The sequence below is a fragment of the Ambystoma mexicanum genome, chromosome 6q (assembly GCF_040938575.1).
Source record: "Ambystoma mexicanum isolate Mex_15411 chromosome 6q, UKY_AmexF1_1, whole genome shotgun sequence".
NCBI classification, from domain to species: Eukaryota; Metazoa; Chordata; class Amphibia; order Caudata; family Ambystomatidae; genus Ambystoma; species Ambystoma mexicanum.
The window spans coordinates 1,633,265,259-1,633,337,347 of NC_090937.1; the positions used below are offsets into that span (position 1 = coordinate 1,633,265,259).

The 72,089-nt window shown below is 45.2% G+C and overlaps 1 long non-coding RNA gene across 1 annotated transcript; it reads right to left on the reverse strand.

The window, feature by feature from the left end:
- Window positions 1-19,217: 19,217 nt before the first annotated feature.
- On the reverse strand, window positions 19,218-45,194 carry LOC138515672 (uncharacterized). Its single transcript, XR_011282149.1, has 3 exons — window positions 45,071-45,194; window positions 44,232-44,291; window positions 19,218-21,917 (listed from the first exon to the last, which is right to left on the reverse strand). It is a non-coding gene; the product is annotated as an uncharacterized lncRNA (long non-coding RNA).
- Between the last annotated feature and the right edge of the window lie 26,895 nt (window positions 45,195-72,089).

Consider the following 72,089-nt stretch of genomic DNA (forward strand, 5'->3'; position numbering starts at 1 on the left):
TGAGGCGGTCTTTCACCAGCTGGCCTTTCTCCATCGAGTCTAGTTATAATCACCCATGTATCTCCCAACCCTGGTACGTCGTCTATAGTTCTAACTTGCTTCCACAAATCTACGGGCAGGAGTACAGGGAATAGCAAATCGATATCACCTAAGGTGAACACTGAGGATTGCAAGACAGACTCTATTTCTTTATAGAATCCTGTCGGATTTTTCCTAATATCAGGAATGGATTGCCTAATAGTATTCACTTCCTGTCTTGCGAACGGGATGTGAACGAGCTGTGATACATAATGTGCAGGAATGTCCACAGCGACTATACCCTGCGCAGCATCGGCCGCAATCTCAACCTTCGGGACAAATCTCGGAGGAACCTCTCTTATAGGAAACTGAGAAGTAGGTGACTCCGAACGCTTACTAAGCAACAGAGCTAAATCGAGCACTAAAGCAGTCGAAGAAGTGTCAAGTGAAAAAGCTCTCTTGTAAATACTCAATAACTCTGTGGGACAACTAATCTTTCTTTTTACACAATCAACCTGTAGGTACTCTATCACTACCTGTATCACTTTCCTCTGCATTTCTGGCGTATACTGACTATATGTGTCATATGCTTCAACTGGAGTTATCGACATATCCGAAATATATCTAAGTGCATCTTTCGTACATATTCGTGTTTCCTCAGATATCGATTTACGACAAGGAAGGAACCGTTTCTGTACATACATATTTTCCTCCTCCTCATCCTCATTCTGTAACTTTTCTAACTTCTTCCTATACCCAAATAACCTCTCGACATGCTCATTTACCTTCTCCACAGTGTCTCTAGAAAACGCTAGAATATTTAGATCCCTTAACCCTTGCGGGAGATCCGCATTATTTAATTTTCCCCACATTATACGTAACTGAATCCCTAAACCTTCAATAAAAACATTTTTCTCAGGAAAATTATCCATATTACAAAGTGTGGCAAAAACACTAGCTTGATCATCCTTCTCCATACAATGCTTAGCCCATGCAATTAACTCACGTTTCTTCTCCGGTGGTACAGTATTGCGAGTAACAACCTTAGACCCTGCACCTCGATCGATTACAAGTGGCTCAGGACCACTTGGAAGAGAGGGAGCAGGCAAATTCAATGGAGGTACTGTAACTGGTGTGATAAGAAGAGGTGGAGGAGCTGGAGGAAAAGGAACATTAGGAGGAGCAAGAACAACAGGAACAACAGCAGGTGGAGCAGGAATAACAGGAGGAAGAGGCAAAGCAGCAGGAAGAGGAACATACAGAGATGGCGCAGAAGCACCAGGCCTTCATTTATTTAATAACTTATCTGTAAAATCATCGGAAGCATGGAGAACTTTGGACGGATATATTTTTTGAATTCCAAGTGAGAAAGCCCTGTCCATATTTCTAGTCGATTCAGAATGTTTATCTTGGTCATACAATAATGCTTTTTGGCCGTTCGTCTTATGACGGCGCACATGCTTCTCTCTACTTTTAAGTTGTTGCAACGCTTCTTTTTTCCAATTCTGCAAAACATCAAATGCTGCAGTTCTAGCCTTTTTCTTTAATAGAATTGACTCTAAATACTCAATACGAGGGATTTCGAAACTACCATTGATTGGCCACTGAAGTTTGGAGGCATGTCTGGTTTGTCTGTGCCAAATGTTATTAAATACTATACTTCCAATGCCATGCTTATAGTACATAGTACATGCCGGCAACCCCTCCTGTGGTGCCGGATGGCTAAATTCCAAAGATTGTCTATCGCTGCGGAACAATGCCCTGAAGCAGGTAGACAATTTCCCAGGCATATCAAATTATTGGTGTTACCTGGTCAATAATTGTGTCTGCAGATACAATGCGCCAATTTCAAATTTTCAGGGTTGAATTAAGAGTCGGGTCACGACTCACCTGAACAAACCTAAGGAGGTCCGATCGGATTTCAAAGAATCTTACCTAACTAATCTTACATTGTGTATTGTGATTTCGGCAAATCTGCCCGCCTCAATAAGTGGACCTTCGTCAAGATGCCGTCTCAGACCACAAGCTAATCGTCCAGGGATTGGGTCATGCAGCGCTGCTGAGGTGTCGCGTCTCATTCAGTGGGGCCCCTTTTTGTCACACCGTCTGATCCCGGTCCAATAGCGTGTGTCAACCTTCAACAATCCAGCATTAATCTTGAGGGTCCCTATTCGGGCGCCAACTGTGAAAACAGAATCAAAATATAGAGGCTGAGTACCCCAAAAGGAAATACACCGAACAAGAGTTACAACAGAACATAGAAAGTACTTTATTTTATACTGAATCCAGTTACAAAAACAGAGCAAAATCAGATAGCTATTGGCCCTCAGTACAACACAACGAACTCCAGCGTGGTTCAGAGTGTTCACGTTGTACATTAGAATGCATTCGCTTTTTATACACTTGGTGGGCACGATGTCCAGCCCCACTTCGGGTTAATATTCCATGTAATACATCACCGATCTAGGGTTCGTGCCAAGTCTCGAACAACTGCATATAACTGGTTTGCCTTTAATACATGTATCAACAAGCCTATGCAATAACTGTGTATTCTAAGATTTTTCCATGCAGGCCTTCTCAAACATTAATACAATGTAGTAAAACAAGTGTTCTACGTTCAGTATTTGAATACATTGTTTCAACATATGCTCGTGGATTAGTTTCGTTGCACGAGTAATCCTTTTACACACAGGTCAACGAAGGACAAGGTCTCAGTTCACGACCTCAACAAGTGGCCTGCAGGCAAGTTACATATTAACTATGTACAGAGGTCAAGATCGCCATGTTGTATTTTGGAATGACATCGTCCACCATTTTAACTCACAGGGTGACTTTTACAAAGCGAATCCTAAAATGGCGGATTGGCCTAAAATGGAGGCTTACATTGATTTAAGGTCAGGACCTTGCAACACGGATTCTCTCGCAAGCGACTTTCGAGCAGCTTGGCGTAGGCCAATATACATATATTTATTGCAATAGGAGGCACGATATAATTTCTCTTTTGACAAGAGAACCAAACAGACAACCCAGGTCGAATTACAGACAACAGAGACAGGGTCACAGGAATAGATATAAATGGAATAAAATAGGAATGAACATGCAGAAACCAGAGCATGGATGCAACAAAACCATGAGTGGTCCGAATAGAAGAAGAGTAACCACTCAATGGGACATGCTGAGATGTTACAGATGCGACAGTAGCTTGCATTGGGTGAACAACCCACAGTGTTTGTCCCATCAAATCATCTGCTGGAAGTGTAAGTGCAAGGGCCATTGACCATCTCTCTCATCCCATTTATTCATACATTGTTGTTTATTCCTTGTAGTCAATGCCTAGGTGCCTATGGGCTTTGTGCGCTTCTTTAAAAAATGTACACATAAATCAATCAATCAATCAATAAGTCAAATAATCACTGCATTTTGGTGAATTATATATACAGTGTGGAAGGCCTGACCAATACAAGGAGGCAGACAGGCTACACACGGTAGGAAATGACGGTAAATCAATAGACGGGCCCAGAGCCAAAGTGAAGGTGAATAGGAAGCTGATAACCAGGATGATTGATTCAGGGGCAAAATAGTCTTTCATACCAAAAGAAAAATTTGATGCAGAATTTAAGAAAAGGACACTGCGTGAAGTGGAAATTAATCTTTTGCCTTACGTAGGTGCACAACGTGATCTCATGGATGGGTTGTCAGCTGACTTACAATTCAAGGATAGACAAGCACAGAGGAAAGGTATGTATCTAAGAAAGGCATTCTGCCCCTATTGAGCTGGGCCTCTCAAAAGAAATTGAAAGTCCAACTCAATCCTCATGTGGAAGAGGTGATATTTGCATGTGTTAGGGAGAATTCTCCAGAATGGCTAATTTCCCTTACCTACTGAGTCCCTTAGCAGCTTTGCTGGATTTCTAAGATTTATTCTTTTCACCTGGTATGAGTGTGAGCCTTTTTTCCTACTCTGGCATGTGTTTTGCTGTGTGTGTTACATTTTTGTGTTCATAGACTGTGGAGCCTCACCTACTCCACAGGCATCATCTTTTTACTGTGTGTTACACAGCACCTTTAGTGCGGTGACACAGGGTTGTCTTTTTAGACTTCCCACTTTAAACTCCATTTTCTGGGACTGACTACTGTCTTCCAAAACATGTAAAGTTGCCATTGACTTTATTAGTCTTTTTAAGTTCACAGACCCAGCACAAACTATCTTACATAGAGTACTGGAAAGGGTTAATAGTTATCCCTTTCGTCTGTTTCTCATGGAACATTATTTTGTTCCCCTTTCTTTAGGATTTGGCTGGTGGCAGTGGTATCTACTGTATTTTTCCTACCACGGTCTATGAAAATAGCCTTGGTACTGTTTTAGGCTAAGTTAATAGCCTTGAACTCAAATCCGTTGGACACCATTTACTTTTATTTTGTTCCGACTGGGTTTATTTGCCATTTCTTTTTGTAAAGGTCTTTCTTGTGTTTTACTCTGCGCGCCAAACCAGGTTTGGTTCCTTTGTTCACCGTCCTTTGGCGGGCTTCTGCACTGAAGACCTCCTTAGGCGCCTGAGAGTCTAGGTAGACAGGATGTGAGGGAGGGGTTTTAGGTGCCCTCTTGTTTGATTGGCTAGGTGACTGTCCTGCCAGGACAGCTGCCCTGCTGTGTGACTGACAGCCAGGCTGTGTGAATGGTGGAAAATGACATAAAAAGCAGGTCTCTGGCACTTGGAAGAAAACTGCATAAAAAGCAGGTCTTTGGGACTTGGAAGGCAGAGTCGCCACTGGATCAGGAGAACCAAAGAGAAGCTGAAGGAAGAGACTGCTGTAACTACTGAACCACCCGGTGAAGCCCTGCTGTGGGTCCGAATCTCCTACACTTCGACAACAGAGAAGATCTGCAAGGAATCTTCTTCCCTTGAGCTGGTGGGACAAACCAGTTTGCCAAACACCAAGCAAGGCCTCCCTCCCCTGGTTGAATTTGCTGTGCACAGCTGCAGTGAACCAGATAGCCAGGAGGACCGGACCCTGTTTGGGTGTTAAGGAGCGCACCTTTTATTTGTTGCTTTGCTCTGCTGCTGGTTTTTTCCCTTGGCAGTGCAGGACCCTCCAGTCTTCCTCCTTCGTGTCAGTGCGACAGTCGCTTCAGGAACTGTGAGCCTGCCAGACTTGCAAGGAACTTCTGCCTCAGCTACAGCATTCTTCTTCTTCTAAGGCACTGTGCAATCCCGGTTGTTTGTTCGGTCCGACTGCGGTGAAAGTCTTTTAAATCTTTCACCATTCCAAGGGCTTGTCCTTCTCAACTCTTTTAAGTAACTTTTCTTCCGACCAACTTCGTTTCGAACTCTTGGCAAAGACTTACCCGCAAACTTCTCTGAACTTTGTTATTCTCTCAAAGACTCTGGAAAGACTCTGAACCATTAACATTGGCCCAGGCCTATTGATTTGAATCCTCATTGTAGTAAGCCTTTTCTAGATTGCCCTGCCTACTTACTTGCTGGTGCTGCTTGATTTTGAATAACCTTGTCTTTCCCTCCCTTTTTAAATTGCTGGAGTGCCATTATGCTCACACTTCATTTTGAGCTTAACTTTTCCAGATTTCATTGGGTGTTGTCTATTGTATTAAGATTGTGATTTTCTGCTGCTTTACTTTAGTGATCTGTTTTATAAATGATTGTGTAAATAAATGTATTTTCGTTTACTCAGAAACCTTGAGTCAGTGCTTGTTTGAACCATAGTAATTGCTGTCCTTTGTGTAACTTCTGATGCTGCTCACTTTACTCTTGAGAACACTCTGGCTGCTCAGTCATCACCATCACTTTACTGTGTAGTACAGGCTTTTACCAAAGGTGAATTTGTACTGTCACTTGTAGTCTTAATTGTGTGTGGTGTTCCCAAAGGGTACAGCATATGATTCAGCCTAAAAGCATGTAGTGAGGTTTCTGTACAACAACATGGAAAAGCTATGGCGCCTAAAAGGATACGTGCTCCAAGTATGCACATTGCAATGGTTTATTTTGTGGCCGCCCTCAACACAGGAAATTCCTTCCCTCCCCACTCAAGGTGTCATGCAACAAACCGTTTAACAGATTCTTTTATTCAGCCCTTCTTCAGACACATATCATGCCCCTTGAATCCCTCCCCCTTAAGCTAAAAATGAGCCAAGGACCAGGCTGGTGTACAGGAAATATATTTGCATTTATTTAAATTAAAAGTAATAGAAATCACATTGAACTACATGTGCCACCTTCTTTGTGGCTCACCATTAACTTCTTATTACTCAAATTAATTACACAAATGAGTTAAAAAATACAAATTACAATTCTTTACTTTCTACAAATTTCGCTTCAAGGAATAATTAAACTGACCAATAACCAAAACACTTTTAAATCTAGTGCTGTGCAATTTTGATTTTCCCACTGGCTTAAAAGTCTCAAAGTAGGGTTTCAAGATTGGCACAAATACATATGGAAATTATTATTTCACTCACCCTTTTACTGTTTTAGCAGTTTGTTTTTCAGACCCCCAGCTACTATGGTCTGGGTTGTCGAAGCCTGATTGAAAAATTTGAAAGATTTGGGAAAATTTGGATTTCGGATCCCCTTCACCGAAAGGCCTGTGTTGGGGAAGCTGGATGGTAAAAATTGGGATGATTTGAGAATTTAGGATTTTTAGCCACCCCCCCTCACTTATAGGCACGTATCAGGGGAAAGTTGGACAAAAAGATTGGACTGATTTAAGAACAAAGAAACTCCTCTTTCTTTAAGAAGTCTGAGCCAACCATACAAAAAGGATTGCCCATTTAAATGATAGGTTGTAGGTTTTCAGCGCACACTGGGAAGTGAGCTTTGTTCATTTTGAATTTTAACAAAAATTACCCTGTAGTGTTCTGCCAAGTGGAATTAATTAAATACATATTTGTAGTTAAATAAGCTAAGGATCTACACCGTTTTGTGTCCCCCCTCCGCCCACTGTAAAGGCATTAAGGCCAGCAGATTCCCCCACCTTTTGGTTACAAAGGACTCAAGTCTACTTCAAGTCAGGACCCTATAGAAAGATAGGGCAGGGGTCTGGTCACTCCACTCTTAGGGATGGCCTCCCGCTCTCCACCATCGGATCCAGTCAGCTTTTATGCCTTCCTAGCAATAGACACCCAGATGCACTCTCAGCGATCTCCTCTGTTGTTTCCTTGCAGCTGTCAGATGGTAAATTGCAGCAGCACTCTTTTGATGGTAAGTTTCAGCTAGTGCAGATCCCCTTACATAGCAGTGATGACAACACCAGTTTTACCATCTTGGGGGAGTACCCTGCAAGAGTTCTTACAACTAGGACTGGACAGTTACTCTCTCCTCCCAAATCCAACCTTCTCAACGGATTGATTAAAGAGTCTGGAGTAGACGTATGGCAGCCCCATTTGCAATCCCCATTTGTTCTCCTGTCAAATATTTGGCAAAAACTCATGTTTTTAGCAAAACCTCATTGTTTTGCTTGCAACTGCCATTATATATATATATATATATATATATATATTTTTTTTTTCAGTTAATCATGGAGAATTAAATAAAATGACAGTCACATCCGCACCATGTTGCATGCCATTTAGCAATTATCTGCCGTTTTCACAGAAGGCATAATAGTTATGAACATGCCATTTATTACCCATATTCCTAATTTTATCCTCCACCCATTCATCAACTCTCAGATTTAGAAAATGTTCAGTTCATCCAGAAACCCATTTTAGATAACCATTACAGTTCCCTGAGTTGCAGGTGCATGAATTATATATCACTACAGTCACCTGGAAATAACATATAAAGTGACACAAAAATAAAACAGATGCGACTTATGGTTGCTGGGACAAAGGCCTAAATAATAATATTCCTTTAAAATTAATAGTAAATCTTCATGTGGGACAAATGGCAATTCTCCTGCCTTCAGGCCATTTGTTCTCACTGGGCCCGCCTGTAACCAGATTTTTTTTCTATCATTCTCTTTGTGCTGTACGGTTGCTCTTTGAAGTTGGAGATACAGCCTCCCTTAATGGTAGCCCCCGTCTTCACACCTAATTTCTACATTCTGGTCATGCATCAGCCAAGGAAAACAGTCCTCCAGAGACAGCCAGTCTAAAGTATACTTGGTTTTCCACTCCTTTCAAGCAAGTCACGTTTTATTAAGGTTATAAACACTTGAATGCCAGCCTTCCATTGGGGGAGTTCTTGTGACATGTGTTCCACAGCCAGCAAAGGGGTTTGCCTCTAGCCTACAGAAACCTTTCCATGGAAAACAAAGTGGGCTTTTCTATGTCTGCTGGTATTTTGTATGCAAAACACAATATAGATTTATTTTCGTCAACATGCTTCATATCTTTTTCACGGACATTTTTATGTTAGCAGGGGTACATTTTTCACATTTAAACTGCAAACACGCATGAAAAGCCGTTTTTGTGTCAGTGTTTAAAAATCCTGTGTTTCATGTGAAAGGGACTTTTGATTTTCTTCCTGCTGTGTGCATTAAAATGCTGATTTCCCTTTGTTAGTGTCAGGTAGGCCTGTTTGACATGGCCCTTCAATTTTAACTTGAAAAACATATATGCAAATCTGTTTTTGTGTCCGTGTGGAAAAATCCTGCTTTTCAGGTGAAAGGGATCTTCAGTTTGGGGCCTTTGAATGCAACCCCCATGCCTCCACTCCTGTTCTTCCATGACTCTATGGTTGGGAAGAGTAGGCCAGAGTGGGGTTTCATTAGACGCCCCCCTTTTTTTTCTTCTTATATTCCTCTTTCTGTTGGAGCCCGTCTGGCTTAATTTCCTTCATTATGGAGAGTGCACTTTAATCTCCCCTTTGGTCTCTGAGTTGGGGCCACCACCCTTTCTTTCTTCATTAGGGAGTGGGCACTCCAGACCTCCCCTTCCATCTTTGGGTTGGAGGGTGTGGCATGGCACCTCCTTTCCTTCCTTCATTCTGGGCTCCTTGGGATTTTGTCCGGACTCCCCTCTCACCTCCCTGGCTGGAAGTTCAGGAGATTAATTCTCTATTAATAGAAAGGAAAAGAGGTTCAGTACTTTTTACACACATATTTCCCAGGAAGATATACATGGAATGGACAACAACGTACAAGTATAGAAAGACATTTTCACTATTTCACAAAACATATTTTATTTCTTTTCTTGCTTTTCACAGTGAGCACCAAGTAAATTGCTCCCTGTTATATAGATATTCGTCCCAGTTTCCATCTGATTTTTCATCCATCCTTTTTATTCTTCAGATGGTTATTCTGCTCAACTTTCATTTGGCTCATCAATCAGTCATAATGCGTGTCTGGGATGACAGCTTTTCAACTGATTGATGTGGACCCATTTTTATTCTGTCTGTTCTCCTTTTGGACTGCGCTTCTTGTATGCCATAGGTGATTTTTCCTCTACAATTTCAAAGGCCCCATGCCACGATGGGAGACATTTCTGCTGCATTCCGGCCTGATTCATTGAAAATTGTACAGGTAAACCTTGTCCCCTACTTCATATTCTTTCTTGGTGGTCTTTAGGTCATCATATTGATTACATTTCAGTTGAGAATGTCACCTCGCAGATAAAAGGCAGAAGGGGCATCTCTCACGACTCAACAATGTTGTTCTATGCTTTTGTTGCCCATAGACATTTTTAGTATGCACCTGCTAGGCATGAGATGTTTGGAATTTGGGGTTTCCAGACCGGCTTCCCATTTGTCAATCGTGGGAATGGTCTGATCTGTTGGGAGTTTCCTGAATAATTTTTCACTGTTGAAGCTCCTCCCATTATTCGGACATACTCTGGAGAGCACCGGCTCCTCCCCCTGCTTCAACTGAATGGGGGAAAATAACTGCTTGCCCTTTTTATGAAAGTCCGTCAGACTTTGAGCGGGTACTTTCTTGTCTGGTTTCACTGGACTCACTGTTTCTTCTCATTTTGGTCTGGTGTAAAATGTCTGGGTATTTACTTCCAGTGTGGATTGCCACTTAAAACTGGGAGGAAGGTAGATTTTCAAGTACCTGTTTGTTCTCCTACAGAGATGACAGTGATGTCTGGGACTTGGTTATTCTACCTTCTCAGAACGTTAATCAATTAAGTGACAGGTACCATTCAGGCTTACAGAATTGGTACTCATTTTAAAATTAATAGGGCAGCGAGTCTGAGTCCATACGACCTTGTTTACACAGTTATCAGTGGTGATAACATCCTCAGCAGATCGTTCCCCAGCAACGAAGGTGTGCCCTCGGGAGTCATGACTATCACCGGATGTTTTAGCCAATGTCGCCCAATTGTTATTTCCAGATCTGCAGTCCCGTTGATGGAAATATCAGTCCTGTTGTAATTTGGAGTTGTCCGGGAAGTGGTGTGAGGGGAATATGGGTGCCATCCCCAATCCTGGGTTTAGCTGGTCAAAGTCCCTTTTGGACAGGATGGTGGCTTGCGATCCAGCATCCACCAGAGCTGATAATTCACACTGACCCTACACCTTGGTCAGTGCATAAAATCAGCCTTCTTTCTCCTCTAAGTTGCAAAGAAGGTGTGACTAATTTTACAGGCCAGTGGTCCTTTTCCTAATCTTGAACTTCGATACTGTGTGATCTTGGGCAATTTTCTGTGTCTGAGTTTGGGAATCTGTAAATAAAAAGTTGCAACTCGCAGTGGGAGTTGTTGGGGAATCCTCATTTTCGCCGGCTCCTTGCCTGTACCCTGTTACCTGGCAACAGCTCTCAGAACCTGTTTGGAGAAAGGACACCCCCTCTGTTACAATTCTGTCTGGCTCACATCTTTGGGGTTGAATAGTTTCTGGCTCTGAGTCAGTCTCCATACTTACCCTGTCCCACTCAGGGTCTTTTGGGACTCATTTTCCTTTGGGAGGGATTCCCCCATTTTTGAAAGAGAAGGTCTGTTACCTGAATCCTCCAGGCCTTCTTCTCTTTCAAAAGGGATAATCCAGAGTTCCTCCACAAAGTGGGTTCTTCTTTAGCCTCTCATACTTACCCTATGCTCTTTGGGTTCTAACATTCCGGGGGTAGAAGAGGCACTTTCAGGCTGAGAGGTTTTTAGGGGTTCTGTTTGGGTGAGAAACAAAGCTTCCTCTAGGGGTTGGCATCGCCCCTCTAACTGGGCCCCCTCCTCAGGAACCTATGGTTTGTCAGACATTTCCTCCTGTCATTTTCCCCCTGAGGCTTCCGCCATGTGTGTTGGAGAATCCTGGGAAGTAGGGTTAGGTTGAGGGTTGGACTGAGCCCTCAGCATGTGCCCCAGATCATCGCTCAGTTGCTGGACCTGTCGTTCCAGTTGCAATACCTTGTCTGGGTGTTAGGGAGGTCTCAAGTCATACCTCTGCTGCTCCTGAAAGGGGTAACTGTCCCTTCTCATGGAGTAGCTCGGATACTGGAAATTCCCCCATAATTGTGCATCCCGAATCTTCCTTCTCCCGGGTTTAGGGGGAGAGGGAGGAGAGAGAGGGGGATTGTTTTGGAAGTTCTGATTCAGGGATATCTGTGGAAAAAGTTCAGATTGGGAGGTGGAGTGATACTTGTCTCTTGAGGGAAGTTTGGAGGGAAGTTTCCTGGGGCAGTACTTACCTGATTAGTTCCCCCCTCTTGGGCTGGGAGAGTGTATACATACCTGAGGATTGACTTGGTACCCTTGTACCTAGGGCTTACATAGGTGGAAGAGTCAGAGGGATCATTGTTAAGGTCCCCCGCCCGACTACCATTCGATTTGGTCAGATTGAGGGGTCGCCTCTGCTTTCCATTTTGCTTGTTGTCAGGTGGGTTATGTAGAGGAGGTCCCAGACATGGCCTGCACCCCTTCCCCTCATTTTGAGGCATCAGGAGCGTACTCGCCAGGGTATGTGACATATGAAGAGCAAATGAACCTACAAAGAGCTGCAATGGGACTCTGCCCAGTATACATCAGAAGATCCATACCTGTTGAATCACCCATAACCAGACAACCCTGGGCAGCACGGTACCCTATCAGACAGCCGTACCAGCCGCTGATACAAAACGAAGAGTACCTACAGACGGTCCATGAAGAGACCCAAAGAGCCCTAATGGAAGGCCAGTGGAAATGACTCAAGGGCCTGAACAGACCCGTGAATGAACAAAAGCAGCTATCGAAGATAACACGCCAGTGCGAGTAACTACGAAAATAAATATAATGGACACAGAGAAGAGACAATGTTAAAACATGAGGAAACGGGGCTACGAGACAAGATGGAAGCAACCGACCTGTTAAACCTGTGTAAATAGGCTTGAAACGCAAGATGCTAAGAAATTGATACTGCTTGCAATGCTTAGTAGAAGATAGAGCGGCAAGCGCCAACCATATATCTACCTCAATAAGGCACATCATACAAGTGCGACTCCATTTTGTAAAAGCAGAAATGTACCCAGGCTGCCAGAAACCTGACAGGCCAAGTTTCATAACCCAGCCAAAGGCAAGAGTAGGAGTGGAATCGAAACTCAACAAAGAGCGGCTCATGCCTAGGAAATCGAGGTCAACCAGAGAAAGGGAGGAGAGCATCAGCTAACAACACTCAAACTTCAGAGCAAACCAGCCTGACTCATGAAGGTCAAGATAAGGGGGGCCAATGCAGGTGGCGAGGCTGAAACAGAATTAAATGCACTCAAAGACTGGAAACTGAAGCAGATTCATGGTGAACTAACACGTGACCAGCCAGGCGCGAAGAAGCACCACCGCCTGATGTCATCCAGGACCCGAGGATGCTATAACTTTTCCCGATAATAGACTACAGTTTCGAGGCCATCCTTAGCCAACTAATTGACACATGGCCCCAAGATACTGACTGATCGAAGGGAGGCAGGGTGACACTTGGGACACCAGGCACAGGGGTGTCCATTCTGCATGCTGCTAATTAAAAGTGGAAATTTATGTCTAGGGATGTAACCTGCCCAATCACAATGGACCAAGTCATCTGGAGTCCTATAGATACTGTAACCAATAAGATGTCGTAGTTATAGTGACATCTATCACGCGTGATGTAGAGGGATGGGCGTAGACGCCCACCCGATAAGAGTTATCCAATCTGCATGCCCTATTATCATATGCAGATATAACACCTGTACTTAAGTTACCTCTCCTAACCAATTACATTGCACGATGATTTTTTATAGAATTAGACATCAGTGATGACGAGTTTTGCCTATAACAATGACTGTTCGACTGAAGTTCGAGGAAGTCGGAGCGAGACAGGTGATCGCAATGTTGCTGATTTCCATTTGTTTCTCTGTTTGATGTACTTGTCATTAAACAGACTTACCTTTGCCAACTTACTGAGTCCTCATTATTGAGTCGTGTTGGAGTAAGTGAATCCTGCACCCCCTTTCCTCACATGGTGCAGCTATCTTGTCTTACAAGTTCTAGAGGGTGAGCGCTGACCTATGGGCCCGTCAGTGAATTCCTCTCCTCCTGAACACTTGGTAGCAGAGGATGGTTTCGGCCATCAATTATTGATTATATAATACTAAGACACCTTAGACAGACGGCCCGAAGTAACTCCGGGCCTTCGGCAAGATCATAAATCCTTTCGCCATTCCGGCTGAGTAGACTGAGAAGCTCCCCGTGGACAATGATAGAGTAAAATTTCAAAAATCTGCAGTGAGTCTGAAGGAACCTGCCTTTCTAAGCATAACCCTTCTCATTCCCACGGGCAGCCAATCGAACGAAAACCTTAAAAGCAGGAAGAGGAAGGGGCGGTGATCCCGAAGTTCCAGAGAGGAAAAGATGCGATTGGTGAGTGAAACAGTAAACTTGTTACTTTGGGAAATGTCTTGTCGGCATTAGAGTAAGTAAGGGAAAGGTAACGGAGGGTGCCATGGAAAAAATAAAGTGGTTAGAAGTTGATAAGACTGTATATATATATATAGGGGCTTAATGACTCCAGCATAAGAAATAAAGAGTGGATACCGGGGTTACACCTGAGTAAGGATTACCAGGGGGGCATCTGAGATAAAAATGTAAGGATTACCAGGGGGGCATCTGAGATAAAAATGTAAGGATTACCAGGGGGGCACCTGAGATAAAAACGTAAGGATTACCAGGGGGGCACCTGAGATAAAAATGTAAGGATTCGTCTTATTCCTTGTTAAGACGGATTTCTGAACTCTGTCCTGGCGGCGCAGAAGTTCAGAAGGCCAACCTAATTACTTGGAACAGGGTAACCTCTGGACAAGCCAGACCAATCAGGGTAGCGATCGCGGCGGTCAAGACTAGGTCTCAAGAGGGGTGAGTGTGACTGAAAGCCCGCAATGAGCACACAAAGCAAGGACACTTACAAACTACTCCAAACAGGTGCTATATTAAAAATATATACACATTTATTCCAAGGCCTTTGCAACAATGACCGTAGCGAGAAATCACAATAAAACTCTAGAAAACAAACACATACCAAACCAATACAATATATATATAAATACAACCGAGCCTAAAGCGTTAGATGCACGAAATGTGTAGTCCACCTAGAAAGGGAGGATAACAGGCAGTGCAAAATAATGATTAGACCCAGTACGCCTTCAGAGACACCTAACTAAAAGGAAGTCCAAGCCCTTACGAAGAGTGGAGCCTTGTGGAGCCGCTGGTGCCAACGGGCAAAAAGGGGAGTCTCTTCGAGGGAATCAGGCAGTTCAGTTTGGTGCACAAATGAAGAAGAACAGAGTTCCGCGACTCAAGCGCAGCCTCCACTGTGGGCAGAAGCAGAGCGCGAGTACGGAAAGGCATGCTGTTTGACACAGCGGGGAAACGCTATGGGCTCCTGCAAGAGAGCGACCAGTTCCTAGCTATGCTACTCACCGGTCCCCGATGCAAGCAGACCCAGGCTTCTCCGCGTCAGTTTCAGTGCTGGCAGGTTCAGGGAAGCAGGGGACGTCTCGTCGTCGTGTAGATTCTGCAGCGGCAGAGTTGAGTTAAAGATGTCCCAAACGAAGTGAACCCGCACAGTTTGTTACCACAGCAGGGCAACGGAGCGGCCGTGTGTATCTCAGCCAAATGTACACTACTCACTTCAGACCTGGGAATGCCAAGTGTACGAATCGTGTGAGAGTGACAAGGACTCGGAATACAACACAACCTGGCGGCGGTTACATAGCAAGACTCCTGGGTAGGCTGGTCAGTCTGCTGGATGGCCCAGAGACACTTCCGAAGGCTTACGTGCAGGAGATGGTGAAGATGCCGAGAATAGCTGTCCCCACTATTCCAAGGGTCGAAGTACCAGTACAGGCCTTCTGGTTCGATCAGAGGTAGAAAAGGTTTCACAAGGCGACAGCAGTGCAGAGGAGCAGTCCTTCAGCGGGTCACCAGCGATTCCTCGGTTCAGCCTCGTGGTTGCAGGATACTTGGCTCCTGTATTCCTTTGTTTGTTAGAACGCAGGAGATCGACGTGGTAGTGGCGTTTCCAGCCCCCTCTTATCCACGGTTCCCTTCGTGCCAAAACGGAGGGGACCCAATTGGAGATCCGCTCATCAACACTCACACCATACGTGGACCTATCACGGACCACGGTGGTCCCAGGCATTCACACCACCCTAGACTCTCTGGCACCTAGGATGTGTATTGGGACCAGACATCCCAGCCCACATCCTGGAGGCACACACAAGGCCTGTGGAAGCCCGCGAAAGCATCTGTGTTTCGCGGGAAAGTACATGCCCGAATAAGGAAGGCCCCGGGTCGGCTCGACCTGGGGAAGGTGAAGGGGGCAAGACGGTCAGCGGACAGGACAAAAGAGCCTCGTGGTCTGGCCATTTTGGGGCCCAGGCCACCATTTTGGGCTAAGCGCGAGAAACGCACTTAAAACGCCAAAAGGAGCTCAAAACACAAGAAACGATCGCTGCCACCATTCCTGTCTGTGATTCACTTGCACCGATCAGTTACAATCCAAAAAGAGTATCTAGGGCCTGTAGAAGGCTAGAGACCCAAGAGAGCAGTAACTTAGCTTACAGTGCCCTCTTGTGTCATGTTGCACGAAAGCTGAAATATGATAAAGAAACTACGGAAAACAGCGTTTCCCCGTACTGACTGTCTTAAGGGCATGTCAGTTTCCCTGTAAGAATGGAGCGAAAGCCCAGAGGAGTGCAGCAGAAGGCTGCACTTCTCTGGCAAAGTCTAGATCATGGTGAAAACAACAGCAAAAATTTTAGGGGTTGCCACATGGAAGGAAAATTACCCACAATTAAGAAATCTTTCCTAACATTCCTGCGCTTTAATACAGCGGTCAGAAGAAACGTGAACTCAGAGCCCACAGTGGGGGGACGATTAGGCTACGGTGACGATTAAAGACGGAATCAAAGGGGTTCATTTACACCCTATGTCGGGGTGTTTCTTAGAAGGCAGGTATACGTGTGTCCAGCTGGTGTTCGTCTAGTCTGTCAAGTGTCTGTAATAAGTGTCTTGTTGTAGGTCAAATGTAAAATAATTGTATTAATGATTGTTTGAAATGCATTTTGGCTTTACGTGATTCTGTAACTAAGAGGGAATCGCCATTGAATTGATGGGTTTTGAGTAAATTGTTGGTATAAACTTTGGCGGGAAAAGATTGGATTTGAGCTTGCGTATGTGGTGCTCGCTCATACTATTGGAAGGTTAAAGAACTGTATAAATACTGTTAGTGACCAAATTAAAAAATGGAGGAAGTTACCCCGCTTGCGCATTTGTGCAAGCGGCTACCCAAGCATGCACCAAAACTAAAGAAATACAGCATGCAGTGGGTTAAGGGTACCGCCAATAGATGTTTATGCATTGGCCCCAGAACAGGTCACTTTCTGGGGCTGTTTTACAGCATATGACGACCTTCCTACACGCCACATATACAGGCAAGAAGCTAGAGAAACGTCTTGCAGTTCTAGAATTGTGGAAGATTTTTGAAGAAACGAAGGTGGAAGAACCACCCACAGACTGGATACTAAATGTATGTATGGAGTGGGGTGAGATGCCTACCGTGCCACCAGCCCCGCCTGAGCCAGTCATTGAAGGGAGTAAAACAGAGGGGCTTTACCAACTAAAAGAACTTAAGGCAGCCACGGGGTATAGCAGCCCCACATATGAGTCGCCTACGTACAATAGAGACGATAATACGGGAAAAAGAGAGATGCGAAGATGAAGGGAAAGATTGGGCACAGAGTTGTGCACCTCCAGATAAGGAGAAAGAGGGAAATACATTTTAAAGGAAATGAAGGTAGAGGTGATGAGATAGCATTCGCGAAAGACGAATGGTTGGGAGGTCAGATATTACTGAAGTTGGATGGAAAAGGAAGTGATTTACATCCAGAATTTTCAAGACATTTGGGTGCTCGAAACGCATGAGTCTTGGATGAAATCTTTCCCTGTATTCCACCACATATTATGCCAGGGGTTGCCTGAACCAGTGCAGAAGCAGCTCAAAAAATTGGTAGAAGTAGAAGCAAAACCATGGGCTGAAATACAGTTGACAATTGCACATTACTGTAGATTGTTGCAAGAAAAGAATCGGAAAAAAGAGGCATCTCGTAAGGGCAAGGAGGCGAAGCTGGTGCAAAAGAAGCTCTCGAAGTATGCTCTCCAAGGAGCCATGCTCACCAGCCCAGCCGAACCAAGCGCACAACAAGCGACCAACCCATCGCAGAATAATCAGGTTTTAACGCAAGATTTTACCCAAGAGGAAGGGGTTTTGGAGGAAGAGGATGGCAGAGTAATCAAGGAGGGTTTCGAGGAAACCAAGATAGTTTTCAGAATGTTCCAGGTGGCTTTCAGAACGCGCAGATGGGCAGTCCAGCTACACCAGATGGACGGATGGCCCGACCACCGCCAGTGTGTTGGCTGCGTGGAATGACAGGACATGTGGCGCGCATGTGCAGAAGCCAAGGCATGTGGCAAAAAAGCCAAGGGATGGGGCAGGCATGGTGAATCAGTCTGCCATCCCGCAACAGGGCTGTGCACAAAATTACACCATACAGCAGCAGGCGTCAGGCATGCAGCAAGGTGCACATCAAGTGGTTCAACCACCGAACATGGGGAACTTGCCACAGGGACAATCCGAGCAGGTACTACCGCAAATGTCACAGGGCACTAGCTCCGGAGGGGGAGTTAACCCTGGGGCTGGGGGAAATAAACAAGTATACAGTGGGCCAAACGTAATAGGACAGCTCACGGGGGACTCTGATGTGCTCTAACCTGTCAGTGACACCAGACACTAACAGGGAACCTAGGGTGAATGTCGTCATAGGGGGTAAAGGTTATTCTTTCTTAGTTGACATGGGTGCAACGCGCTCGTGCATACGAGAATGCACATTTTCCTTGTCCGGCGAGGCTATAGATACCCAGAGTTTTACTGGAGCTCATAGTACAGTTCCCTTTACTGATGCACTCCCAGTCTCTGTGGGAGAGCGTGAAATGAATGTACCCTTATTATACTCACGTCAGACCCCAGTAAACATCCTGGTGTCTTGATATGGGCCAAATCGTCCTCGGGACCAGCCCTCTGAGAGCAAAAATTACCCAATTCAGCCCAAAATACAGGTTCTATTGTGCTGAGCAGTGATCTCATGCTAGTGACAAATGACACCTTCAATAAGTTTTAGTATTTATTCTAAACAGTGAATTTCATATACATTTGGTATTCAAGTTAGAGAAGATTACAAAGCACAAAACTTAGAGAAATGCAAAATATAGAGAAACATAGAACTTAGATAAACATAGAGAAACATAGAGAAACACAGTCTTACGCCCCTTCAATCAGCACTGGGAGACCCTGGCCCTCATAAGCTAGCTATAACAAGCCCCGCTCAGAGAACAGCGCTGCAGGATGCCGTCAAGAGCTCCAATTCCGGGCACTTGATCTGGCTCGAACCAAGTCCACAGGACGATCTCCCACCCGAGTCATGTGAGCATGTGTATTTTATAATCTCGTGCTGCCCGTCCGTGACGCACAGTTCCAGAACTTTCCCTGTGCAAAATATAGGCTGGCTCATGGAAAAAACCCAACTCTGTTAATTTCCACTGCTCCTTCTTCTGAGCCCCTCCCTGGCTCCCTGGAGCCCATCTGCCAAAGCTCAGGAATGTCTTATCAGTGCCTTCCCAGAGAAAAGGAGATTAGCTTGGGGCCATGCAGGGCTACCGTTAGTGAGGCAGAATATTCTAAGGGAAGCAGGGATGTATTAACCCCATCTGCAAGCTCTAAAAGGCATGCACTCATAGCTTAGTGTTTATAGCGCTTAAGACTGGCTATCTAAGCGCTATATAGGTGCCATAATGTTCCAAACACTCCAAAAATACCTATTAGCTACAGAGCTAGGGCCCTCTCCCTGCCTGTCTATCAACAATGCATAATGTGACCTATCACTCATACTAGGCCTGCATATTCCTTGTAGCTCACTACTGCATAATGGAAGTGCTACAACAGACTACTGTCAGCATTTTTAGCACATACTTTGAATACACTATTGGCTTTCAGCGGCTAATGCTGTCATCTAAAGCCCTGATTGGCAAGGTTGCAATTTTGTGTAGCACTACATTCCACCCCTATTCAACGTGTGTGCGACAAATGCTGACTAATACACATCAATATAGTATTTAGTGCAGTGATAAAGACCTTGGGGCTTTGCAAGAGGTTTAAGCAAACTATCTTCTAGCGGTTAGTTAGCGTGGCATGCAAGGTTAGTAAAAAACACTACCTAAACAAAAATGTACACAAAGTGACCAGTGACATATACCCTTGCCAAAACCTGGCCTACACAACAATACCTAAATAATTAGTGTATAACTGATTGTCAGTTAAAAAGCAGCATGCAGTTAGAATGTCAAGGCAATCCAGTGTAGTCTAATCTACAATGCACTATTGCATTTATGTATGGTTATCAATTCTAAAACCTGGCATCCTTTCACTCTAAGGGTCTACCCTCCCCCCTGATCCCAGGGCATTCAAACGTGACTATGGGCTGTGTGATTAGACACTTCCCCCATGTATGTGGAACCCAACCAGAAACTATCTAATTTCGTGAACAAGGTGAACCCATGGGCACCAGGTTATCTAAATAAAAACAATTCTACTAATTTACATCAAGCATGGCATGTGTTATTCATGCAATCAAAAGCAAGCAATTTAATCCATATGTATGCTGGTAACTGTAGCTCTGCGTGCCAGTGTGTGGAGGATGGTCGCCCCCACTCAGTAAAAAGCCAACACCTGCTGATTAAACAATGTTTGCCATACAATGCATCGTGTGTATTTAGCAGTCTTGTTGACCTGCCCTATGGCAGAAAAAATGTCTTCATACCTAAAATTCTGCCATCTTCAGTGGTTGTCAATACTTGTAGCAGTGTTGGGCGTATCAATAGGCCCCACTAGGCCAGAATTTATATAGCAGAGCTGACATCAGAACCCATAGTGGCTAGCTTATTGTGCACAGTTTCTATGTCACAAACATATAAAGCTCCTGCAATTAATGAATCTAGCTCCCTAGCTACGCGCACTCTAGTGATGGGCCATAGAAATGGACTCCCTTTGTAGCAGCTTGGTAGTACTAAGGAAACATTGCCTCATGATAAATCTATGTCTAAGTGTATCACTGTAATAATGGAGGTGTGCATTACCAGCCTACAATTTACATGTTGCCTTATTACTGGAAAATCTAACAGGTTCACAGTGTCTACCTATTGTGACTTGGAGAATACCCTTCTTCAAGTGGGATATCTACCATATACAATATTAGTTTTAGCCACAAACACCATACTACCCTCCGGCAGTGGCTGTTTCATCACACCATTGTGTAAAATGCATTTAGTCAAGTTATAGACCATAAAATCTTGGCGAGAACACTCGCTGCAGTTCTTGGTCAGAAAAACATCACATTAAACAAATTAAACAAATCGTTGTATCCATTCACTGAAACATTTGGGCCTATGACTTCATAGACACCAGTCATATGAGTCAGTGACAAAAGATGTCTGACAATGTGCCAGGCCAGTACGCTAGCAATTCCATGTGGATACTCATTTGTAGCGCTTTTCCAAAGAATTATTCCAAATGTCTACAATCAAAAGGTGACTCTTTGCATTAGTGTGCTGGAGACAGCTGTCCCCACAAAAACATGAAACTGGTTGGTTTAACAAAAACCGTGTCACACACTGTATCATAAAATCAAGCATCAAGTCTGTCATGGTTTCATTTACCTGCCTTAAGCTGGCTGTAAAGTATCCAGTGTTTCAAAGGTTACCATCTCAAATTAGAGCTCACACACTTGGCAGCATTACTTCAATTAAGGATGTTAACCTACGCACAGGTGACTTTGATGTGCGCACTCATTTTATCTCAAAATAAATTACGCTCCTGCTTGCATATTTCTGCTGCCCCAAAAATTCATAAATCATTTTCCTGCCTACGTGCAACGTAGAAGTTTTTTTTTTTTTCAAAAAGCAAAGCATCTCTGGTTAAAGCAATTCAGTTGGAAGAGCAAAACCATTTCGTTTTTTCAGATTCATCTCAAAAAGTGCATTTAAAAACCATTTTTCAATATGTTAGCATTCAAGTGCTGTGTCACACAGCTGTTTGTGGTGCATGATCTTACAGTCCACAACTCATTGTCCATAGTCCTTTAAACAAGAAAGGCAAGACATGTCAATTAAGTTATTTCCAGCAACTGAATCATTTGAATGTGCAGCATCAAATATTTGATAACTAGCCAAGTCTGCACCATGCCAGTTCAGCAAAAGTTATTATTCTGTTGGACACCTTTCGCAGGTTGCAGAACAAATGTCCTCATACGTCATGCATGCTAGCAGCATTGAGTGCGGTGCAGGACACGTTTAAAGTTGACTCGCTTTCTCTGAGCACAGTTTGCTTGACTGATCAGTGTCACCCGCAAATTGAACACATCTACGCCAATAATGGCACGCTATTGTCTTGCTTTTTTGCCTAGGCAAAATACAAACAGAAATGTTAGGATTTCATCAAAAGTACAATGTCATTATTCATCAATATCAGCGTTATCCACCCCTTCCCATAACACCACCCCCATCTTCAGACGTCTCATCAGGTAACTACACACTTTATCATTGCTACTGCAATTATTTATCACCCTTCTGCATGTTTCTGGGGGCTTATTTACACTCAACCATACGGGGTGTAACTGCCTAATCACAAACTCATTTGTGCAATGCGATCATAGTTGGTCAATGGTACCTCAGACTGATCTGTGCTTTTACAAAAGCCATATGATAAGTACCCAGGTCACACAATGCTTTTCTTTTTCACCAAAGCGATCATGAATGCCAGGCGCCAACTTGCTTCCAGTGTCTCATGATCTTGATTTAGTTTGCCATGCTGGCATCACTCCATTTTTCAAAAGTAAAGTCTTTTAGTCCAATATCGCCTGCTTTTGCACAAGCAGCTTTGTTTATTTTTCTCCAAACAGCTGTGTATTTTCTCTTCTCAAAGCGCCTAGAGGTTTCTTCTCCAGTGCACAGCGCTTTACTTCAGTTCACATCACATGGAGCACTGGGATGCAGCTTGCACAGCAATAGCGTTTCACTTCACATCACATCACATGGTGCATGGGAATGCGGTTTGCATGGCAATGTCTGTTGGAATGGGCAGCTGTCTTTTCTTAGCCCATTCACAGATGTACAGGTTCCCCAATGTTCAGATGTGATGTGCCCGTCTGCCATCCTGCATGCAGCCTTTGTTTTCCTTCCAGTGTTACTGGGCAAATTCTTTACTTCTGATCAGCTCTGTTATTGCATGCCGTTAGAAAGCATGCGTACATCAGCATTTCTGTCTTTGCACCCCCTCTCCTCAGTTTTTTTTTTTTTGCTCACGCTGCGGTGTCTCTCACAGGGGATGGAATGCAGGAATGTCATTGTTTATCTTTCGCGCAGCAAGCTTATCTCTTTGCCTATAACTCTTACTGTGGCGGCTTCAATGGGAAGGCACTCGTTTCAGACAGTTCATCCAGATTAACACTTTCTTGCACTGTTCCAGCAACTCAGAAAAGCTCCCATATCTGAAACACCATTAAACAGGAGTGCAGTATTCTGCTTTTGTTTGCCTTCCTGCACCTCGCCCAAGACAGCTTCAAGGCACAAGCTCTGCACACACAGCAAGACTCTTATTTTCAAAAGAGGCACTTTTTCTTCTCATCAGATTCTACTCCATGTAATTTAGCAAAATGTCAAAGCGTCTTTTAGCCTGTTTTGAAATGATTAATGTCTCATTTAAAAGCATACGTTTTTTTTTTCTCTCCTTTTTCCTCGTAACCTTGTAGTTTGGCTTCACGAGCTCACTCCAATGCAATGTGCGATCTTTCAAAAGAACCCACAACCCACTAAATCTTTGTGCTATCTTATCACACACAGATTTTTCATTCTGTTGTACCATTGCCAGAATATAACCACTTATTTCAGTGCATTTAAAAAATGCCATATTTAGTGCAGCTCCATGCACGGTTTCCCTGCAAGAGCAACCCACACTCTACATTGCTTGTGGGCTGTTATTGTGTCAACAACATTTTTCACCATGTATCACAGTCAACAGGTCACTATTTCCAAAAACATACATCACTTATAAGGCAACAGTACAAATCCATGGCATAGCGTGGGAACAGTCAAAAATACTCCAGGGGCAATTTAGAGGCAATTTAGAAAAATATAAATAGTTTTTTCCCCCCAAACCATTGCAAACTGATTCTGCAATTTCAAATCAATACACAAAAATCGAAAATCCAAATAACATCACTCACTTTCTTTTTTAAGTGAGTCTCTCACCCATTATAAGCATGGCACAGCTTAAAATGCAATATTTTGTGTTTCCTTTAAACAGAATTCGCCACCACTAGCACATGGAATTTACAGTTGCCAAATGAAAAACAAACCCTTTAGGCTCTCAGCACAGATGTTACTCTTTCTCCTAAGCACGGCTCATTCCCCACGTTATTTTTCAGGAATGTCAACACTTCAAAAGCATACATCAAAAAAGCGAACCTTCGCCTCCGAACATTACAACCCCCCACTCGCTAGCACACTGGGGCTGAGTCAATGGTTAAATTACTATTCACAATTTGCATGTCAAATCCTCGCAATTATTTTTCCCTGCCCTCATGACAGAATAGAGATGAGAACTCCGTCTCACTTTGCATTTCAAATTACAACTTTAAACTGGGGAAACCGCATGATAAAATTCTTTCCTAATTGAACATACATCTTTCTTGACCATTCATCGGAGCGCTTTAAACAAAGCCATTTCCCGCTTGTTTATCGCCTTGTACTCCCTGGCTCCATTCCCAAGCAATAAGTCAGTCACGACTGATTTACTGAAGGGAGTCTTAACCACACAAGCTATCGGCCATGGCAAGCCGACACAACGCTGCTGCCTTTTGAAGTCTCAGAGCTGCAGTGAGACCCCCAAGGAAATGCGACAGCCTGCTCTTCACTCTACACTGTGTTCTCTCACACAATTTGTCACTTCACAGCAAGGCACTGCTCTTCACAAATCCCACAAAGCTGCCACCAAATGTCTTGATATGGGCCAAATCGTCCTCGGGACCAGCCCTCTGAGAGCAAAAATTACCCAATTCAGCCCAAAATACAGGTTCTATTGTGCTGAGCAGTGATCTCATGCTAGTGACAAATGACACCTTCAATAAGTTTTAGTATTTATTCTAAACAGTGAATTTCATATACATTTGGTATTCAAGTTAGAGAAGATTACAAAGCACAAAACTTAGAGAAATGCAAAATATAGAGAAACATAGAACTTAGATAAACATAGAGAAACATAGAGAAACACAGTCTTACGCCCCTTCAATCAGCACTGGGAGACCCTGGCCCTCATAAGCTAGCTATAACAAGCCCCGCTCAGAGAACAGCGCTGCAGGATGCCGTCAAGAGCTCCAATTCCGGGCACTTGATCTGGCTCGAACCAAGTCCACAGGACGATCTCCCACCCGAGTCATGTGAGCATGTGTATTTTATAATCTCGTGCTGCCCGTCCGTGAAGCACAGTTCCAGAACTTTCCCTGTGCAAAATATAGGCTGGTTCAGACCAAGAATTTGCATGCACGAAGAGGAGGGACAAGTATTTCCCTTAATGATACAATCTGCCGCAGTGCGAGGGAAAGTGGTATTGGTCGAAGGATATGATGACGCAGCCAGACAATGGTGTGCGATTATTGCTATTGAAGAAGGGTACTGAGTGACTGACATCACCAATGACGATCTGTTTGAAGAACACACTAACCTAGAGGAGAAATGAGTGGAAGTAAGTATCACATTTTGGGTCAAAATGATCAAACGGGAGGTGCCACAGAGAATAATGTTGATGCTTGTACGTCCAGAATACTTTGATGACGACCTGGCCCAAGTGCCTGCCGCAGTATGGACTACAGGGCCCTATGACGTAGGTCTCCTGAAGGGGCAGGAGAAGTGAAAATTAAACTGAAACCAGGAGCAATTTTACCATGAGCGCAACAATATCCAATGTCCAGAGAGGCAGATGAAGGGATCGCAAAGACAATTTCCGCCATGATGGAGCAAGGCATCCTAGTAACGTCAGAATCACCTTGCAATACAGTGATTTACCCTGTCAAAAAAATCAAAGGGAGGGTCCTGGCGTTTAATCCAAGATTTAAGAGCATTAAACGATGTTGTTGAAGCCGAGTTCCCTCTAGTCCCTAATCCATCCACAATACTGTGTAACATACCCACTGAGGCAAAATATTTCATGGTGATCGATATGAAAAACACATTTTTCTCAATTCCACTACACCGTGACTCACAAGACCTGACGTCATTGACTTTCAGACAAATGTGCCTGAAAAGTACGTGGTTGCCACAGGGGTATTGCGAGTCCCTGTCTATTTTCAACAGAGTCCTGCAAATGGACCTAAGCAATATTGTGTTGTTTTGCAGTATGTAGATGACATTCTGATCTGCAGCACCACTGAAGAGCAACGCAGGTGCGACTCTGTCCAGCTATTGACTATACTAGCTGAGAAAGGATACAAAGTTGATAAGGAAAAGTTGCAGTACTTTCAACAGGAGGTGTTGTACATAGGGCAACTGATCTCTCATGAGGGGAAAAAGGTAACCCCAGAAAGGGTTAAAGCTATCATGAACACGGCCAAGCCGCGCACGATAAAACAAATGCAGAGCTTTTCTTAGGCCTGTGCAATTATGTCAGAGCATGGGTCTTTGACTACAGCTCGTATACCAAGCCCTTGCTTCAGGCTTTGGAGAAAGCCCAGGCAACAAATGGAGAAATTGAATGGACTGAGGCAATGGAGAAAGGGTTTGCAGAACCTAAGGGGGCAATTTGTAATGCCAAACTTCTCAGGATTCCTAATTGTGCAGAGAAATTCTACCTGTTCTCACACTCTGATGGTAATTTTATGACGGCAGTGCTCGCGCATCGAACCTCGCTGGGGTACAAGCCTCTAGCATATTAAAGTCTGGACCCGGTTATGAAGGGCCACTTACCATGCAAACAAAATCTAGTTGCTGCCGCATTCGCTATCGAAAAGGCGTCATCCATCGTGATTAGGTGTTCTATGACATTGTACGTTGAACATTCGCTGTTCGCCATACTAGAGAAGCCAAAGGGCACACTGACGTCTCAGAGAGCATCCGCCTATGAGGTGATTATCTGTAACCCATCGATCAAAATAGTGCGATGTAAAACTGTAAACCCTGCTATGTTCATAGCTGAGCCAGTCACAGAGGGATAACATATACACGACTGTATGAACTATGAGGAATTCTATGATGAGATCCCCAGGGTAAAGGAAAACGCCCTGGCAAGTGGCGAAATCAGGTTCATTGACGGTTCTTCAAGAATCGACCAAGAAGACGGACAAAGATATACAGGGGTTGCCGTGGTAAAACACCTAGCGAATGGAGAGTTTCGAGCACTTGTCAGTGCGCGAGTACCCTCCCACTATTCTGTGCAAGCTGCAGAACTGCTGGCACTGATACTTGCCATTGAGAATCATGCAGACCAGGAAGTAACTGTGTACAGTGACTCTGCCTATGTGACGTCCACAATACATGCAGGTCTAGCGTGCTGGAAAGAGGGGCTACCTCCGAGCAGACGGCATGCCAGTGCAACATGCAGCCTTATTGAACACTGCTCATAAAAGCACTACAGCTCCCAGTGGGCATAGCAGTCGTGAAATGCGCCGACCACACCAAGGGGACAGATTTCGTGTCACGTGGAAATTATGAAGCGGACACGGAAGCCAAGCGCATGGCACCCAAAACTGAAACAATCATGGACGTGGAGGTGGCACGTACCCATGAGCGGATGATGGTAGCGCGAGCCACACCAGAAGCCTATAGCAATATGGGGCAGACTGAGCTATTGGAGCTCCAGGGGGAGGCACCTCAGGAAGAGAAAAATTTGTGGAAGCGTCAAGGGTGTTCTTTAAACCCATCTGGGTTGTGGAGGCAAGAAAGCACTGGTAAACCAGTGATGCCTGTCGCCCTGCTAAAGGTAGCATTAGAACAACTACAGTAACCCATCCATATATCAAAAGAAAATCTTGCTGCAACGCTCGCAGAAACTGGTTCACACCGAATTTAGCAGAGCATGTTGCATTTTTCATGCTGAACTGCATTATATGCCAACAGTTCCCCGCTGGGCACACATTAAAGGTAGTGAGAGGAGTTGTCCCCCGGCTGAATGGACCATTCCAGCACTTGCATATCGACTACATTGACATGATTCAAGTGTGCAACGGGTACAGGTATTTAATTGTGGTGGTGTGTCCATTCTCTAGATGGATAGAAGCAGGTCCCTGTACACACCCAGATGCTACCTGTGCTGCCAGGTTCCTAGTGAGGGAAGTGGTCCCTAGATGGGGTGTGTGCGAAGTAATGAGATCAGATAACAGGGCTCACTTTGTTAATGCAGTGTTTGAACAGATCAGCTTTTTGCTTGATATAAAGTTCTCGTCGGCGTATCACCTGGAGGGGAATGGGATATATGAGCGGCTCAACAGCCTGTTAAAGGAGAGGATAGCAAAGTTGAAGCTCACATTAAGAAAGGGATGGCTGCACTGTCTACCGCTGGCATTGTAAGCACTTCAAAACCAACCCGGCTCCGACCATCATCTTACGCCGCACAAGATAGTTACAGGCAGAAGGATGAGGACGCCTCTTACCCCCCCCCCCCCCCCCCCCCCCGAGATAGAGCTAGCTGTGATGCCCAGCCGATTAGACAGGTTCTGGGAACAGAGATGCAGGAGTACCTTAACTGTATGACATCCAGCGCCTCTGTCATTACAGGCCATTGCAGCGACGGCGAAAAGGGGACAGCGCAGCACGAAACACAGCAGGAAGTGATGAAGCAGACACTGAGCAAGGTGTGCATGCGCCCCTCGTCTTCCCTGGTGACAGCGTGCTTGTGAAGAATTTTACCAGAAAGAGGTGGGACAAGCCAATATTTAATGGCCCTTTCATCGTAGAGGACTGCACCCCCTCCGCCGTCAAGCTCCAGGGCAGAAGAGCATGGATCTTCATAAATTACATTAAACCCTATATAGGAGAGAGCCTTCCTGCTGCATCCAACTGCGAAGAAACCACAGACAACGGGGAAGAACCTCAGTATGTGCAGACAAGATCTATGTCGAGGAAGAAGGACGCATGAGCAGCTAAGTCAAGACAAATGAACGCGGGTCTTAAAACTGTGGCTTCTTGAACAAGGCACTTCCCTTAAGAAAAGAGGGGATAAAGGACAATAATATGGACACTCTGTGCATCACAGTTGCAGGGTAAAGAGAAGCGTATCTAGAGCCAAAACAACAATGAAACTAAGACTCTGATGAACTACAAATAAGACCTTATGAGAACCAAACACAATATTCTGAAGCAACCAGTATCAAGACTTTGTTCATAGAACTTATGGTATCCCCCAGTATAAATATCACAAAGGATGTGCTTTCCTGTTTCCGGCTAGTATTAGAGACATATCCATCACTTGTAGGGAGAGACACCAGTATCCCAGATTTCATTCAAAATCCAGCTAACAGAAAGATAATATGGCAACTACTGACTGTCCTCGCGGAGGCTTTTGCCGAAGTGCCAGAGTACGGGGAAAAGGAACAAAAATGCTTCCACCTCAAGTGATCATCAATGAACTGACATACACTTTGTTTTTCCGCATCATAGAGGAGTGCCCAGGACTTGTCGGGAGAACAACTGATACACTCACTTATATCAGAGCTCCAAGAAACCTAGCTCAACTGAGCCAGCTATGTACTAAATTAAATCATTTGGTGGTAATCCACGCAACGGGAAGGTGCAAAGACTGTGCGAATCAAAAGAAAAAAAAGCTTGTGATCAGGACACAGCCAAACAGGGCAAATGTCCCTATCACCCGAGGACACCCGGCTGGCACAGAACGTCCTGTTTAGACTAGTCACAGACTATCCAGAAATGGTAGGAAGGCCTGCAGATGTTGACGTCATCACCTTCCTTAGGGATCCGGCCAAAGCCCCACACATGGGCACACTTCTCCATGGTATAATGCTCCAAGTGGAGCTGTCCAACTTCCAGCGAGAATTCCTAAGGAGATTCCAGTGAGACTTTCCGCCGGGGACAGATCAAGGAGACAAAGACACAGTTCTTCATTCTTCCGCCGAGGACCGATCAAGAAGAGCAGAAACGAGGATTACGACATCTTGTTCCTAGTTTATTTTTATTTTTCTTCTATTTTTCTTATTATCCTTTGCGTCATCCTTCCGCCGTGGAGCAGATCGAGGAGAGAGACACTGTTCTTCAACTTGTCGCCGAGAGACCGAGCGAGAGGAGTGGACACAAGAACTTCACCATCTTATTTTCCTTTTCTTCACTTTTCTCATTTTTCTTATTTTTCCATGTTCACTTTTATTTTTATTTCTTGTTTTATTTTTACAACATTTTATTGTGTGTGATTTTTAGCAGTTCCATCTCTTCATTCCTTTGCATCGAGCAAGTTCCAGCATGTCCTCAGGACCAAGACAAATTGGAGGCGTGCATTGGGACCTCACCTATTATAGAGATGCATAATGAATGTGATGTACCAAAGTTGGAGTCCAGCACAGGAACTGTACTGGGTACCCAGAGACTACCGTCGTCACTCACATGAGGGGGGACATTTGGAGAAGCACTCGTCACTTTAATAGTAATGAACTCTCGAACTACGAGACCAGAGCAAGAGAAGGAATACATAACTGACTATGAACTCATTCGAAATGGGGGCCCAGAACAGTAACTTGGTTTTACCCCAACAGAAGGGCGCCCCCACTTCCCTGGAAGAAAATGCTGCAAATTGTCGTTCCGAACGATTATGTGAATATGCATAGTTATTATTGTTTTTCTGTCATTAACAATCAGAACTGCTTTCTTTATTGGTGCACAAAGTGTCCCAATCTCAGTGCACCCACCAGATAATGAACATATGGGGCCTACGAAAGCAGCCAGACCCTATATAGTCATTCCAGTCCCAAGAAAACCTGATGATAAAAGTAGCAAACTAAATTTAAATGTACTGAGCAATGATTTAGACACATTTGAGGTAACAAATGAAGAGAAAAGCTGGAGACAGGGTCAGCACGGAATGAATGAAAACGCTGCACTGACCACTGCACGCACTCACACACACAGGATGCACACAGACAAGGGCAAGTGTCAATGGCTACAGGGCCTCCAACGAAGGCAGCAGAGAAAGAGAGACTGCCTGCTGAACAATCAGTTCCAGAAAACAGTGGAAGTACCCAAGAGGAGCCAAGTGAAACACTAGAAAGAGAGGGCATCGCAAAATCCCTCAAAAGAACAGAAGTAGCCACAAAGGAATTCACAGAGAAAACACAAATGCTGATAGACTATTTGTTCCCTTTCATAGTCAGAGCAAAGAAACTGCACGAGGAGTTGAAAGGTAGGACTATAGAGACTACAACAGCAAGCACACCTGCTCATGCACAAGGAACAAGCCTCAGGCCTACAAAATGACGACGTCTTGTGAGGTTGGAGAGCCAATGGCGTTTACAGGAAGTCTATGACAACATACAAAAGGGAAGGAAAGGAAACACACACCCTTCTCCTACCACAGCGATGCACTCGAGGCAGCCTGCTCCACTGAGACACCCAGAGAGGAAAAGCAGCACAGACGCATTTAGAGACAGAGTCATAGCAAACTACAGAAGAACGCCGAGAATCAAGAGAAGCCCACAGGAAGATAACAATGAACTCAATGATTACCTGGACAGCACAGTCCATCTCCGAAACAACATTTGGTACCAGCACATGAAGGGAGTAGGACGAAGGTAGTCGGAAGGAGAATGCTTCGTCTGTGCTCTCCTACCAAACAGCATGGGAAAATCCAAGATCTTCGTGGCTGTAGAAATTGATGTCGCTACAGCACACTGTATGTCAAACGTAGCAATATGCAACACCAGAGGACAATTTATGGGAAGAGACACTTCACTGATATGGGCCACTGAAAAGGACTACCCTGATGAAGATGACGACGTCCAGGACATTAGAACAAGAAACAGGGCGCACACCAGGAATCACGTGATCCGATACGAGAATCCTGACGTCAAAGGATCAGGGACACGATGGGTGACAAACCCGAGACTGAGTATTCACAGACAAACTGCAGAAGAGGCACAAATCTGGAATAACAGAGGCCAAATGCAGATCTGGAGAACTGTGGTTTCCCCAAATGGATGGAAAGAAGGAGTAGTGATCTGCCGAGCTTGGATGGTCCTTGGAGCCTGCAAAGAAGCAATAGAAAACTCTCAAAAACTGTGCAAACCCCTATGGCCAAAGCTAGTAAAGCTACTAACATGGGTCGAAGATAGAGGGGGACCTCTGCAGATATTGCCACTGGAGAGTCTGAAACTATGCTTCAGAAACAATGGCACAAGGAAGATGGGAGAGAATCAAAACTGCAGACAAATCTTTGAAGCTCCAGGAATGACACAAGGAACCGCAGTTATTTTCGACCATTACTGGGTGTGTGGATCCAAGGCATACATAAGGCTGCGAAAAACTGGGGAGGCGTATGCACACTAGTGAAAGTCCACGTTCCCGCGCTAGTGATCCCTAAGAATGACCTGAAGTTGGACAGTTTCCCGAAAGCAGATGCTCATCTAAGAAGAAGGAGATCTGTGAAACTGGTATGCAGAATGAAAAGGGAAAATTACTTCTCTCCCAAATCAGAAAAGGCATTCCATGCAATCCCGTACGAACACAGGCTGTTCAGCCTCACCTCAACAGTATTCACAACACTACTCCTGCCCCACATCCAAGTTGGAGTGAATGCTAAATGGTTACAGATAACCAGATGGGAGTTATTGCAGACCATCAATACCACTATAAAAGGATTCAATGCGATCAAAGTAGAGCTGAGAGCAATCAGACTGATGACCCTCCAAAACAGATAAGTGCTTGACATGATCACTGCAATGGATGGAGGTGTTTGTGCAAAAATCGGAGAATCATGTTGCACATTTCTACCATCACACGATGAAGAAAACGAAACCCTAACAGGGGCCATAAGCATGTTGACAAACCTTAAAAACCAGATGATCGATGAAAGTGATGAAGTGGACAATGACAGCTGGTTTTGAGACCTATTCTTGTGGGTCCCGCAATGGATGGCAGATATATTCAAGTTTCTGGGAGCTCTACTAGCAATGGTATTGCTAGGATTCTGTGTTATCAAGATAATCATTACACAGTGCCAGAAAACTGCAAAGAAAGCCATAGGGATGAAAATAATGGTTGATGTCGAGCCAGGGTGGAAGCCCAGAGACCTGACTGATGACGAAATAAGAGACTTTGTGAAAGCCAGCAAATTTGCACCAAAGGGAACAAGGTTCACATACCCTAAGAAACAGAGAAAGTATGAGGGAAAATTGATCTACTGCAGCCCAAATGGACAATGTCAGCTAATGACGTGGAACAAAGACGAACATGTGAAAACACCAGGGAGTTTCAAGAGAGTGATAAAAATATGGACTCCAAAGGCTCACACATTCACACAATCATGTACAAACCCTGAAGACGATGTAAATGACACCCAAGAACCAAAAGAAATAAATGCAAAGGAGGTTGCAGAAGTGGTTGATGAACCGACCAGAGGAGGGAGTCTAGAGGAGGTCCCAGACATGGCCTGCACCCCTTCCCCTCATTTCGAGGTATCATGAGCATACTCGCCAAGCTATGTGATGTATGAAAAGCAAATTAACCTACAAATTAACCTGCCCAGTATACCTCAGAAGATCCAAACCTGTTGAAGCACCCATAACAAGACAACCCTGGGCAGCACCTTACCCTATCAGACAGCTGTACCAGCTGCTGATACAAAATGAAGAGCACCTACAGACGGTCCATGAAGAGACCGAATGAGCCCTAATGGAAGGCCAGTGGAAATGACTCAAGAGCCTGAACAGACTCGTGAATGAACAAAAGCAGCTATCGAAGATAACACGCCAGTGCGAGTAACTACGAAAATAAATATAATGGACACAGAGAAGAGACGATGTTAAAACATGAGGAAACGGTGCTATGAGACAAGATGGAAGCAACCGACCTGTTAAACGTGTGTAAATAGGCTTGAAATGCAAGATGTTAAGAAATCAATACTGCTTGCAATGATTAGTAGAAGACCATATATCTACCTCAATAAGTGCGACTTCATTTTGTAAAATCAGAAATGTACCCAGGCTGCCGGAGGCCTGACAGGCCAAGTTTCGTAACCCAGCCAAAGGCAAGAGAAGGAGCGGAATCGAAACTCAACAAAGAGCGGCTCATGCCTAGGAAATCGAGGTCAACCAGAGAAAGGGAGGAGAGCATCAGCTAACAAGACTCAAACTTCAGAGCATACCAGCCTGCCTCATGAAGGTCAAGATAAGGGGGGCCCATGCAGGTGGCGAGGCTGAAACAGAATTAAATGCACTCAAAGACTGGAAAGTGAAGCAGATTCATGGTGAACTAACACGTGACCAGCCAGGCGCGAAGAAGCATCCAGGACTCAAGGATGCCATAACTTTTCCCGATAAGAGACTACAGTTTCGAGGCCATCCTTAGCCAACTAATTGACACATTGCCCTAAAACACTGATTGATGGAAGGGAGGCAGGGTGAAACTTGGGACACCAGCACATGGGTGTCCATTCTGCATGCTTCTGATTAAAAGTGGAGATTTATGTCCAGGGGTGTAACCTGCCCAATCCCAATGGACCAAGTTATCTGGAGTCCTATAGATAGTTGAACCAATCGGACGTCGTGGTTGTAGTGATGTCCCTCACGCGTGATATAGAGGGATGAGCGTAGACGCCCACCCGGTAAGAGTTATCCAATCCACATGCCCTATTATCATATACAAATACAACACCTATACTTAGGTTACCTTTCCTAACCAATTACATTGCATGATGATTTTTTTTATAGAATTAGTCGTCAGTGATGATGAGTTTTGCCTATAACAAATGACTGTTCGACTGAAGTTCGAGGAAGTCGGAGCGTGACAGGTGATTGCAATGCTGCTGATTTCCATTTGTTTCTCTGTTTGATGTAATTGTCATTAAACAGACTTCTCTTTGCCAACTTACTGAGTCCTCATTATTGAGTCGTGTTGGAGTAAGTGAATCCTGCACCCCCTGTCCTCACATGGTGCAGCTATCTTGTTTTACAAGTTCTAGAGGGTGAGCGCTGACCTATGGACCAGTTAGTGAATACCTCTTCCCCTAAACAGTTACATTTAGGCGCCCTGTCTCCAGATCCAATGGAGGGGTCGTTTTTACCTCTGCCACCTTTGCAGCAGCAGGGGTTTTAGATAGTTTCGGGGTTTTGGTGGTATTTGTACTCTCAGCAGGCTTTAGGACCTCATAGATCCTGGTGGCCTATTTAATCACCCAATCCAGGGTCCTATGATCATGAAAGTCACGCACCAACTAAGTCATTATGTATTTGGGGAGTGCATGAAAATAGGTAGTTATGAACTCCCTACTATTTGTGTTCACCTGCCGGGAAGTAGGCAGTCCTACCCTACGCCCCTAGGTGCTTTAGAGTGAGGCAAGATGCATTCGATGCACTATGATGGGCCAGCAGGGTGGGGGGATGGTGATAGGACCACCTCTCAATACAAAAGGACACTACTCCCATATAACCATAATATAGTCTATCCACATATTACAGCATAAGGCGCAAGCAGCATTTCTATTTGTGCATAGATATTAGTAACTACAGGTAGAAGGGAAGGTCAGTAAATGCGGCAATACATACACTAGGCCCAAATCGTGAGACAAGAGAAATCCCCAGTCATTCCCAACCACTACAACGTCCATTCATTGTTCAAAGATGTTCGAGATGAATGTGACCTACAAGGCCGCAAACACAGACTGGAGCCTGGTGTGTATATTATCTCACACTGGCCAAAGCATGACCCAGTCCATCCCGTGCGAGCACGAGTTATAGCCCATATAACTGACTAAAACTTGAGACCTCCGAATTCCATGGCACCAGCTGACCTTTGACATGAGATGTTCAAAGAGGATGGACAGGGCACACCGCTGAAGAGACAATCATATGATTTGTATTGTGAGGTGCTGGAAGGGATAAATTATAGTTCAAAACGTTGGTGGAGACCTTGGAGCCGGATGGTGTGGAGGCGAGTGAGTGAAATGGGTATGTGAAGCTTAGAGAGCCCCAGAGGCTCCTTTATGCTTGTCTTAAGGCCTCGCAAGAGCACAGTATGAGTGATAAAATAGTTGCATGGTAGGAGTATAATTAATTTGTTTTCTGACCTTCGACGTGAGAAGATGATGATCACTGCAGCACCCACGTGATGGAAGACGGACACTCTGGGCTGGAACCAATGACCTTGCATCTCATAAGGAGCAGGCAGATCCTGTATCGGCGCACACCGACCAGCCATGTGGGATTTTACTCTATGTATCGTGTCATATATGATAATGTTTTGATTTATAAGATTCTGCTTGTACTACTTTTCGGCAGAACGTTCTTAGCAGCAGAGTTCTTTGCTGTTGCTCTCTTTTGCATGCAAGATTTAAAACTTGTTTTCCTTACAAGATCAACTTGGGCCTGTCTTCGCTAGCGGGTTGTATTCTCGCTTGTGTGAGCAATCAGGGACTTGTTATTTGCAGAGGCTTCCAGGCCGCTTCTCGAGAAGGTGCCACACCCACCTACATCGACCGGTCCCAAAAGAACACATGTTCTGAGTGGTTTAGCAGGTGCCATTTTAAGAGAAGTCCTCCCGGCTCTTTGACGCGGGGCATGGCTCAGAGGAGAATGCAGGCTGGTGTTGGAACGCCGTGACAAAGGATTTCGGGTGAGCACGCACATGTGAGTAGACTCTTGTAAGCGATAACAAGTAACAAACAGATGCATGGGGAAGTGTGAAATGTGTGAGTACCTGGAGAGCGAGGTCATTGATGCGACGTGGGTGAGGTTAGGGTTATTTATCGTTAAAATTTGTACTATGAAGAGAGTGTTTCGGTAAGGCATTCTAAGGTAAGGAAAAGGTAAGGCAGGAAGACCCTCATCGGAAGGGGACGGAAGGTGGTACCACAAGACAGTTCATTATTTAAAGGAGGAATATTGAAATGAAACTAGTGGTCTCATAATAGGCCTGGAATAAGAAGCGCTTATTATGTTAGCTTGTTATTTAATTGCATTGTTATTCAATTGTGTGCGTCGCTGTGTGGTGTAATATTGGATGATTCTGTGGAGTGGTATGTGCGCGCAAGGAAGGGTGACAGAAAATGGTGGGGGTTGATTTGTCTTTTTGGTGTTATGAACAGCAGCAGCTCGCGCAGCGCATTAGCAGGGCTTTGCGGGGCCATAAGGCATAGACAGCACCAGCATGGGGGGGGGGGGACACCAATAGAGTATGTGCAAAGCCCTGCAAGTGTATTGTGACAGGGTGGAGAAATATCATAATCAGTGGATCACGGAGATGGGAAGAAGCGGAAAGCCCTGCCAGTGGCCAGAGCACGGCACCCACAATAAGAGTGTTTTGGAATATATGTCCACGTTTTTAGTAGCTAAGTAAAAGTAGAAGGAGCTCCAGAAGAGATAAGAAATCTTAAACATCTGGTGCATGCTTGAAGACACAGAGCACCAAGCACAGAATGGGAGCACAGATACAGAAAGATGGGAAGTGCCATAGGGAAGAAGGAGAGGGTGTGGCACAAGCAGAATGTGGAGGATTATATCTTTTGGTACCGTGTCCCACAGACGGGTACACAAATCCAGTTTATATACCCATCGTGGTAGGGATCTCTTCAGCACTAGTAACACCACAGGCTACTGCTCCCCCACCTCTGTATACTCATCTGCCTGAAGTATTGGCATTGGCGGGTTTCATGTCAAGGGAGTTCGAGGATAGGCTAACAGGATTGCTAACAGAATTGAAAAGGATACAGACATCCAATAAAGTAGTAAGGGATATAGGGGCATCAAGATAAGGGTCGGGAGAATAAAAATCAGGCGAAGTGCTGGTTAGTATGGATACTGAAGAAATAGGCAGTGCAGGTGTTCAAAAGGAAGAACACCCAGGTGGGTGGACTATCCTGGGAGAGGAGAATACAGTGTTGGGAGAGAATGTGGAGGAAGAGGACAATGATACATTTGCTGAGGGTCAAAGCGAAGAAGAAGGAAGGGGTGAAGAAGTGGCTGAGAGTACCCCCCAAGTAGGAGGTTTATGGATGGGAGAAGGTTGAGGTACAGGGCCGGCCAGATGGCATTGGTAAAGAGAAGAAGAGTCATGATAAAGGGTGTGAGGCAAAGATGCAGATGCTCCTCATACATAAGTGGGCAAGTAGGACATAGTATGTGCCCTGTCCCCAGATGGATAAAAACAATTTGATTAAGGCTCTACCACAGTTCACGGCAGGGGTGACTAAATGGATGTATGAGTCTGAAATCAAAAAACAGGGGTGCCCCTGGCAATAGGGGACCTCAAGAGCTTGATGGTTGCTATAATTTGGGACTAGGCTGGAGATGTGTGGGTTAAGGCCGGATACCCGGGAGTAACCCTGGCGGATGATGCATATGATGGAGCACCATTTAATGGAGTTAGAGCACTGGTATGGGACGCACTACGGAGGGCCTTCCGAGTTACCCCTGATTTACAGTCCCTGATGCCGTATACCATGGGGGATGATGAGGACCCAGCTATATTTATTCTTATAATGAAATAGATATGGAGAGCTGAAACGGGAGGGCCGTGGGATCAGTCGATACCATTTTTCTATTTTATTGTAAATAGGGACTTTTCAAAGGAAGTACAGAAGGTGTTGGATAACATCATGGGTATTGAAGTGAAGGGTTTGCCTGAAATACAGAGTATAATAGTGCATCATTGTTAAAGGATCAAGGAGCGGGAAAGGGAAACAGTTCAAAGGTGTCAGGGGAGGAAGCAAAATTGGTGGAGAAAGAATTGGCAATGGTTGCTGTCCAGGTGCCTGTATAGATGTCAATATGGGTGGAAGGGACAGAGAGCACCCAACAAGTCGTGAGTGTCACTATTGCAGCGCTCTGGGTTGAAGGAGGACAAGGAAAGTGGGGTGTGGGGAAACACTATCCAGACCCACAGTGGCAACAAAGAGTGCCGTAGTGAGGAAGAGGGGGATTTTGAGGAGCAAGAGGTGGAGGTTTTGGACACAGGGAGGTAAGGGGTGGGTTCGGATCATCCCAATGTTGGAATTGTTTTAGGTGGGGGCATTTTGCAAGGGAATGCAGGAGCAGATCTGCAGTAGGGTATCAATATGGCTACAACAACAGGGCCAAGGGGGCCCCAAGGACTAGGGTATTTGCAGCAGGGTCATGGATATCAGAACCAAGGGTATTCTTCCTTTTATTTGCAGCAGGGTCATGGATATCAGAACCAAGGGTATTCTCCTTCCCTTCCCCTCCCCTTCTCCCTCCCCCTACCTCAAATCTTACACTGTAACTCCCTTCACCTACCCCCTCCTCTAGCCTATCCCCACCCCCCCTTGTAAATAGTTCTACTTATTGTTCTAATGACCTATTCATGTTTGTAAATATGCTTTTCTCAATTTGTACCTGTTGTTATATTGTAAAGCGCTTTGGCTTAAAGCGCTATATAAATTCAATAAACCTAAACATAAACTTATTCCCAGGGCCAACACCAAACATATAACCATCAGCCTCAAGCATCTGACATGCAAGTGCTCATCGGCCACAGCAGGGCAGTGCTGCCCCGGTGAGGAGGACACCAAGTGGAGTTACTGCTCTCTGTGGAGGAGCAGCAGTGATGCGGGATAACCCCTTCTTGTTCACTGAAATGAACACATATCCTGATTAGGACAGCCCACAGAGAGCATTCGTGTGTCCAGTCTTGTCGACGACCACTCACCTTGAAGAGGAACCGTTGGTGGTGCAGGGATAGAAAACAAGCAGTTCATATTCATGGTGGACTCTGGTACAATTAAATAATTTATCATGGGCATCTCTGGGGCTATTTCCAAGGAACCGTACACTAAGGAGCTGGATGTAAAGGTGGGAGGAAGGTAGTATGGGCGCACTTACTATAGTCTGAAAATTCACCTGTCAACGTACTGGGCAGGGACCTGAAAAGCAAGTTAAACATGACTATATATTTTACAGATCATGCTACGGTCTGCTCCACACCTGGGATGTGCGCTGTAAGGGTGATGTTGATAATACAGACAATGACAAGGGAGGTGGGATTCCCGTAGACCCGGACAGGTTTGTTTATGGTATTACAGTGCTCTTGGAGGTGGTGACCCAGATTGCCAAACAGTGTTGGCAAGTGCCCATTGAGTTCATCTTTCGTCCAGCAGTGTGACCTGAGGAGGTGGCGGGAACGATATTGTCGTTGGATTTGAATGGGTTGTTGGTTTCTGACAAGAGGGTAGTCATGTTAGGAATTGACATGGACAGATGTGAATGGCGCACATGGCTCTGTGTTGATCGAATGGCATAGCTAAAGGAATGACATTCATTTAACTGTTTATCACTCAATCAATATTTCCAATTCCTCAGATTTATGAAAATGCCAGAATCATAATTTTGATCATAACTTAACTTATGTATATCACAAAAATGCTGTTTTTCATGTTCCCAACTGGATTTATATCCCCTTTAAAATGAACCCAATGGGAGCATACTGGGACACACAATGCTCCTTTTATTTATGAAAATGTGTTTAATGTTAAACATATGGCAATACATTATATGAGAGGTGGTTTTCGTTTCTGTTGATCCCAAGCAGTTTAATTTCTCTTTTATGAACAGATCAGGACATCAGGCTGGCCAATGTTTTTTCTACCCTCTTCTCCTGATCTCCAAAGGGTCTTTGTTCAGAGCTAATGCAGACTTTATGGGGACCCTGACCTTAAAGGTCATTTGTCAGTTGTGTTATCTGTAAATCCCATAATGTCAATCTACTTCTTTGTATATGTTAGCATTTAAATTGACAACCAGATCTTCTTCTCTGGGGGCCCTCAGCCAAAGGTCTTGAGTTCCCATTTTCAAAGGCAAAGACCTTTCAGTTTAGTGGGCATAACACCTGCTGCACCCATGCTTCAGAAAATACAGTTTTAAATCAACAAGATGTGCTTACATTTAACATTTTAGCATTATATCTAGGCTTGCTGTTCATAAATACAATCTTTCTTTTCTACTATATTAGAGGTAGAGTCACTATTAATCTAATGCACACAGATAGGCCACAGTTACATAAGAACCAGTGTTCCTTGCTACAAAAACGAAATAGGTCTTTCCCTAAAATTGTTGTCATATTATGTGCTTAAATTAAGTCTCTTTATTCCTCATGAAGTCAATTTGTCATCAGACTTTATTTGTCAAATTCAAGCCACCATTCCTCCTTTTTAGCTTCTAAATGCACATTATTTCAAATGTATTTTTTCCTTCCATGTGCCCTTCTGCCGCCTTAAATATGTCACATGTGCCTTTACACGAAGTCAGCATCTGCAGTGCCACATGTCTTTTGGAATCCATTGGACGCAGTTAACAATATTCCAGTTCTAAGCCTCACTTTTCTTCGGCTGAATACATGTACATTCTAACAAAATGGAGGGAGGCCCATTATCGCTCATTCACTGGGCCTTATGTTGAAATCACTGTTTTTTTACTAGCTTTTATACTTCAATGGAAATCCACACTTAGTCAGCTCTCACAATGGGGCCTATCTAGGCCCCACCATCTCTGTCGCTCTGGGGCTGTCTTTTTACCCCACAGAATAGATATAGGTGGTCGATTCAGAGTGGCGGATATGCTACATTTTTCATAGTGCTAGCGGATCTTCTTACTAGGTGGGTGGAAGTATTGGTGACTATGAAAATTAGCACAAGGACAATCATAAAATTTATGAAAGAGATATTCCAGATAGGGGATAATCTGAGAATGATATCGACAGACAATGGAGTTCAATTTAAATCAAAAGAGATAGAAGATTATTTTTAAAGTAATGCCATGGAGCACTGCACCAGTGCGATAGATATATCATCCTTAATCAAACAGAGTGGTAGAAAGTCTTAACAGGATCAAAAAGGAGACAGTAAGGGGAGCAGTGGCCAACCAGAGAGACTGAAAGTAAGCAGTTTAGGAGATGGTGGTGTTGCATCGGTTTGCAACAGATTCAATGACAAGTACAACCCCAATTGAATTTAGTATGGGGAGGAGACCAAACAATGAATTAACAGTATGCTGATTGAAAAGGGCAGGTGAACTTGGTATTGAGTGGGGAATAAGAGACACAAGAATGTGGGAGACTCATTTGAGGAACAAGTTCAGGTATTACAGGGTAGGTGTTAAGCAGGCCAAGTATCCGAAAATTGGAGAGTAGGTAAAACATCTATTACAGAAAGCACCTAGGAAGGAACAGTTTAAATTGGTCAAAACCAATACAAGTGATAAGGGTATTACTTAATAGTGCTGTTTCGCCCGATGGTAGTGTGTGGAACATGGAGAGTGAAGTTGTGTGAAAGATGTATTGAGAATGCTCAATAGGATGCAAGAGACAGAACAGTCACATACTTTAACAAAATATTGACTGTGGAGGAGAGATCGTCCGACTCAAGCAGGGCAGAGACAGGCGAACACTACTTGGGTGGGTCGATGAGTAGCCATATTGACCTTTCTTAAGGACTATGTCGAATGAAGAAGCAATGCCCCGGATGGAAAAGAGGTGGGTGGTAACGAATGAGTTCAGCCAGAATGTGGGTGGATTCAAGATTTGAAGAGAAATGAGGAGTGGCAGAGATGTCAACAGCTACAATTATGCTTGACAAATAAAATGCAACATGAAGCAATGTTTCAGAGTGACAGCTGCCTGCTACACCTCTGCCTCAGAGTTTTTAATTTAAAAAGTTGCAATTTAAACAGCACTTTTAAACATTGTTTCTCTCTTGTCCTTTTTTATGCTGAGGTTTTTGCAAGTGGTCATATTTCAGAGCACCCAAAAGTTCTATAATTATTCTGCAAAATTGCACAAGTTATTTCTAGAGGTGTGTCGTTGGCCAGGTCAAGCCTTCCTTACAGAGATCGTGGAGAAAATAGGCCAAATAAAACATATTTTTTTAAATTCTTTTTCAATACTTTCAAATCACTCTCAGTAAATTCAGATTCCCAGCCAGCACCCCCATTGAGAGATTGGCTGGAAGTGCAGTGCCACCCAGACAGGCACGCCACATCTGCATGCAGGCAGCTTGGGTTTTCTGCACTGAAAGCTGCTACTCTTCTGTCTTGCTCTCTGTGCGCTTTTTCTTTTGCTCATGTGGTTCCTTCATACTGGGCAGACGGGTGGCGGGGCATCACCCATACACGTGGATGAGCTGCCCCTGAAGGTATGCCACTTTTAAGGATGATGCAGTGGAATAGCATTGGTGCTACGTAGCGGGTAGGTGGGCTTCCTTGGGCAGCGCCTTTACCATGGTTTGACCTCACTGAGCAGGCAGACATATAAACATGTCCCTTTCGCTCGTGCACACCGTCAGGGCCATCTTAAGCACTTCGGGGGCCCTGGGCACGGACATCTTTGGGGCCCCCCTCCACTAAACCAAAGGAATTAAGGGATCAAGAATACTGGTCGCGCCAACAGCCCCCACCCGTCGCACTCACATCCTATAGGTTGATATGCTGTCTCACAGCATAATAAGCACGTTTACTCCCTTTTAAGTCCCCTCACCCTCTTCATTCTTGCTCTAACAGAATGATAAACATGTAGCATTTGAAGACCAACATTAGCATTCTACAAAGGGGTTACTGTTCTAGTACATATGGGATACTTTTTATCAATAACATCCAGGAAGGGATGCAGCCTGTAGTATTAATGCAGGACTGTATATTAAAGGTGCATGTAACCCACAATAGACAGATAACTCACAATAGCTGCCTCACAGAATGCAAAAGTGCTCATGCATGGATAGAGACCACCAGTTAGAAAGAAGGAGAACGCTACACATACCGTAGCATGGCTGGTGGAGGCAGAATAGACGCTACCAGGAAGGTATCTTTATCCAGACAGACTGAGATTAGAAGTGGGATATGGTTTTCAAATAGTGTTGCCATTAGATATCAAAGGAACAAATGCCTGTGGTGTGCGATATAAATATGCTCACTATTAAAGTAGAAGCAACCCTATAGCCTGTGAAACCACGAATAAGGCTTTTATGAAGTCTATACCATGATAAGGAAATCACTCTGAAGGGCTGACAATTCTGAAAGCTTTAGGGACTGGCAATATTGAAAGGTTATGCGATACAAGATTAAATGAGATGCCCAGGATCCCACATTGGATAAGGGGTGAAGCTGGGATTTGTGCCAATTCTGTAATTTCTGCATTTGAACACTTTCTTTTCCATTTCTTACCATGAACTAAAACAATCTCATTTTATAAAAATGGACTTGGAAAGTACAGAAATCACATTACCAAACATGACCATTTTTAAACAAAATATTAAAGAAGGGTGTTATGCAAAATGGAAATGGTTATAGCTTCATTCTCTCCATCTTCAAGGGAAGTATATAATTACCAGAATACCAATCGATGTGATTTAACAAATGTAATCTGGGTTTGTCTTTTGTATTTTAAAGCTTTAAATATTTCGAAAACATTGGCTTGTGACATTTACATTTATAAACGTGCATAAAACCTTTGACTTTTACCAAAAAGCAAACCTTTTTTTGTGTCAAACAAGCAGACCTTAAAATATACTTGCCTGAGGCCTGCAACATCTGGTCCGCTCTCTTCTGTCTACCAACCCTTCCACCAAAATGGCCTACATAAGAAGAAAGATCAAGTAAGGGGCTAAACGATATCAGCAGCATAAGGCAAACCTCACAGAAGACAGCACAGTAATGTAAGATATATTAGATGATTTGACCAGGATCACTGTATCGACTGCTGGCAAATCCAGGATACAAGCATGAACGCTTTCGTTCCATAGTCTTGAATTTGGCTACTTATTCACCTCTTGGACTAACAGTTTGTACCATCGCTGGAGGCGATTACCTTGGTTTCACAACACCCCACCTGAACAAACCAATTTCTAGACCTTCACCATACGGATGATGTGTTTGTTTTTATAGCAACCCCTATCTGGTGCAGGTACGTTTCTGATAATAGCAGATGTTGTTCTTCAAAACCAAGTACATATTTAAGCAGGTTTATAAAATTCAGACATATGAAAGGCTCAGCCAGCCCTGCTGGAGTGTGATATTCTAATTTTGCACATGAACAAATATCTCTGCAATGGGTGCTTCACACACTGAGCTAACTTCTGAACCATTGTGGCACTCAGTATATCAATATTCATTACACCATTGCCTATTGCACATGATCAACATAATTCCCACAGGAAGGAAAGAATGCTATAGAGTTGTGCTGTAAGGAACACACAAACTATGTATACCACAGGCAACACCGAAAGCAATACATGATGAATTTGATCAAGACAGAATGTACTTTTTAAAACAGAAAGGCAATGGGTTCAGGAGCAGCACTCCATAAAATATCCTGACGTGTGCTATTTAGGACTGGTGAACAATGGAACCTTACTTCTTCAGATCAGGCAGCTTTGTCGGGCCCCCCTCCAAGGTGGGGGCCCTGGGCAAGTGCCCCTTTTGCCCTCCCATAAAAACGTCTCTGCACACGGTGCTGTCATCTGCTGCCTCGCACATTAGTGCAGATTCAGAAATACAGGTCTTTAAATGTCAAGGCTCAGGAAGGTGGGCTGATAGCAGCGTTCGGATCTTGCTTTGCTGTCGCCACGGCAACTGACGGGTAGAACACCTCTCATTAATTCTGTACAGTCAGGCAATTTGGCATCGGCTGATGTGCAAGGTTAGTACAAAAGAGAATGACAGCACCTGCGTGCTGTGGGGAGCACTCTAAAATCCCGGGCTCCACAGAAGAATGGCGTCTTTAAGCCACACACCTACGCAAGTCTTGATTCGTTGATGCGCTTAGAAGTGGTTTCAATATCTGAGTCCGCCATACCACTCAGCGACCACTGAAACAACAAACCATTCAAAAGAGTTGCTCATTAAGGACTTCCCACTCAGTGCCGCTCACATCATCTCAGATTCTCCTTAAGCTTCTCAGGGAAGCACCAGGCCATCAGCAGACTTACCGGTGGAACTCCCATATCCGATCCCATTGGAACACATGTGATGTTATGTTATGTAAGTGGCCTTGTATAGCGCCCATCTGCCACTATTGGTGGCCTCACTGAACTTGGCTCTGTATGATTAAAGGGGTGTGGGGTTCATTAGTGGGACAGTAGGGAATGCAGATGCAAGCGCTGTATTGTAGATGGGTACAGGTGGTAAGTACCCGGTTGTTGCACTGTAGATGGGTGCAGGTGGTAAGTACCTGGTTGTTGAGGGTCAATCTGCTTTCTATTTTTTGGGCAGAGATACTGGGGTGTATGTTATCCATAGGGAATAGCCTAAGCTCTAATAAACTCAGGATTCCATGCCCTTCTTTCTAGTTGAGCAGAGAGTGGGGGGCTGGTCCCTCTCCTCGGCTGGCGCATCCCTTTGGAACAGCCTCCCCACCCCTCTCAGATGTGAGCGGGACCTCCTTAAGTTCCAGAAACTGTTCAAAACTCGGCTTTTCTCTACCTCTTTCCTCTTTCCCTTCACTGTTAATCACCCCACAGCCGCTGTGACTGGGGGCCCGATCCTCATGAATATCACAGGATTACAGGCCCTTCTTCCCAGCCGATACCAGCACCCCCCACCCACTGCATTGCCCTTACGGGCTCCCGCTGGCAGATCTACACCCCACCCATGGGAGTCTCCTTCACTAACACTTAGCCGGAGGATCTCCTCCTTGGCTCCCCTTAGCACTTTCCTCCCAGGCCCTCAACCAGCACTTGTCCACTCCTCTGCACTTCTCTCGCTGCACTTGCATGTCTGAATGCCAAAAGGCCCAGTAGGACCATATACTGTTTTATTATTTTTGCCATTGTTCTCTCCCTGTTCCCTTCCCATTTAGCCTCATGGTACTATTCAGTTGTATAAGCACTTAACAAATGCTCCGATAAATAAATAAAAATAAACTACAGCACCATATCTGTCATCCTTCTTTAGCAGCATGGCCAAACTCCCGAAAAACATGCCTATCAATCTCTTGCATCGTCTCAGGAGAGTCCAAGCAGTCTTGTGGGACTCCAATGGGATTACCAAGCACTCAAATTACTGCTTCAAACTAAATGGATTTCAAGTATTGTAATGTTCACGGCGTCAATCCGAGGCGTTATGTTGCGGTTTATCAGGTGGTCACACCCAAGTCAGGGTGATCCTTTCCCCATAAAGAATGTGGCGCACAACACACTGGGAAAAGATTGTTGGTTTCAAATGTCAACAATACACATCCCGTGAATGAAATGGGGGAATTCATTGATTTACTTTGATAAATAGGCCGAGGAGCTACACAGGCAAACAGGATTTTCCAATGAGGAAATAACTAAAACAATGTTGAAAGAATACAGGGCTTACACAATCTATGGCTTTTTGGGGGTTGTTCTACGTACAGGAGAGGTCTGGAGGAGGCATCAGGGAGCATCAGGGCACCAATGCTGGAACAGCTAAGGGGGTCAGTGAAGGGTCTGACCTGTTTCCTCCAAGGGGCCTCAATCTGCTTCTATATCTCCTGGCGCCTGTCTCCACTGCAAGATTAGGCTTCTCTCTGCTGGGATGTTCTCGCCAGATTTCGGCAGCAGGTCACCACATGGAATTAGTGGGAGAAGTCCAGCACTGAGGCAAGCTGGCTTAGATGCTGGCTGGCATCACTAATTTGACATAAGTCTCACAAAAGGGATTGGCTATCCTCCACTACCCACCTGCCACCTGTGTGCTGATAGGATAAGGGGATGGGGAGTGCTTTGGGACAGCAAAGAAGAAGACCTGCTCTACAACCTTGACTCCAACACCCCCCCGTGTCCTCATCCTCCTTGATCTCTATTCTGCCTTTGACACTGTCAACCTTGCCATCCTGTAAAATTGTCTCTGTGATAACCGAGGTATCACCGGTCAGGCCCTGGTGTGGCAGACTTCCTTCCTCTCTGACTGACCCTCCCAGGTCCAACTTGCATCCTTCCTCTCTGCCATCTTCTTCTCTACCTGTGGTGTATCCAGGGGTCTAACCTCTCTCCCTGGCTGTTCAACCAATATCTGGCACTCCTTGCCCACTGCATTGCCACTCCCTGCCCCAACTTTCAGTGCTATGCGGAGGACACTAGGCTCATTTTCAGGCTACCTTGAGCCACCTCTTCTCCTTCGCTCATCTCTGACTGCCTGCTATCCAGGAGTGGTGTGCCGCCAATGACCTCTGCCTTAATGGCAGTAAGACTGAGATCCTCCTCATCGGCGCACCCACTCCCTCCTTTCCTGTATCTCTGGCATCTCTGGCTGACCTCTCTTGGCCCTCTTCCTGCTCCCACTTGCAAGGCTAAAAACCTTGGGGTCATCTTTGACTCCACACTCTACTTCTCTCCTCATATCTCTGACGTCTCTAAGAACTCATACTACCAGCTGCACCTCCTCAGAGGTATTCTTCCTTTCCTCTCCTTCCCACAGAAGCTCACTGTCTCCAGAGCTCTGGTTCTCGCTAGGCTGCACTATTGCAACAGCCTCTTTCTAAATCTGTCTGCATCTACTCTACACCCTCTGCAACTCATCCAGAACAGGACTGCGAGACTTGTCCTTGGCCTCAAGCCCAGGGATCGTATATATCCAGGACTGAAATCACTGTACTGGCTCCCAGTGGCTGCGAGGATTAAGTTCAAAACCCTCTGCATCGTCCACAAGGTCTTCTGGGGCCTGGGGATGAGTACCTTCAACTCCCTCTTCCTAAATATCTTCCCTCTCGAGCTCTTTGCTCATCCGCCTCCAACTCCCTCAGGGTCAGTCGCTTCTCCAAGCAACGAGTTGGTGGTAGATCTCTCTCTTCGGCTGGGGCCTCCCTTTGGTACAGCCCCCCTGCCTCCCTGAAACTTGAGGAGAACCATCTTCCGTCCCGGAAGCACCTGAAAATATTCCTCTTTACCTCTGCTTTCTCTCCCCCTCTTCCCTGCTGAAGACCTAGCAATACTGAGACTGCACTGGTTACCTAGCCACCCATCTGGTCTTGGGCTCAATCCCTGGCAGTTTCACCCCTGCACTGCCTCCCTGGCAACTCCTGCATCTGTGGACTGTTGCCTGTATCTCTACAGTCCCCACCAGCACTTATGTCTGCATTCCCCCCACACTTGCCATCAGCTGGCCACTCTTTTATTTATCTTGTTATTTAGTATCCCATGTACTGCACTTTCCCTCCCCCCTGCACTTTTCCTTCCCCCACCTTGCTTCCCTTGCACTTGCGCAATCTCAATGACACCTGGCCTAGTAAGATCTTTGTCTGTCTTCCCTCTGTTCCCCTTCCCTTTCCCTCGTCGTGCCTTGAAACACTTGTGTATAGGCGTATTATAAATGCCCTATCATATCAGATGGGCTCGGTCATGTATTTGTCTTAAAAATCTCACCACCTGGCAAGTACCCTTCATTTTCACATCTTGACATGTATGAATACATTTTTGAAAACTACATTTTAAAGCGAATCACATGAGACTAATCTGGTCTCTGCACTTCATTCCAGTGCAGAGATACAGTTTTTCTTCATTTACTCCGGAACCATATCAGTGAAAAATATGGCACTCTACGGGCATCAAATGAATCGTAATATGCATGCTTTTTTCAACTTTTCACATTTCTGGTACTCCAGTGGACACCCAAATCACATTTCCATCGATAACTTTAGTTGTGTGTATCCCACCAAACCCATTTTAGCATGGTTAAAAGGGGTTCATTGTCACCTTTAATAAAAACCTATAATGACTGTTGAGCGATGTACACTGTCCATTTTATACAATAAAATGCATTTCTCCATTTTAAAGCAATGCCCAGTCTCAGTGCTCAATTGATAGACCCCCATCTCAGTCTCATTCCTCTTTCAGGCACATGACATCAGCAGAGGGTTCTTAGTTTATATTAGCCTGCCTTCAAGGGCTAATGGCTAATGGCCAAGCTAATGCACTTTTTTATGGGACTTGTGACATGGCTTTTCTGGTCCCCATCGCATTTCTGATCTCAAAAGTAATTATTTTCTTGTATATTTAAGGAAGGCACTGACAATGAAGGAAGCCAGGCCTGATCTTCAGGGCTGCAGGGGGAAGTAGGCTGCAGGTCAGTTTCATTTCCATGTACCTTGCGGCAAATTGCCTTTTAAACTCACATTTCACTTTCAAATAAGCTCTTAGAAGGCACACAGTTTCAGCATATATATAAGTGTGACTACCAAGTTGTCCCTTGTTAGATGAGAACATCGTATCATACTTTTTGTGGTTCCGGTGAGCATTTTGCTTTGCAGATTGTCACATTGGAGGGAAAAACAAAATTACTTTTTTATTTAATTTACACTATTTCACTGCGTTTGTTTAAACACACAATTCTGGCAACCCATTGAGGTTTCTGTGCACTGCTGTTTCATATGTGGGGTGCAGCCCTCCATGGATTTATAAAAACATTATTTCCACGTGTCTTTCACTTCCTTCATGGATGGCAGTTCGCATATTTTAGCATCTTGAAATCAGGGCCTCATTTCTTTCCTTTATGATTCAGGTTCACAAGGGCTTATGTCGGACCTAATTTCTGGGAAGGCTTTGTATGTTGGTGAGTGCTCATAACTGACTCTGGCCTCCTTATTTCTCGCATCCAGAGGCTATATTTCACCCCACAATAACATAACTGCAATTGAGTTCTAGCACCTACTGAGCAGTTAGAATATTCAAAGGAAGATGGCATTTGCCAGACTCTTGGGCAGGCGTTTCAGTCTTGGCAGTTACTGAGCAGTCCTGAATCTCCAAAGGAAGATGGCATTTGCCAGACTCTTGGATAGTGGGTTAATAGGCTGTGCTGGCGAATAGAAGTTGAGGAGTGCAGACACTTGTTTGAAGGAGTTTTTGGAGAGTTGTTGGTGAGTTTTGTATTTGGAGGTGTTCCTATACTACATTGTCTATTTTGTTGTCCTTTCAATTCATTTGGCTGTTTTTCACATAGTTTTGCCCTTGTCCCTTCCTGGGAAGTATTCATTTGTTGAATTCTTGTGATTCCTCCTCTCATAGCCAACCATGACAAATGCCAAAAAAGTCCTCTGTCCTCTCCACCTTTTCCAAAAAAAGAAAAGGAAACAAAAATGTTTTAATTGTGTGACCACTTTACCCATCAGGTGTCTCTTGTGTGTCATAGTTGTTGTGCTGTGTTGTAGGTGTATTGTTTTATTTTGTTACGGGGATGACACGTAATAGATACAACAGCGGTTAAAGTGCTATTTATTTTTGGGGAGACCAGAATCTCTGACTAGTGAATCTCAAAGCCACAAGTCACTCACCGGCCTACTCCATGACCTGTGTCCATCATTCTCCTCAGAAGAGAGCACTTCCCCCTCTTTCTCACTAGTCAGAGATTCAGAATCAGGACCAGCCTGTACTAGTTATGGTGCCAACAAGGCAGAGAGCCTTGCCGGATAAATGGATAGGACCCTTCAAGGTTGTGGGCAAACTGGGAGAGGTGAACTATTTGGTGGACTTAGGCAGACCTAAGGAGGCTCCCCGAGTCTTTCACACCAACCGTTTGCAGGCATATGTCTCGAGACCAGAAGTGGGACCTTTGATTCTAGCTTCAGCTCAAGATGAGGAGGAGAGTGAACCTCTACCTGACCTCCTCAGAGGCCAACACTTGGATGAGAACATAGAAGGAGTCAATCTCCATTCTAAACTGACATCTGAACAGCAGGAGGAGTGCAAGGTTATGTTAAATCAGTTTGCCTCCCTGTTTTCACTTTCACCAGGCTTGACCCGTTGGGGCCAGCATGATATTGTTACTGGTGACTGTGTACCTGTGAAAAGCAGAGGTTACATAATGTCAGAACATGCGAGATCCCACATCAAAGGAGAGGTCACCAAGATGCTTGATCTCAGGGTTGTAGAGCCATCTACAAGTCCATGGTCTAGTACCAAAGGCAGGATCCAAGGAGTTGAGATTCTGTGTGGATTATAGAGCTCTAATGTAGTCATTAAGACTGATGCCCATCCTTTACCATGGACAGATGACTGGTGGATAAACTTGGTGCAGCCAAGTACCTGAGTACATTTGACCTAACGTCAGGCTATTGATCATGCCATGGAGAAAACTGCATTCATAACCCCAGCAGGCATCTACCAGTTTAAGGTTATGCCTTTTTGATTAAGGAATGCACCTGCTACATTCCAAAGGATGGTCAATCAAGTTCTGAATGGGATGGAGGACTTCTACATGGCATAACTGGATGACATTGCAGTGTTCAGCCCTACTTAGAAAGAACAAGTTGATCACTTACGATATGTTTTGCAGGCTGTTGAGCAGGCCCATCTGACCATAAAGGCAAGCAAATGTCAAATTGGTCAAAGTGGTCTACCTTGGTCATGAGGTAGGAGGAGGTGAAATAAGGCCATTGCCTAGCAAAGTACAAGCTGTACAAAACTGGGCCACCCCAACTACTCAAACCCAAGTGAGAGCCGTCCTAGGTCTCACTGGGTACTACAGGAATTTCATTGAGAACTATGGGTCCATAGATTCTCCTTTGAATGTAATCTCCTCTCCAAAATTCCCTAAAAAGGTTAAATGGAATGAGCAGTGCACTCAAGCCTTTGAAAACCTGAAGAACGCCCTTTGTCAAGCTCCATTCCTAAGAGCTCCTGATTACTACCAACCCTTCATTGTGCAGACAGATGCATCCAATACAGGTATAGGAGCAGTCCTTAGTCAACTGGATAAGAAAGGTAGGGACCACCCCATTTTCGTCATCAGTATGAAACTGAAGGAACCAGAAACAAGGTGGGCAACCATAGAGTGTGAGTGTTTTGCCATTGTGTGGTCTCTGAAGAAGTTTAGACCATACTTGTATGGATCTACTTTTGTGATTCAGACAGACCACCAACCCTTGAGATGGTTAATGCAAATGAAAGGGGAGTACCCAAAACTTCGAAGATGGTCAATCTGCCTGCAAGGGTTTGATTTCACCATTGAGCACAGGTCAGGATGTCACCACCAAAATTCGGATGGCCTCTCTAGGATTTTATAACTGACTAGAGTGAAGAGATTCATCCAGGAGTGGATTAAATCCTCCTGTCCCTTAGTCTGACGGTGGAGGGGGCGAGTGTTAGGGAGAATTCTCCAGAATGGCTAATTTCCCTTACCTACTGAGTCCCTCAGCTGCTTTGCTGGATTTCTAGAATGTAATTTTTTCACCTGGTAAGAGTGAGTCTTTTTTCCCACTCTTACATATGTTTTGCTGTGTGTGTTTAACATTTTTATGTGTTCATGGACTGTGGCGCCTCACCTACTCCACAGGCATCATCTTTTTACTGTGTGTCACACAGCACCATTAGTGCAGTGACACAGGGTTGTCTTTTTAGACTTCCCAACTCAGACTCCATTTTCTGGGACTGACTCCTCTCTCTCAGAACATGTAAAGTTGCCTTTGACTTTATTAGTCTCTTTAAATTCACAGACCAAGTACAAACTATCTTACATAGAGTTCTGGAAAGGGTTAAAGGTTATCCCTTTTTTGTCTGTTTCTCGTGGAACATTATTTTGTTCCCCTTACTTTAAGATGTGGCTGGTGGCAGTGGTATCTACCCTATTTTTCCTACCGCTGTCTATTTAAATAGCCTTGGTACTGTTTTAGGCTAAGTTAGTAGCCGCAAACTTAAACCCGCTGGACCCCATTTACTTTTATTTGGTTCCGGCTGGGTTTATTCGCCATTTCTTTTTGTAAAGGTCTTTCTCGTGGTTTACTCTGCGTGCCAAGCCAGTTTGGTTCCTTTGTTTGCCGTCCTTTGGCGGGCTTCTGCACAGAAGCCCTCCTTAGGTGCCTGAATGTCTGAGGGGGACAGGATGTGAGGGAGGGGTTTGAGAGTCCCTGCACAAGGTCTCCTTGGAGACCCATGTCGCACTCTGTATGATTGGCTGTGGTCACTGTCCCATCGGGACAGCCACCCTGCTGTGTGATTGACAACTAGGCTGTGTGAATGGGGAAAAACTGCATAAAAAGCAGGTCTCTGGGACTGAGAAGGCAGAGTCGCCACTGGATTGAGAGAACCGAAGAGAAGCTGACAGAAGAGGACCTCTACCATGACCAAACCTCCCGGTGAAGCCCTGCTGTGGGTCCGAATCTCCAAACTTCGACGACAGGGAAGATCTGCAAGGAATCTTCTCCCCTTGAGCTGGTGGGACCAACCAGTTCGCCAAACTACAAGCATTTACTGTGCACAGCTACAGTGAACCGGATAGCCAGGAGGACCAGACCCTGCTTGGGTTTTAAGGAACGCACCTTTTATTTGTTGCTTTGCTCTGATGCTGCTTTCTTCCATGGGCAGTGCAGGACCCTCCATTCTTCCTACTTCGTTTCAGTCCGACAGTTGCTTCAGGAACCGTGAGCCTGCAGGACCTGACAGGAACTTCTGCCTCAGCTACAGCCTTCTCCTTCATTTAAGGTACTGTTCAAACCCGGTTGTTCGTTCCGTCCGACCGCGGTGAAAGTGTTTGTAACTTTTTGCCAATCCAAGGGCTTGTCCTTCTCTATTCTTTAAAGTAGCTTTTCGTCTGACCAATTTCGTTCTGAACTCTTGGCAAAGACTTAAGCGCAAACTACTCTGAACAGTGTGATCCTATGCAAAGACTCTGGTCCATTGACTTTGGCCCAGGCCTCTTGATTTGATTTCCTCACTGTAGTTACCTTTTATAGATTGCACTGCTTACTTACTTGTTAGTGCTGCTCAACTTTTGTCTACCCTTGTCTTTCCCGCCCTTTTAAATCACTGGAGTGCCATTTTGCTCACACTTCATTTTGAGCTTAACTTGTCCAGAAGCTATTGGGTAGGGTGTGGTGTTGTGTATTAAGAGTGTGATTTCTCTACTGCTTTACTTTGGTGAATTGTTTTGTAACTGATGTGTAAATACATGTATATTCTTTTACTCAGAAACCTTGAGTCAGTGTTTGTTTGAACCATAGTGTTGGTTTGAACCACTGCTGTCCTTTGTGTAACTATTGGTACTGCTCACTTTACTCGTGAGATACGTCTGGCAGCTCAGCCATCGCTACTACTACCACTGTGTAGTACAGGCTTGTACCAAAGGTGAATTTGTACTGTCACTTGTAGTCTTGTGTGTGGTGTTCCCAAAGGGTACTGAATATAATTCTGCCTAACAGCAGGTGAGCGGTTAGAAGGTGATATAATGGCAGGCACATAGGACAGAAGAGGAAATTAAGGAATATGGGAGTTGGAGATTAAGAAGGGTGATGACATAGAGGTTGCTGCGCAAAAGGAACGAATGGGGCAAATCGGAGACCAGTTCATTGAGAGAAGGAAGACCAATCTGAGATTGGGTATTGATTTCCAAATGAGCCACGTGAACAGAGGGTTTGCTGTAGGAATGATGTCTGGCTGACTGGATTACCTGCTGACTCTCCAAATCCAGACGTTACATCTGTGGAGGTAAATCAACTGCAAATCTGGGAGGACAAAGGCAAGGGAATTGCGGTAAAACAGGAGCGCAGGTGTTTAGAGCCAGATGAATACGTCATGCATAGCTACTGCCCCTCATTAGCAATGAACACAGATATGGCACCTGCCTCACTCCTCATGCATATTCCCAGACACGAGATATCGGACAACGCCAACTACAAAGGAATCACTCTGGCCCAATGCCTAGGAATAAGGGATGGTATTTTTTTAATTGAAAGGAAGGCAGTATGCATCCTCTCTCCCCCTACTCTGTCTGGCTCATGTCTTGACGACCTGTAATGGCCAAGGTTGGTCAAATGAATGGCAACCAATCAAAACCCCTGAGGCTAAGTTGCCCAGTGCGTGATTATCCAATTAGAAGCTTAACGCGTATACAATGTATAGGTAGTCAGTCCCCTTAACCAATCCCCTCACCCCATAGGTTTCAGTAACTGAGATTGTAATGTGACATCATTCATTATGATTGTTTGCCTTAAAAGATGTTGTTTTGTATGGAAGCTCCGAGAGCGACCACCTATTGCTGGTTTGCTGTCGCTGTTCTTTATGTTAATAAAGCTGGGTTTTGCCTTTCACTTAGTCTACTTCTGTTTTTGAGTTCCATTTTTCTGGCTCTTGATCATCTGTATGAATTTGGGGTTTTCCAGGCCATCGTTACAGATTTTAGCAGAGGTGATGGTTAGCTAGGTGTAGTCGGATTTCCCCGCCATGGTCCAAGGACTACAGATGTAACCTGTAGAGAGCAGAGTATCACGCGTGACAGAGAGAGGTTGACACAAGCCCCCTAGGAGAAAATTCCAGCCTGGTGCCCGCGGGACGCCCCGCAGTGCGGAGTGCAGGTGGCGATTAGGGAAGACTTGATATCGAAGATCCTCAGCTGATCCACGGATGTTAGTATAGCATCGGCCTGACAAAACAAGGGGAAAGGGTTCTTGTTTTGTATATTGGGGGAATTGTCGTGAAGTGAAAAGAATGGAAATGAAAAGATAGCCTCTGACAAGGTCAGGAAAGACTTTGCAGTACACCTCATTACGAGGAAATAAAGATGAGATCTCTTCTGACACGGTCAGGAAAGACTGCTTAGTACACCCCATTATGGGGTAATAATAAAGAGAAGGATAACCTCACCAGAAGTTAGGAAGACGGCTATAGTGTATTTAGTTATGTAGTATTTGCTGGGGTTGTAGGTGAAATGATCGAAAACAAAAGGATCGAATACAATAGTTTTCCTATATGGAAGCCAACAAAAATAGATAAATACATTTAAACAAAGGCATTCAACCTTTTTTTCCGGTCCTTTTGACTCGAAACTAATGTATTCGATCCTTTTGTTTTCTATCCTTTGACTGGACACCGTTGCTGGCGCAAGCCTTGTATTGGAAATAAGCTTATGTTTTGTGAAAAGTACATTTTTTTGTCTATTGATGTATATTGTGGAGGACGTGCATTTGTGATATGGACTCAGTAGTGTGGTCTGGTGTTGGAACACCGGAGTGGAGTTGATTGAGGTGAGTGGCGACTGTGGTGTCACTCAGAAATTAGGAGGGAACAGCAAAGGGGGGCTGCTCGGAGAGAGTGGCGCTTGTGGTATTCCTTTTGAGTATTTGGTGATGTGGGAGTGGTGGTCTCACAGAGAGACACATATGCAAATTATTAGTGGGGAAGGGTTTGAAAAGGGAGGTAATAGAGGGTGAGCAAGAATTGAGATAACATTTGGTAAGTATTTAGTAAGTAAATGGAGTGACGTATTATTATGGGAGACACTCCTATTATTAATTTGTGTAAAGCTAAAATGACAAAATAGTACAACAACCACACCCAACGGGTGAAGGACACGGCAGGCAAAATGTTTATGCCCTGGTCATAAAAGGACACTCACTCTAAGTCAGTGCTGCAACACATGCGCACATATTTACGTGCTGCGTATAAAGGGAAACAGTTGAAGAATCAAGTGGCCACTCTGGAACTGAGGAAAATGTATGGGGAAGAGACAGACGAGCCACCCGTGAAGAAATAGATGCTTAACCAGCATGACGAAGGGGGCGCCGCACCCATGGCTTCTCCCCCCCCCCTCCCTCCCAAAGTAGCGATCCACCCCTACAAGAGCAGGGATTACACCCATTACAAGTGTTAAAAGCAGCGGCAGGATACATTATTCCCATATATGCACCACCTAGCTACAGTAGTGAAGACATTATAAATTGTGACAGGATTAATAAACAAAGACTAGTGTCCATATGTGTGGAATATGACGAGCGCCATCATTTATAGGCATAATGGACAGAAGCTGGGTATGGTGACATAATGCTAAAGCTAGATGGAAAGAGCATGGCATATTCTAAAGAAAGAAAAAGTCAGAGAAAGGCAAGAGAAAGAAGAGGAGGAGAGAGAAAGAGAGCAGAAAAGGGAAGAGAGAGAGAAAGAGAAAGAAGAGGAGGAGAGAGAAAGAGAGCAGAAAAGGAAAGAGAGAGAGAAAGAGAAAGAAGAGGAGGAGAGAGAAAGAGAGCAGAAAAGGAAAGAGAGAGAGAAAGAGAAAGAAGAGGAGGAGAGAGAAAGAGAGCAGAAAAGGAAAGAGAGAGAGAAAGAGAAAGAAGAGGAGGAGAAAGAGAGCAGAAAAGGAAAGAGAGAGAGAAAGAGAAAGAAGAGGAGGAGAGAGAAAGAGAGCAGAAAAGGGAAGAGAGAGAGAAAGAGAAAGAAGGAATGATGAGCGAGAAAGAGAGAACAAGCAAGTGGCAGACACGGAAAGGGAGAAGAGACAAGAAGTAGAACGAGAAAAGGAAATATGAAGACTGAAAAAAAGGGAAAAGGAAAGGCAAAGCGAGGAAGAAAGAGACAGAAAGAGACAAAAAGAGATGGAAAGGAGGGAAAGGACAAGAACAAATTTGATGACATACAGAAAGAAACAGAGAGAAAAAGAAAGGGGCTTAGAAATATGCTGCAAGAAAGTTGATGACATTCTTGAGAAACACACTCTTTCAGATGAAGGAGAAGAAGGGGTCATGCAAAGGATGGTTATTAACCTGTAGAGGAGCAGAGGGGATGGTACAATCAGCATGATGGCGAGTAGAAAAGGGTCTCCACAAGGTGGAGGAAGGAACGTATTGGACAAAGTGATAGTGAAATGTATAGGTCCAGTCCCCTTGGGAGACTAGACTTTCAAGAAGGGAAGATGATGAAGGGGATGAAAGTGATGATACTATGTTTGAAGATGAAGAGAGGGAGGACAATTGTGAGGCATTGGCCATATGAGCCCCATCTACAAGCATGGGACTAGGGAAGGAGATAGCATGGTTAGACTTGGAAGAACCATTAAGTAGGCCAGAACCCAGTTAATGCCCTAAGCACCCAAATACAGAATCAAGCAGCTTAGAGGATAAAACACTGTATGTAAATAGGTTTTGAAATTTACCAGGAGGGAAGTGAACTAGACGAAGAGACAAAGACGAATGGCACGGCTGCTCTCGGACAGGGTACTGGGTTTACAAAGTTCTCTTTATTAGAGAAAGAAGGGGGAGGAATGCCAAAATATATACCTTGGCACAAATTGACAAAAATAATGTGGTTTGTAAACTGCCAACATTGCGTTCAGGGTTGGGTAAATGGGTTTATGAATTAGAGAGAATGACAGCAGTGGGTGACATACAGATCTTGCTTTCTGCCATGTTAAGGGAGACGTCAGATGACATTTGGACATAGGCTGGCTATCCTGGTGTGACAGCACAAAATATTGACCATGACAGAGCACCCTTTAATAACAGGAGAGCTAATATATGGAGAACACTTAGGGGTCAATACCCAGACTCGTCAGACATGAGTGCTATTATGACTCATAAAATAAGAGCGGATGCAGTTCGGACAATGTACATTGAGGAAATGCAAGAAAAACTGAGGCTATAAACTAGGGAACCGTGGGATAAAAGAAATAGCAATCTTATCAAATTTCATGCCAGAAACCTCTTGAGGAAGTGCTAGGACAAATGAAAAAAATATTGTGGGAATAGAAGCAAAGCCATGGACAGAGATTCAACTGACTATTGTTCACCATTGCAAGTTAAATCAACAGAAAGACAGAAAGAAAGTTGAGGACAGGAAGATGGAGGAAGCAAGATTAGTTCAGAAAAAATGGTCATAGTTCTCAGTGGAAGGGGCAGTATTGACAAGTGAAGGAGAAGGGTTTACTACCCAAGGGACACAGCAGGGACAGCCAGAAGCAAATGGGAATTTTGCAGGAAGAAGGGCAGAGTATGATTATTTCCTATGATGGTGAAGGTTTGCACCCACGGGCAGAGGGTCTGAATTTCAGGCTTTACAGCAAGGAGGGTTTAATGGGGGACAATCTAGATTTGGGGGACAGCCACAGCAATGTTGGACATACGGGATGATGGGGCCCATTTCGCAACAATGCAGAAGCCGGGGAGAGATGGATCAGAACTGGCAATCAGCTGACCCAAGAGGGGGGACAGCTATTCCCCCATATAGCGCATAGCCACCTTAATATTATGCCCAAGATCACACGTAGTTTTAGACACAAGTCCCAGCAACATAACAGATACAGCAAGGGATGCCACCGCAAACACAGCAAGCACCAATGCATACTCGCAAACACTGATGCAGATACAGCAAGTTCCATATTAGGCACAGGTACCAACACAACAGAATGCAGTGACGCCATGGAATGCGGATATATTGCCACAAGAACCCATACCTAGAATAGGGGGTGTGACAGTGGTGGGAGGGAATCCTTTTATCAGCATTGGACTGAACATATACCCACAATAGGACAGCCCACAGGAAGACTTGATGTGTTCCATCCTATCTGTTACAACAGACCCACAAGAGGAACTGAGAGTCGGGGTAACTATAGGTGACACAACATTTTCCTTTTTAGTAGAGAGTGGGGCGACTAGATCCTGTTTTAGAGAAGTGAGATGTCCAATGTCAGGCATTGCCATGAACGCACCCAGATTTTCTGAGGCGACAACTACGGTTCCTTTTACAGACGCTTTACCTACCAGTTTTGGAGGACATGACATGCCAATGCCATTATTGTATTCCCGCAAGACACCAGTTAACATTTGGGGGAGTGATTTGATGAGCAAATTAAACATGACAATATGAGTTACGGACCAGGAAATAATATGTTCTACCCCAGGGATTCAATATGTAAATGCACAAGAATTTATAACAGCATTTTATGAACAGGAAACACAAAGGGACGTGCTAATAGGCCCGGAGGTATTCCTTTATCGAGTACACATATTGTTAGTATGGCTACCAAGAATACAAGACAAACTATTGCGATTATTTACAGAATTTTTGTTTTGACCAAAAGTCCCATTTCATCAGAAGAAAAAGGGACTGAGTGAGACCCTGCGTGGATTAAAATAGTTTGCAGTGCTAAACTGGTTACTTGCATAGCCCAGCAGCATCTACACAACTTGCTGAGTTACCTAATATTCAAACAGTAGGTCAACACTCACTGAAAGATCGGATGTGTACAGCAATAGCTTCCAGGCCAAATTCTGAACGAAGCAGTCACACTGGGTATCCAATGTTTCTTTGAGGGGTGTCCAGGAAAGCAGAAAGGATGCCTGATGGGGCTAGGCAGCCCCCCTGTCATATGTATGACATCATAGCCTTATGTGCTCCGGCTTCCTATACAGTGTTCTATCAGGCTACAACAAAAGCGAGGCACATATGAAAAGGGCCAGTTTAATGCGTCTGCTTTCACTTTCCATGTATCCGTCTGTATACATAAAGGAGCTTGTGTTGTCATGCGTAGTACTTTAACACATTCAATTAACAGTGTGGCTCATTTCCATTCATTAGTATGGTGCAGAGGATGGGCGCAAGTAACTCAGGTTTCAAGCTGCTCCTTTCCTCTCTGCCTTTGCGCTGACATGGATTTTCATTTCACTGCAAATCAATTTTGCGGAGGAATCAAGAAGTAGGTGAACGCGATAGGAATCCATAGTGAGAGTCCATCCGCTGTGCATACATGGCAGGCATCTGCTTACTTCATGTGCACGGTAGAGCGCAAAGGGAGGCGTACTAGCGTGCATGCCGCTTTTTGTGCTCCCTTTTGCACTGCGCCATGCAAACGATGAAAATAAGGCGGCGAGTACCGGTGTGTGTTGAAGCGGAAACGTAACTGGTCCCCTTGTCCTTTTACAGGAGACTCAAATATGAGCTCCAAAAAGACTGGATTTCCTTGCAATGCCACCCAATACTTACAGAGGGGCCTAAGTCCCCGTATGGCCCCTCCCTAGAGACTCCAGTGAATAATGCAATCAATTAATTTGCATTGACAAATGTGGCACTCTAGGATCTTGCTGCCTCTCCGAATCGATGTTCTTTGATTTTCAAAGCGCTGCTGCTGAGTCCCGGGCGACTTTCAGGCGCTTTTGTAGTGATGAGCAGCAGCACCGAAGGGGGAGAACGTCTCACTGCTGAGTGACGGCTCCAGAGCAGGTGGGAGGTGATTGGCAGCCATTGTTCAAGGTATTATATTTCAGAAATGCAATCACTGCACTGCCCCCGTTTACACCCAAGCTGCATTCACTCAATAGGAATGAATTCCTTCTCCATAGTGGCGCTCCTTGGCAATGAGACCCTGAGTATTAAGCTGTTCTCCTCCCCAGGAGAGATCCTCTGCTTCTTGTGTGCTCACACTGGCACAACACACACAATCTCTCGCTCCACATGTTTGAAATCCTAATGATGGCCTCTGCATAAACTTGTTTGACAGTATTGCAATTTCTATATAAATGATAGGTTATTTATAACTCTTAATAGCCAGAGATGTTTAAGCGGGGGTCGAACCTGTTGTGCTCCATGACATCTTGCTGCCAAGGCGAGCACGTTGCCCCTGAGCTATCCTCCCAATCTACTTGACAAAATCACCATACTACATGATGTCGCTGTATCGCTTATTGGGATGCAACATCACACAAAATGTCCTAAATGATATTATGTAAGACACCTTTCACTGTGGGCGCAGACACCACCTACGTCCTTATGGACTCACAAATTGCGTGATTTTATGATAACAAATGTAAATCTTTATATACATAATGGTGTGTAGAGCCTTGAGAAAGCCGCTGGAGGGTCGAAACACGTGTAGGCTGGAACTTTCAATAAAATACCTGTTATGAACACAACTTGTACCCAGGACTAATCCTTCAACTACATAGACTAACCCTACGCTCTTTTCATTTGCACCAAACCCAGCGCTACTGTGAATAAGGTAATACACCCAGTACAACACGTTTCTTGTGCCCAGGTTTCTGTCAAAATCACAACCAGCATTGGATTTAAGCGGCCAGTGCCTGAGATCTGGAAATCACATTTGCCCGCGACAGGCCAGGCTGGAAGCCAGAATATGCCTGAACAGTGTCCTAATATGTAAAAATGTGGGGAGTCACATTAGAAAGATGGAAACACACAAAGAGTGTATTTCATGAATGAAAAATGAGACATATTGACCAGGCATTAACTCATTCCTAACCACATCACATATTTCAAGAGGTAAAAGTCCTACAACCATAGTAGCGCAACCAGATTTCCTAAATCAAAAAGCAGGACAGGCCAGCAACACAGAAGTAGCACTACAACTTGACTGCGGCTGCTGAAACAAAAGTAGGACTGCACTTCAGTGATGCCCATCAACACACAGGAGAGGTACAATGGCTGCTTACACACACACAGAAGTCTGAAATCATGGATACAATCACATTTGATAAACAATCCAGAGTGCTACAAAGTATAATATTCTGCGCAGTCAATGATGACTGTGCCACCCATCCAAGCTCCATCGCATTCCTGTTCTTCTGGCTCATTCACACTATTTCCTATACAAGAACAACATTAACCAGTTCAGTGGCATGGCTCTACCTTAGTGTTCAACAGATTATTCCGCTCTACATATGGTACAAAGAGCGACTCTACAGTATCCAAGGGTTCTGCAACAATGACATCTTGTGGAAGTGGTGCTTCCTGTCTTTAACCTGCTCATGAAGCAAAAGCCACACTTGGGCGCACACCTCCTCCACTGCGATCACTCCCCACAGTTTTACTCACCATAACGCCATCACTGAGCCTTCCACAGCTTTCCACCTACGGGGCAAGACCATTCTCGCCGAAGTCAGCACATGTGTGCAACATCACCTGGGCACCACTGGCTACACATGAACCTTCCACCACTGCCCCCAGGGGTAGCACCACTTACACATGAACCTTCCACCACTGCCCCCAGGAGTAGCACCACTTACACATGAACCTTCCACCCCTGCCCCCAGGGGTAGCACCACTTACACATGAACCTTCCACCACTGCCCCCAGGGGTAGTACCACTTACACATGAACCTTCCACCACTGCCCCCAGGGGTAGCACCACTTACACATGAACCTTCCACCACTGCCCCCAGGGGTAGCACCACTTACACATGAACCTTCCACCACTGCCCCCAGGAGTAGCACCACTTACACATGAACCTTCCACCACTGCCCCCAGGGGTAGTACCACTAGCTACACATGAACCTTCCACCACTGCCCCCAGGGGTAGCACCACTTACACATGAACCTTCCACCACTGCCCCCACGGGTAGCACCACTTACACATGAACCTTCCACCACTGCCCCCAGGGGTAGCACCACTTACACATGAACCTTCCACCACTGCCCCCAGGAGTAGTACCACTTACACATGAACCTTCCACCCCTGCCCCCAGGGGTAGCACCACTTACACATGAACCTTCCACCACTGCCCCAGGGGTAGCACCACTTACACATGAACCTTCCACCACTGCCCCCAGGGGTAGCACCACTTACACATGAACCTTCCACCACTGCCCCCAGGGGTAGTACCACTTACACATGAACCTTCCACCACTGCCCCCAGGGGTAGCACCACTTACACATGAACCTTCCACCACTGCCCCCAGGGGTAGCACCACTTACACATGAACCTTCCACCACTGCCCCCAGGGGTAGTACCACTTACACATGAACCTTCCACCACTGCCCCCAGGGGTAGCACCACTTACACATGAACCTTCCACCACTGCCCCCAGGAGTAGTACCACTGTGGAAAGAGGCAACTGTACCCCTCTGTTTGTTCAATATACCCCAATATTTCCTTCCAGAACATCTGTGCTTTTGGACAGGACCACCACATGTGCAATAAATCTCCAGTCCCCCTACAATGTGCGAGCAGAAAGGTGAAGACTGTTTGTGAATCGTACGGAGCCTCTCTGGCGTGAGATACTAACGGAAACGTAGCTTATATGCCGATTCGTTGGTTGTCGCACATCTCGAGGCTTTATGGGAGTTTATGAGCTCCAAAAAGACTGGATTTCCTTGCAATGCCACCCAATACTTACAGAGGGGCCCAAGTCCCCGTATGGCCCTTCCCTAGAGACTTCAGTGAATAATGCAATCAATTAATTTGCATTGACAAATGTGGCACTCTAGGATCTTGCTGCCTCTCCGAATCGATGTTCTTTGATTTTCAAAACCCTGCTGCCGAGTCCCACAGAAGTAGCCCCCACTCTTAATATTAATTTGGCACTTATATAAATAAGTGCCAGCTACGAACCCTCAGGTATCTGAGGGCTGTGCACGGTGCTCATTTATCGAGATCGGAAGGATGAAAGGCTGAGTTTGGTCCTGCCGGGATTCGAACCTGCATTAACAGGTTCTGCACGGATGTCAAAGCGAGCGCTCTACTCACTGTGCCACTTGACCCCCAGGTCCTTGTCCCATTTATCCATATACGGCAACCTATCTTCTAGGACCGCATTATCTAGTCAGCGATAGAGTTTGGAGACACTCTTCTGGATTCCCCCCAAGTGCCAATCTAGTCCCAGCAGCTCTAACCTCTCGATGTGAGATCCAGTGCCAGATTGGACATAATGAAACTGTTCCCTTTTACCCAACCCTCCAAAAACCCATTAGAGCAGCCCGTCCCAAAATCAGAAGTGTGCTCCATAGGAGTGAGGGGTCCAGACCTGGTGTCACTCCGCTCCCGCTCAATGCCTGATTCCAATATCCTAGTGAGCATTTAGTGGCTTCCAGGAGAGAACCTCCAGTCGCCCGTGCTGTGTTAGCCATGAAAGAAAAAGAACCCACTGGGATGGTCGTGCCTACTTGTTCAACATTGCACCGTCCTTTGATACTTTCAACCCTGGCCCATTCCAGCATTGGGGCTCACTGTGCCGCCATGATGTTTTCTTCGATGTCAGGATCTCCCATGCTCCCATCAACATAGAACGCCTGAGAACCTGCCTGGGAACCTGCCTGAGAACCTGCCTGGGAACCTGCCTGGGAACCCTGGGTCTGTTCTTGTTCCGTATAAAGGAGAGGATTTCTTTCGGTGGCGTTTTCACCACTGATGCCAGTATTTCTATTGGAAGAGAGCTTACCACACATAAGAGTCTGGATTACAGAGTCATTTTAAGCGCAGCAATACAGGCAAACACAGAAATCCTGCTGCTCCATCTCCTAAAGTTTTCAATTATTCTCGCCGATAGAGGAGGCATGTTTGTCCTATTTAGATCTTTATAGCCGGCCGTCAGCTTTATCCCTAAACATTCGACACGTGAGTGGAAAGTCCCTACATCACCCCTCTATCTAGCTGGCATTTTCAGATATGTGAAGAGGTTTAGCTTTGATATAACTGATCACAAACCCCGAGACCCCCACACATTGGTTCAGGATCATCATGATCTTCGGCAGTAATAGGCAAGTATTTTGCAAAAATATCAACACATCAGTGGGGTAGCACACACTTTTAGGGCCCCCACACTCTCCACCTAACTATTTAAAACTGTCTGCAGTTAGTGCACCTATTACTGGATTTAAGTATTGTGTGGTACCTCATAGAGTGTATATGTTTGCCATTCTTTGAATAAGTATTCCAAAAACAAAGGGTAATTATTTATATGTGTATATATTCCTGAACCCCTATTTTATATAAAAAAAGCTGTGTTATCACCTAATATAGTGTGTGGACATTGCTTTGTGGGGCCTTTGTTTGAAAACTTAAGCCTGGTTGTTCGTCCAGTGCTACCAAATTGAGAGCCCTGGCTGGCGTGTTCTGTGCCTTTACCCTACCATATAGAGGGCAGAAGTACAGATAGCCCCTCCAGTCTTTACAGGGAGTCATGAAGATTACAGGCAACTAAGCCAAACATCACATCCACATCCCTCTACCTCGTCCTAGTATTTGTGTATGAGGCAACATGCCTCATACACAAGTACTGGGATGAGGAAGAGTAGGGCTGGGAGTAATGTAGATTACCGGTAAGTAATCAGAGTATTCACCATACACTCACACATGCACACCCAGTTGCACACCCAGTTAACCATACTTTTGCATGTGCATCTTTCACCATACACTCACACACACACATACACCGGCAGCCACCCACACATCATGTACTCACTCACTCATACACACGCACACACAGTTCATTATATACATATACCCACTTACATGCACACACACACATTTACACAAAATACATTTTCGTACATTTGAATCCGTTGATCCCGGATAGGGAACAAGGCCTCCAGCTTTGTGCAGCAGGAACGCTTGTTCCCGTCATAGAGCTAGAGTCCTCCATATCACAGTGTGCGGCGACACCTATGACTTAAAAAATAAATAGTTTATTTTTGAAGTCACGCTGCCTTCATAAAAAATAATTTCCATTATGGGACCAATTACCGTAAAGTAAATAATTTCTTTTTGAAGTCAATGGGCTCCCCAGACCCTATGACATGGAGGTCCCCAACCTGGAAGCCTCTATGCTATGGGTTGGGGGGGGGCTATGACTTCCATACTTCCATAAGAAATGTTTCTTTTTTAAGTCCTTCTGCCTTCATAAAGAAATTATTTCTGCTACAGGACCACATCGGAAATCATTTCTTTATGAAATCAGAGTGACAAAAAAAAAAAGATTTCTTTTTGAAGTCTGAGGGTGCACCATACCAGGACATATGACAGCGAGGCCAACTGCACCGCGGGGACTGTGGGGACCTCTGCTGCACCACTGCAATGCATCGCTCGCATATAATTCTATCTTGGGCATGGTTCTGTGACCTTATGTAGTGCCCTGACTTCGAGAGGGGCGAACAGGGAAGGACGCGACCTGCCAAAGAAAGAGACATCCACACACATCTGCGTTCGCAGTGTAACTAACTTCATTGGTGCGCTGAGTGCACTTTCATTCTTGCGGGTCAGCTGACCCTTGTGCGCATCACCATATTCACCATGTGACTGCCGGTGATGCTACATCTCCCCACAAAATAACATCGTCCTACCCCATTTCCTCGATCCACCGTCTTGGCTTTCAAATGATGCGGAAGGTTCCTGTTGTTGGCATGAGGAGCTGCATTCTGTTGCTCTGGTGCTTCTTCAACCATGTTCTGCTCCTGCCTTTTTGATTCATTTTCATCTCCTGAGTAGCCCTGCGTCTCTCTTGCAAAATCCTCTTCCTCACTCCAGAGCTGTAACCTTTGTGGTCCACCCTCTCCTGTTTTCCTGAGCAGTGAGCTGTCCTTGTTATAGTCTAACCCTCCCTTTCAGCCTTCACCCTTTCAAGGCAGTGACGGTCAGCGGTCTGGGATCAAAGGGTGGGACGTCCTTGTGGGATTGTGCCTGTCGCACCAACACTTGATCTCCTATTTCCAGATCTGCCTCTCGTGCTCCGTTCCTTTTGTCCGCATAGTCCTTTATTTTCATTTTTACCTGGTCATCTCTTCTCCTTGCTTCGATCTCCTCCACTTCTTCTGCCATCTGATCTTCTTGGGGCAACCTTGAGCGCACTGGGCGACCGAACATTAGCTCGGCCGGGCATGTTCCAGTAGAGTCATGCAGCATGTTGCGGTAGTCCCACAGCAATTGATATAACGACAGTTCAATGGGAATGTGGGTGATGTTGGCAATGCAAATGGCCATTTTGACATTCGCCATGAATCGTTCCATTGTCCCGTTCACCTGGGCCCACAGTGGAGTGACCTTGTGGTGCTGGAAGCCCATCTATGCAACTAAGTGCTGAAAGTCTTTGCTGGTGAACGGAGGGCCGTTGTCCGACTTGACCACTTTTGGCACTCCGAATGCCGAGAAGATCCTATCTAGGACTGGTATTGTGGTTGTGGCAGCTGTGGATGACACGATCTCTGCTTCCGGATATCTCAAGTGTTCATCTAGCAATACCAGCATGTATTCCCTCGACATCAGGGGGCCAAAAAAGTCTATTGCTACTTCCTCTCCTTTCAGTGTCAGAAATGTAGGGGACACAGACAGCTTGTTTTAGGATTTGGCAAGTGTCCTGAGAAGGTGTCCGTTGAGGACCTGGTGTGCCTGGACAGAGGCAACTGCAGAATTCCAGCATCCATTCTTGATACAGGACATGGCCAGGGATAGCTTAGCATCTTGTGTTGTGCACTTCGTCAAATCCGTCATTGATATTGCTGTTGCTACTGCATCATGGATGATGTAGTTCACGTACCCATCAGCTCAGCTGCCTGAAGATTGAGGACCTGCCAGTGGGGGATGGGAGAAAAAATCTGCCGGATGTTCATCCTTCCCTGGCTTGTGTTTGATGACGTACTTATATTTTTGTAACCGCAACCCCCATCTCGCTATTCGGTATGGCATCTTGGCTTACCATTAGTGCAGTTGGCTTACCATTAATGGTGACAAGCGCCTGATGATCAGTAATTATTGTGAAAGGCTTTCCAGAGAGGAACAAGTGGAAATGTTTGCATGCCCACACGACTGCTAGGGCGTCCTCCGCCTGCGTGTTTCTTTGTTCCTCCTCCATGAGACTCTTGCTGGCATAGGAAACAACTTTTCTCTGTGTGTGCTCCCTCCCCGAGTGCTGAGACAGGACGGCCCAAGGCCCACCAAGCTTGCATCCACGGTCACCGCGGTTTGAATATTGGGATCAAAATACGACATGCATACAGCCGCGGCAATGTCCCTCTGGATTCTGTCGAATACCTCTTGTTGATCCAAGCCCCACTCAAAAAGTCTGTCTTGCTTCAAGAGCGAGCGAAGAGGTGCCCTTGTGATGGTCAAGTCCGGTAGATATCTGCTGCAGTAACTCGCCAACCCCAAGAAAGACCTTACTTGCGCTACATTCGTTGGGCCGGGATCCTCTGTCAACGCTATAATCTTCTCTGGATCCGGTTGGATCCCTCTCTCAGAAAGTATGTGCCTGAAGAATTTTAGAGTGCTTTTATTGAAGTGGCATTTATCTTTGTTGAGGGTCAGATTTGCATTGTAGAGTGCTGCACAGACCTTCAGTAGGGTGGTGTTGCGGGCTTCCTGGGAGCGACCAAATATCAGGATTTCATCACTATAATGTATGCAGTGAGAAATGTGGCAAATTATCCTGCAAATCTCCTCCTGGAAGGTTTCCGCTGCTGATGAAATACCATGGCTCAGACGCTTGTTACGGAATATCCCTAAGTGCGTGCTGAGGGTCGTGATGTATCGCGGCTCTTTACTGAGTTCTATCTGATGGCATCCTTTATTGAGGTCTAGGTAGGAGAATATTGTGGCCCCGTTGAGTAGATACATCATGTCAGTGATGCACGGTGGTTGATGATGTTCCCTAAGGATGGCTTGATTTGGCGCCTTCATATGCACGCAGTCTTATTTAGCCTTCTTGGCCTCTTTTTGGTACTGGGGCCACTGGAGAAACCCATGGTGTGGATCCTGATGCTGGTTCAATTATGTCCGCCTCCTCGAGTGCGATCAGTTCTTTCTCAAACTGGTGTTGGATATTGACGGGGATACCTCTGAAGTGCTGTACAATGGGTTTCACCGTCGGGTCAATGTGCAAATGGATTTGCTGTCCCTTGAGCTTCCCAATTCCTTTGAAGAGTCAAAGAAAGATCGACGCTATCCTGGCGGGCAGCAAGATGTATTTGCTTGCCATGATCTGTGTGTGGATCAATCACATTTGGACCGCTGACTTGAAACTCAACACGCATCCACATGCAGCGTCTGTCACCAAGACGTGTATTAGTATGTGATCTTGCTTGTCCTTGTGTTGGCAGAGAGTTTTGAATGCTCCCAAACATGGAAGCTGATCTTTGGCCCCATAGGGAAACATCGCTACACGTGCTGCCTTCAGTCTGGGTTTGAATGGTGAGTGGCAGAGTGGGACTGTGTTCCGATGCTGTGGTGTTTCCTAATTTGTATAAGTATCCTCTTCTTCTCCTGTCTGTGCTGGCGTGTGACTCAGACTCGCTTGTAGAAGGAGTGTTTGTGGGGAGCCGGTGAATTTGTCTCCTGTATTTCGACGTCTGTCTGGTGATGGTAAATGTTTTTCTCTTGTGTGGCATCTTTCTTTATAATGTTGTCTTTCAGGGACCTGTGTTCGCTCATCCAATTGATGCCGGGGATGGGATTTGTTACAGCACCATCCTTGTTCCGACAAGCTGGCTCTCGCTGCTGTTGGGTTTTGACAGATGACGCAAAATGGTCCTCGCCCCCACATGCAGAGCATATTTGGCCTATGGCCGGGCATGACCCATCATGAGGGAGATCATACCCGCATCTGAAACACTGCCGCTTCTCTTGTTAGGCATCTTGTGGGGTGTGGGTTTGGTTCATGAGTTTGTTGATGCTTTCCTCTTTGATGGTCGGCGTTCATATGTTCGTCTTGCTTTGGAGGTCCAGCGCCAACGACGTTTGTGCCAAGGCAAGGATCTCAGCTAGTGTGTGAAGCACTTTTAGCAACTTTTTAATTCAGCATAACGGACTCACATCCCGCGATTACCTGGGATTTGATGGACTCTTCATTGTTGTACAGGTTGAAATCACAATATTTGACCATAGACCTGAGGCGTGTTACAAATGTGTCCATACTTTCGCCTGAACGTTGTGACGTGGTTTGGAACGTGTGCCATTCAGAATCGATGTTCCTTTGTGTTGCGAAATGTACTTTGAATATCTTTTTGAAGCCTTCGTATTTGTACAGCACATCCTCTGGTAGTTCAAAAATGTTATCTCGTACCTCAAGACCAGCCGTGACGGTGAGCAGAGCAATGATGCGCTTATCCTCTTGCAAAACCACTCCATCTAAGTGGGCATCAAACTCTTTCATCGACGTGGACCACCTCAGATCAAGACTGGTGGTGTCCATGGTATCAAAAGGCAAGATAGACGGTACCGGGAATGCATCTCTCCCTTTCTGGATGGTCCCGGGAGCCCATGCGACCTGGTCTTGGCCCTGTCCTGGGTCTGACATGGTGCTGGGGCATGTCGTGGTGCTTAATGCTGGTGGGATTTCTCACAGCGTGCTCTTCAGGTCGCTCTAATGTGACAGCCCTAGGTCACTGCCTACACTTTCCTCGTGCTCCCAAGCTTTCATGGGCTTTACTTGCACCAATTGCTGCGGGTCGTGTGGTGTGGTGCACTGACGCCTTATTTTCCCTTGGGGGCCCACTCTCACCTTGTGCTGCGGCAGGCCCAGAGGGTTCACCTGCCCAAGACGTTCTCTTTACCTTTCCCGCTCACTGCGTGATGCTGCTTGGCCGGCTGGGACAAGCAGCAGCTTTCCCTCGACCTCCTGCGTGTGGGAGGAGCTAGGCTGTTCCAAACTGGGAATCTGCATGTGGCGATGCACAGGCACCCTGGGTTCACTCCCTCGTCGCCATTGTAGTGTCCCGACTTAGGGAGGGGTGCACAGGGCAGGACGCGAGCCACCAAAGAAAGACACACCCACACTCATCTGCGTTCGCAGTGTAACTAACTTTATTGGCGTGCTGAGCGTGCGTACATTGCCGCGGGTCAGCTGACCCTTTTCATCACTGCTATATAAGGGCGACTGTACTAGGAGGAAGAGAGAGCTTCTGAAATTTACCATCAAAAGGTGCTGCTGCGACTTCCCGTAGGGGATCTCTACTCTCTGGAGTGGAGAATCACAAAGTATCAGGTTACTGAAATGAAATT